This window comes from Macaca nemestrina, chromosome 13, assembly GCF_043159975.1.
Source record: "Macaca nemestrina isolate mMacNem1 chromosome 13, mMacNem.hap1, whole genome shotgun sequence".
NCBI lineage: Eukaryota > Metazoa > Chordata > Mammalia > Primates > Cercopithecidae > Macaca > Macaca nemestrina.
Window position 1 is genome coordinate 19,251,685 of NC_092137.1, and position 72,089 is coordinate 19,323,773.

At 43.6% G+C, this 72,089-nt stretch overlaps 1 protein-coding gene and 1 long non-coding RNA gene across 2 annotated transcripts; both read right to left on the reverse strand.

The window, feature by feature from the left end:
- Window positions 1-35,708: 35,708 nt before the first annotated feature.
- Window positions 35,709-49,888, reverse strand: LOC139357778 (uncharacterized). The gene is made up of 2 exons (XR_011611530.1): window positions 39,749-49,888; window positions 35,709-39,620 (listed from the first exon to the last, which is right to left on the reverse strand). It is a non-coding gene; the product is annotated as an uncharacterized lncRNA (long non-coding RNA).
- Window positions 49,889-52,452: 2,564 nt separating this feature from the next.
- LOC105479888 (odd-skipped related transcription factor 1) lies at window positions 52,453-65,022 on the reverse strand. The gene is given in 5 exon segments (XM_011738211.3): window positions 52,453-53,141; window positions 53,144-53,263; window positions 53,265-53,376; window positions 54,154-54,850; window positions 64,944-65,022. Coding segments are annotated over 4 exon segments (1,002 nt in total). The 5' UTR covers window positions 54,819-54,850; window positions 64,944-65,022; the 3' UTR covers window positions 52,453-53,036.
- Between the last annotated feature and the right edge of the window lie 7,067 nt (window positions 65,023-72,089).

A 72,089-nucleotide genomic window follows, 5' to 3' on the forward strand; every position in this document is an offset into this window, starting at 1 on the left:
AACACTTTTTGGCAAATAAAATCTTAGAGAAACAAGAAAAAGAGCACAGTAAACATTAAGCAAGTAGAAGGGAGAAAAATCAGTAGAGGAACAGAAATCAATTAACAGAAAACAGGCAAAGATTTTAAAAATCAACAAATCCAAAAATTAACAAATCTCTAGCAAGAATGATCAAGATTAAAACAGAGAGAATACAAACTTACCAATATCAGAAATGAAAGGGAAAACATGACAAGGATTCTACAAATTTCAGAAAGATAGTAAGGGGAGATTCCAAACAACTTTGTTCCCAAAAAAATTTTACAAAGTAGAGAAAATTGACATTCATTTAAAAGTACGACTTTTCAAAACAGTGCAGAAAGAAAAAACTGAAAGTCTTACCTGTGCTTGAAAACATTCTTAATTATAAGAATTTTCAAGCCCAGATGGCTTCTCTAATGAAATCTACCAAATATCTAAGGAAAAAATAACACTGATCTTAAACACAGTATTTTAGAGGATAAAAGAGAGGGAAGGATACCCAGCTCATTTTATGATGCCAGCAGTACTTTAAATAAAAATATCTGATAATATCTTCACAAAAGAAATACAGATCAATAGTTTTCATGAGCTTATACTGAAAATCTTAAATAAAACATTATTTAAAAGAATCTTGCAAAACACAATAAAGATAAAAATAATCAGGTATGGTTTATCCCAAAATGCAAGGTTAGATTAACATTTATAAATCTATCAAGGTTATTTACCACCTCACAGAGTAATGGTGGAAAAAAATATGTTATCTCAATAGATAAGAGAAAAATATTTAATGAAATTCAATATTGGTTCATGTTAGAAAAAAAAATTGGTAATCTTGGAATAGAAGAGATAATCTTCAAAAATTCCAGCAACTAACATAACACTTAATGATGAAACAGTCAATATTTTCCTTCAAAAGTCTGGAAGAAGGCAAGGATGTCCACTCTCACGACTTCTATTCAACATTATACTAGAGATTCAAGATAGTGCTAAAAGTCAAGAAAAGAAATAAAGAAACATCAAAAATAAATAATTGCCTGTAATCCCAGCACTTTGGGAGGCCGAGACGGGCAGATCACGAGGTCAGGAGATCGAGACCATCCTGGCTAACACGGTGAAACCCCGTCTCTACTAAAAAATACAAAAAAAATAGCCGGGCGAGGTGGCGGGCGCCTGTAGTACCAGCTACTCGGGAGGCTGAGGCAGGAGAATGGCGTAAACCCGGGAGGCGGAGCTTGCAGTGAGCTGAGATCCGGCCACTGCTCCCCAGCCTGGGTGACAGAGCGAGACTCTGTGTCAAAAAAAAAAAAAAAAGAAAGAATTAAAATGTTCTTATTTTCAAACAAATAGAGTGGCAGTATATAAAGGAAATCTAGAAAAATCTACTAAAACTAATTAGTAGATTTAGTTAAGTCACAAATGTAAGGTCAATGTACCAAAGTCAATTGCATATCTATATCCAGCAGCAAACAACTGGAAAATTTAAAACTTCAAAGATATATCATTTATAATGGCGTCAAAAAACAAAACAAAACAAAACATCTACCAACTAGCCCATAAACCTACTGCCTAGCCACTGCTGGTTGCATTTTATGGCATGGCCTCTAGGATGCATGAATCTGGGATTCTTGGGCTGGGTTAACCCACAAGTCCATTACGGAGAACAGAACCTGGGATGAAAGGAAGAGCCATCAGCAGAAAGTTGTCCCAACTTTGCTCTTCAGAGCCCTTCCTTTTATGGAAAAAGATACATTACGTACCATAGGACCCTCTTAAGCTAAGAGCCAGTCCTTCCTCAGAGGTTGGCCTTATCACAGTCACATTCCCTTCTTTCAAATGGGGAGGTAAAGCATAGATCTATCTGTAAGTAACTAACAACTCAATGTTCTGTGTGCTGAGAGTCCCCAAAGCCTCACAATGATGTGTGAGTTCAGATGATGGAGACAGGAGCCTTGAAAAATATGCTTCCCTACAAGGGTAGAGCTTGTCATCTATCTGCCAAGAAAGGTAAGTTGTCCTGAAAATTTATTCTCTTGACATCCTCACCTAATTCTCCTTGAATTTCAACAATGCCTGAAGTTGTTTTGGTTGAACTCAACTATTTACATGCCTTTTCTACAAAAGCCACTGTTGTATGAAAGTGGGGAGGGGAGTATCTTACGGGAGTCAAGTCCCCTTGTTCCAGTTTTAGCTTTGTCACTAGCACGCCATATTACTTGGTGGACAAGTTCCTTTCTCTCTTTTTCTCTCCTTCAGTTTCCTATATGTAAAATTAGAGCTCTGAATGAGATGACCTCCAAGACCATCATTGCTCTAATTCATTATGCCCTGTACACATCTTGGAAGGATTTAAATGTCAATAAATTACATAGAATGAATTAATCCTTTATATAGTATTTTATGATCTTTGCAAAATATTTTTGCATTCACTACATTGTGAGTTTATACCTCCACCTATAATTCTAAGGCATTGGTATTATTATCCTTATTAAACAAATGAGAAAACACACTCAAATAAGTTAATAAATTACCCCAGGACCTACAAATAGTAGAACAGATTGGACCAAGAGGTAGACATCTTCTTTCCCATCCTGGTCCTTTTTCATGTCCCCACAAATTCATCCTGGTATGTGCAGTTAACAATGGCACAGACAGCTCCTGGGAGCCACTCAGGGCCCCTTTCCCACTCATGTCAGGGACAACATTATACTGGTCTTTCTCAAAGTCCCAGTGGCTGGTCTGATTAAATGGGCTCGTCCCAGAAGGTCTTGTGAACCTCCAATAACCTTCTAAGTTTCTCTCAGTAACTGTGACCATTTGGAGAGAAAACAAATCTATACACAGAGGAATTTTAAAATAAGGTGTTATTTTAACTTTGTATAAGCTGCATAAAAAGTTCAGCTTTCACTTGAATTTTTTAATAAGTTAGGCAAAATCAACGTTATTGGCACATGCTCTCCAGGTGAATGTCCCAGCGCCCTTGGTTTAACTTCAGTGCAGCCCAGAAACATCAGACTAACCCCCTTTCCCACCCTTTCCTTATCTCCCACAGTCCTCAGGTTCTTCCTCCTTCACTGCTGTATCTCACTAGTAACCCATGAAGTTGCAGAAGTTGCAGGCGGCATAAACGTAGTAGCAAGAACTTTGCTCCAACACTTATAATATCTTATTGACTTATTCTTTGTCTTGTTCAATAAAAGAAGATAATTATTGCTGTTTTGTTAAAGGTGAAATCAGAATCAAGAGCATATTCAGTCATTACAAGAGCACAGAGTATCTTTATGACACAAAATCTCAACACACACACACACAAATGGCCATAAACCTAAATGACTGATAGTATTCAGAATGTCAGTAATCCCAACTTTCCAAGGCACAGCAATTAATTTACTAGAGGAAGATTCTTTTGAGAGAGAGAGAGGACTTGGCCGGGTATAGTGGCTCATGCCTGCAATCCTAGTACTTTGGGAGGCCAAGGCAGGCAGATCACCCGAGGCCAGGAGTTCGAGACCAGCCTGACCAACATCTGGAGAAACTCCATCTCTACTAGAAATACAAAATTAGCTGGGCGTGGTGGTACATGCCTGTAATCCCAGCTACTTGGGAGGCTGAGGAAGAAGAATCGCTTGAACCAGGAGGCGGAGGTTGCGGTGAGTCAAGATCATACCATTCCACTCCAGCCTGGGCAACAAGAGCAAAACTCCATCTCAAAAAAAAAAAAAAGAGAGAGAGAGAGAGAGGACTTAAAATATCAAACGCCCAGTGGCACCAGGCATCCTTCTGGGTGCCTACGCTACAAAATTTAGGCCTCACAAAAAAAAACTGTCAACATAAGCATTATTACTCCTATTTTATAGAATAGAGAAATTGAGTTCAAGAGCATTAAGTAACATTGTCCAGGAGCACACAATTTATAAGACATGGACGTAGGGCTGCAAGAGGACAATCTGGGTCCAAAGTCCATGATCTTTTCTCTTTTTCATACAAAGTCTGCAGTGACAGGTAGCTGTCTCAAATATCTGTATATTTGCTGTGATTGGTGTCCTCAAGTCCTCAAATTGCCTACCATAAAATAAGGGAACAGCTACAGACAGCAGTAAAAACGTCTTCACAGAAGCAACTGTAATATTAACACACGACACAGAAAAAGTATAGCTAGCATTTGTAACATTGTATTTGCGATTTTTTCACATATCTCATATTTATTAACATTGTCATTATCATGACACCATGAAGCAGTGATATCCCCACCTTGCAAATAAGAAATGAAGAGGCTGTCGTTGTGCTCAACATGGGTGTGTTCGGATCTTTGGTAGTTTCTGAAGGTTTCACTGTTTTACAGCATGGAGTCATCAAGGCTGATCAAGAATTGTTAATTTGTATTCAATATCTGCTGATGAATAAGAGGAAGGTTTAAAGATTTCTACCAAAACTATAAAAATGTTTGATTCTCAGAGAAAAAAAATCACCGATATGTAAAGAAACTCATCATGCTAAAAAGCTCACCCCTTAACAATGTGCATATCCTTATATTTCTTTTCTCATATACACAGATTCAACTCTGATTTTTGTAAATTAAACTGTTACATGGATAGCTCCTTCTATTCCATTTGATGTAAGATAACTGGTTATAACCGCACAAGAGAGGGGAGATTTATACAGAAGCAATATAAGATTATGTTTCCTAAACTGTTATAAAGAGAAACTCATTTAAGGACTCCAAAAATGCTATTGTCATAATCAGATCCACTGGCTCCCTGCTCAGAATTTAGTTCCACTTTGCTTAGTCTTGGAATCCTGACTTCTAGGGAGAAACAGATCAGCTAGCTACCTAGAAACAATTGACTTCCCAAATGCAGGTTTTGTGGGAGCTGTGATCACCACCCCCAAGAAACCCTTGGATGGCCTGTGAATGGTGCTGATAAAGTTTGATAGCTCTACCACTAATCAGTTCCTGAACATTGCCACTTCAGTAGGAGGGAGCGTCCCTGGCAAGGGAGTAGTCTCCTGCGGGGCTGGGGCCGTGCCCTGCTCAATGTCAGTCTTTTCAGCTGAGTGGACAATCTGGCTTAACAGTGGGATGCTGGGGGCAGGAACGCTGGGACCCTGGAGCACTCCTGGTCCTGTTGGTAACTTCATTTCCCAAACGTTCATAATTAAACAGCTTTTATTGAAGTAATCAGCATGAGCTCCTTAGCTTTGTTTTTGCAACCGGTATCGTGTTTATGGAGCCAAATATTGGAGACTTTGATACTGAATACCTCCTCGGATGTGTTAACGTTGGCATGGTCTCTAGATTCTGAAGATGCTGGGCTGCCTCAGCACAGCCTCCCCTCCAGCCCTTAGCATATCAGCCCCCCATTCCTACCCCCAAACCACAAAGCAGCAGTTCTCCTGTAAGACTCACTTACAATGTTTCTCCTGAAAGTCCCATGGAATGATGTGCAATTGAAACAGGGTGAAATATGAGCTCAAAGTGTCTGTCGGACCAGAAGTTTTCAAAGAAAACATTTCTTAAATCTTGTGTTCACTGCTGTTTCAGCAGGCCAATTAGATTGGATGGGACTTGGGGGAAGCTGTCGCCAGTCACTGCAGCAGGAATAGCAAACAAGACTTAAAGCAAATAAATGAGCCTAAAACTGGCATCCCAGAGGCCCCGGGCCAATGACCTCCTTCATTCCCCAGGCAGGATGGCCAGCCCACCCTCTGGGACTAAGGGCCAAACTACAGGTTAATCAGATGAGACATTAGTTAGCAGCCTCGATTACTAGAAAGTAATTAATCAGGGAAAGTCTCCAAACAGAAGGAGAATAAATAAACAGGCAGGCATATGTAAGCCCATTTTGGCTCTAGATAACACTGTTACCCAGGTGTCCCGCTGGGGCAGAGGCCATCTATCTTTCTCAGTTCCTCTTAGGAAATATGGCAACATTTCTCACATTTTTTCCAAAAAATGCAAATCCAAGAAGGCTCTGAATCAGAAAGAGATAGACTATGGAAAAACTATTTCAGGAAAAGTTCTGAAGGGGGGATTTGTGATGAGCCTTGCCTTATCCTTTATGTCTGTGTTGATTGTATGTAAATTCTGCCTCATTTTGACATTTCAAAAAAGTTTGGTGTAGGTTTCCAAACTCCTACCCATTTGCAGACAACCAAGGACTCAGGTGGTGTTCCTAGCGTTCAAGGAGTCCATTGGTTTCTTAGCCCTTCAAAACTCTAGCCAGCTTAAAAGACTGTTGGGAAAGATTTCTTTAAAAATCAGATCTTCTGAAATTACTGGTTTCTTCAACTTTGATTAGGAGCAAGAATGACTGAAAACAATGGGAACACAATGTAGTTAATCCAAGTAGAAAGTGTCAGTCATTGGTTCAGTTTGACCTGACCTATCACATCAAATAGAATCATTTGTCCGTGTTGCATCATTTTCCTTCTGGAGAAACAAAAAAAAAAATGTCAGCAACTTGAGAATGTGTGTAATGTAAACACGGCTGTGTTAGCTCAGCGTCAGGAAAAGCACACCCAAACGTAAGTCAGCACAGGACATCCTCTGCTCCCAAGACAAGCGCAATGGTTTTAACCTAATGACCTGCTCTTAAACAGCTCTACAGAAAATCACAATTAAATAAATACCACTTAATAGTAGAGATTTGTTTCACTGCCAGATTATTTGTGGGGAGAGAAAGAGGAGGTTGGATGAGTCACTTAATCTTTAATTATAAAATTAAGGTAGTTTCCAAATATTGTTATGAATTCAACCTCAAGCTAAATTTTAAAAATACCACAAAAATGGGTTAGAGGCATTCTGGAACAAAACAAAAAGGCAGAGAATAGAAGGTATGGAGAGACAGTATACCAAAAAAGTTACAGTTGCACTGTTCTATTGGCTTAAACTAAAGTTAAGCCTAGTGGCTTTCCTTCAGCCCAGTGATTAAGAATGTGAGACCAGAGCTATATAAAAATCATGACACATACACCAGTGAACCAATGAAAAATTTAGCCCCACGTGTTGCGGTGGAATAGTACAGGACAGGGGGTCAGGAGTGCTGAAGTCAAGGCCTGGCTCTGCTGCCTTCTGGAGCACCAGGAAGGAATTAACTGGAATGGAGGAGGGAGAGCTGTTATATCTTATAAGTGACAGAGAGTAATCAGAAGAGCACTTCCAGAGTTCAGTGACTTGGTCAGCCTTTTCCAAAAAGGGCATACAGGCAAAAGTGACACTCTTTTTCACTTAAGAGCTTATCCTTCCTCTCTTTCTCCCCTCTCTGGAAAGCCTCATTCTCCTTGTTTTTTCCCATCGCATTTTTTAATTAAGATGTTTTCAATCAATGTCTCTCATTGTTTCAAGTAGATGCCAACACTTGTATCTTTGAGCAGGTGACCTGGTGAAGGCTTTGGGATCTCCAAGAAAATCCAATCATATGTTTATGTCACCCCCATAGGCCTTTTCACCCTCAAGATACTGATGATTGTGTCCAGAGGAAAACTGGGGCTTAATGGACAACTGAGTCCTGCAAAACCTTTTCCTCTTAGTGCCACAAGAAATCCCTAAAAATCTAGCCTTTCCAGAAACAGCTACAAGTCCCTCTTCTCTGATTGCACACCATTGTTGAGATCCAGAAAGACCCTCACTCTGCTGGTTGGCCACACTCTTCCACAGAGGCAAAGGAAGGCCCATGAAATGGTAAGCGCCACTCTGGAGCACTGCCTCCCCCTAAATCAACTTCTCAAAACTTACCAGTTAGGCATTCATTGATTATATCATGAGAAATCAAAGTCTTTATAAGAGCAGGTGCCATGTTTTCTTCATGATGGCATCTCCACTCCAAGTACATAGAAGGCATGAACACAGTACATGTCATTCACTTCACATTTACCAATCAGCTCCCTGAGCCCAGCCTTTTGTTGTCTCTGAACATGCATAAAAAGAACATGTAGCCCCTCTGTTAAAGAAGCTTAGAATCTAATAAGGGACACAAACATATAAATGGATCATTTTAATTCTGAATGACATGTTAAGCTAGATATAGCAGAAGGATTAATAAGTCTATCCCTTAACCCATGTCAGATGTAGTTGAAAGGTGGGTATCTCTTTCCTTTAATCCATGCTAATGATCCCACATCATGTTGATCTCTAGAAAATCACTCACCAAAGCAAGACATAGCAAATAGTTATTTCTGAGGGCTTTAACAGCAGTTCAAACTCCAGATTGGGGATGATAGCTCTAAGTCACTCTGATGGTCAGACTGTGCCTGAAGATCCCACACTCACAGAAGGACCATGAGAAATGAGAACATACTCAGGGAAGGATGAACAAGACGGTGAGTTACACTCATAGCCATTTCTAAGAGGGAAGAGAGCCATGATGTTCTAGCTGGGCAAAACACTCAGATCTCTGAGTAATCTGTATGTGCCTCAAGGGGAAAAGCTATGTAGTGCTTATGTGGTGCAGCCTCATATGATTGCACAAGTGATGGTCTCTGCGAATGGGGCTCCCTAGAGTTGTGTAGTACACAACTGTAAAATCACACACAGTAGCCTCATGTTCATCTCCACATGAAGAGCAGCCTTTTGATGAATGTTTGATGAATGAAACTCTTTGCTCTCTTCAAATAAGTGAAAAGCTAATTGCGAAAGATAGAGCAGATCTTTCATTGCTTTAGTTGTTTCCCAAGATGGCAAAAGTAACGCCAGTGGGTACAAAAGCCAGAGAGAGGTAAAAGCTTTTCAAGTTCAGAAGACTTTTCTATGAAGCAACACAGCCGACTAATGAAAGATGACTAGAGGACAGCTGTGAGCTCCTCTCACCAACCCTCAATCTGAGTAGGGAGGAGATGAGTAGTTTTCAGGATTGGTGGAGAATATTCCATTTTTAGAAAAGGAAGTGGGGGTTGGGCTAAAGTCCAAGGCTGCCTTTAGTTCCTAATAAAGAGCAAACTGTTGTAAAATGGCACTACTTGGAGCTTCCAATGCCTGGCAGGAGGTAACCATGAGCCTAAGTGGCGCCTGAAAGAGTTAAATTTACAATCAGCTCCAAAACAATTTTAAGTTATTTCTTGTCAAATCAAATGCTTCTAAATGACTTATCAAGTCAGAAAATGCCAAGCATTACCACGTGGGCTTGCTCAGCAGGCACAGGGGTCCACAATGCTGCTTGACGGCATTCTGCGCACAGTGGAAGAAGGACTACATCCCATTCCTCCTAATCTGATGAATCCTTGCCATAAATTCAGCCCAGGCAGCCAGTGGGGTGGCTGCTGGCTCACAGAGAAGGGGAGGGGGCCACTTTACAAGAGCCAGAGGAGACAGCAGGCAGCCAAGCCCTCCACAAGAAGCCAGTAAATCAGCAGTCAGTGGAAGTTTTATGTGGAAAAGACAGGTCCACCTACACAGGGGGCCCAGAGCACAGGTGAACATAGGCAGGAGAGGAAGAAAGTGTGCTCTGGGTCAACTAGTAGCTGTGGGATCCTGGGACCCACATAGTGAGGGTGTAATAGAGCACAATTCGATGAACTCTTCCTGGATGATTTCTGCATATTGGGTGTTAGACCAGCAAGCACCATGCTGGATGTTGAAAATACAGACCCACTGACAGAGAAGATACCTGCCAATTAACAGCTCACATTCCAGAGGAGAGACCCATTTAAGGAAAAAGATTGCATTAGTCGGCTACAACAAAATACCATAGACTGGATAGCTTAAAAAAGAGCCATTTATTTCCTCACAGTTCTTGAGGCTAGGAAGTATCAGATCCAGGTCCTGCAGGGTCAGGTTCTAGTGAGGATTCAGCTCCTGATTTGGAGATAATGACCAATGCTTACAAGGTGAAGAGACCATGAGCTCTCTCGGATCTCATCTTATAAGGACACAAATTCTATTGAATCAGGGTCTCACCTTTCCAACCTTAATTACCTCCATAAAGGCCCTAACTCCAAATACAGATATGCCGAAGTCTGAGGCTTCAATATATGAATTTTTCGGGGAATAAAATCATCCAGTCCATAGCAGGGCTCTATAAAATAAACTCTAATAAGAGGTACTAGATGCTATCATATGATGCAGCAAAGCCCTGTGAAGTCACACATCTGACCAAGTGGCTTGGGAGTGCAGGAGAATAATCAGGAAAAATGTCATAGAAGAGGCACCTGACCTGAGCCATGTTGAATAAGCAAGAGTCACTCAGTGAAAAAAACAGAAGAAGGAACCCACATAGGACGGTGGTTGAGAGTACATGCCTGGAGTTGAGCTGCCTGGGTTGAAACCCTCCTCTTATCCTACTAGTTCTGTGATCCTAGATAAGCACTAGAACTTCTCTATGAGCCTCAGTTTTCTTGGCTATAAAATGGAAATAATAGAGCCTGTCTGACAGAGTTGTTGTTGGCTTAGCCAACAGTCCTACCTAATATTACATGGCATCCCAGGCAGACCATGGCTGACGGCTGTAAATTTCATGAGTCCTGTTTGGGAAAGGGCAAGTAGTTCAATGTGGCTTGGCTTAGGGAACATTAAGGAGAGGACAAGGACATGGGTGAGCTTAGATTGGAAATTTATTTAATGCTTTGCCAACAAGCTTGACCTTTATCCTCAGAGCTCTCAGGAGTCTTTGGGGGAAGAGTCCTCCAAAGTCACATAAGGAGGCATAGATTTTAGGAGATGGCTCTGGGGTCTGAGTGAGGTGGGAGCTGAAGAGGAAATGGGGTAGGAACAAGGTTTAGTGCCCTAGATGGCATCCAGGAAACCTGCCCCAACACCAACTCCGCCTGGCAGCCAAGTCCCTTTCCACTCCAATAAGCACTGGCTGAACCATGACACGCACAGCCCTGTGTCAAGGCTGTCACTGAGACCCTAATCTACTCAGGGGTTCAGAATCCTCCAGAGTCTTTGCAACACATCTTTCAGTCTTTCCCCAACACTGCTCAGCAGGCAGGCTGGGGCCAGCCAAGCAGACAGGAGGGTCTTGCTGGATGGAGTGGGCTTCACCCATCTCTTTCTCTCTGTTCCCTTGCTATCATTGTGGATCTTCTTGCCTGGCTCTGAATCATTCTTTCCGCACTTATTAGTACTGTGTGACCTATGGCAAGTCATTTAACCTTTCTGAGCATCCATTCCTTCATATGCCTAATATTAATACTTAATTCATAGGCTTACTGTAAGGAATATTATAAACATTTAGCAAAGAATCTGGTACATGCACTCACATTTGCCTGCAAGAAACTTAAAGCCCTCTGCCAGTATCTTTTAGTCCATGAGCCTATTCTCAATCCACTAACCTTCAAGGCCACCTCTGTCCCATCACTGTCCACTCACTCTGCCCTCAGAAGCTAACCTATGTTACAGTCCTCTGGGCACTTTGTTTCTTCATCCCCAAACCACTCCCTGATAGAGAGGTCTCACAAGGCACACACACACACACACACACAAACACACACACGTATATATATTTTAGACAAAGTCTCGTTCTGTTACCCAGGCTGCAGTGCAATGACACGACCTCAGCTCATTGTAACCTCCACCTCCTGGGTTCAAGAGATTCTCCTGCCTCAGCCTCCCGAGTAGCTGGGATTACAGGCACCGGCCACCACACCCAACTAATTTTTGTATTTATACTAGAGACAGGGTTTCACCATGTTGGCCAGGCTGGTCTCAAACTCCTGACCTCAGGTGGTCCACCTGCTTCATTCAGCCTCCCAAAGTGCTGGGATTACAGGTGTGAGTCACTGCACCGGGCCACATATCTCTTGTCTATGTCCTCTTAGCACCTAGAATATGAGATTATGTGTAGATCTGAACTGGGCAAAGGTCTGTGCTAAATCAGGCTATGAGAGGTAAACATCACAACACCAAGATCCACCCACCCAATGGACCATGTCCACATCCCCTCATAAGAATTTTTTTTTTCCTGACAATAGGCTCTAATGATTAGGCCAGAAGATAGTGCACATTCACTGAAAGCCTGCTAATAAAATGACTAGTCACATATGGCATGGTCCCACCCAAAAACATGAGCTAAGACACTGAGGGGATTCTGTTAAGAATGTTGTTCAGATACAAAATGAAAATCAGGCAGGGGGCAACAAGAAATGAAACTGAAAGAAGTTTGAAAACCCTGGAGTCAAGGGAGCCATTGAGTAAAATTATAGAGTTGAAGCTATGGGGGCCCACGGCAAGCAAAACTTACGAAAAGCCAAAAATTATTAGTCATAATAAAAACTGCATTATTAAAGACCTACTATGCACCACCCACTGAGCTAGGCATTGTACAAAGATTTTTTTTTTAACACAAAAACCGATGAGTGGGTACTATTATTAGTCCCATTTACAAAAGAAATTGAGTCACAGAATGGTTAAATACCATGAGCTCTCCATTGCCTTTATTCCCTCCTGGATTTCTTACAATAAACCCTCATGCTATCCCCTATGCCCACCCTCACATTAGAGTAGCATGGGTGAATCTGCTCCTTGGAACCAAAGCAGAAAGCAGTGTGGAACAAGGACTGCACACAAGACATGGAAAACGTGCAAAAGGGCGAGGACATGAAGATGCACCCCATTACCCATGGCCTAGGCCAGCCCTACTGTTCTGAATGGTTTCCTGGACCCCCAGCTTATAGAAACTACCAATTCTCCTGAGCCCTGAATGTTTGTGCCATGTACAGCCATATGCTGTCTAATATCCTTAATGATCTTTTACATATCATTTCTTTTCTTCCCAGCCAGCTTGCGAACTCTTGACTTCACAGAGATCATGCCTTCTCATGTTGTTTGTTCTTTCACAAATGAGAGTGCCCTAAACATTTACAGAAATCATCCCCCTGGTTCTGTTCAAAGTGCCAATGATCCCACCCATGTACACAGAATCCTGCAGGGCCTTGCAAAGGCATCAGACCCCTTGGGTGTAATCTGAGAACCACTAGCAGAGTAAATAAATCCCTGCCCTGGTGGCAAATACTTCCCTTTACCTCTTCCCTTATAAAAGCAAACTTCTCCTGTCCCATCTCACAAGTGCTCTCTAATGGATTCTTTGTTTTGTTTATTCCACTTAGTTCAAGCCAGAAGCAAAAAAAAAAAAAAGAGAGAGAGAGAGAAAGTGCATGAGAAACCACCTAGCACAGTGCATGGCATAGAGTCAGGAACTCTGTGTTTCCTCCAATGTTACCTTATTTGAAACGTGCAACATTTAGTGTTTTAAATGGCCCCCAAAAAATAATTGGGCAGTGGGTGACATTGCCAAGAAGCTTGCTTCTCAGCATGTGTGCAGACTTGCCGCATGTAAGCAAGAACAATATAAACTTCAGGCACTCATCTCTAGGGCCCCCAGATGGTCCCCTTAGAGAGTTATCAAGGGAGAGTTAGACTAGTGCACACCTCCCAATTAGAGGCCTAGCTCAGGATTCATTTGCAGGTTCAGCCTCAGCAGAAATTGCTTCCAATGGACTGGGCTGATGAAGTGAGCCTTGATTTCAGAAAATAGCAGATGCTAGTATTTGTCAAGCTGAAAGCCTCATGCAAAATCCAAAGTAGCAAGAAAGGAATCCAAAAAATTTCCAAAATTAAAAAATTAGCCAGGCATGGTGGTGTGTGCCTGTGGCCACAGCTACTGGGTTGGCTGAGGCAAGACGATCAATTGAGACCAGGAGGTCGAGGCTATGGTGAACCTTGATTGCTTCATTCACTGCACTCCAGCCTGGACAACAGAGAACCCTGTCTCAAAAAACAAACAAGCAAAGAAACAACAACAACAACAATTTCCAAATCCAAGAAATCAAAGTCAAGCCATGAAGACTGGATAGGGGTCAACAGCAGGTAGGGGTCAACAGAAGTGGGAATAGCAAAGGTGAAGGGGGAACAAGGACTTTCAGAGTGATTGTCTACGCAGTGTTTTGCAAACATTTTTCAGTTCAAAAGTAGATGAACTCTTTTTACAAATAAAACCATATATGAAACCCAAACACCTAGATTTTTAAAATCCATTTTTATTAATAAATTAGGTATATTTACCAATTAAGAAGACAATTGATAAGAATGATTAACTTTATTAACATAAAAATTTGAAATCAAAGATGACAGCCACAGCTTTATATCACCCTCAGCATCCCACTTATTTTAGTATTTTGCTCTGATTCTATAGTTTCAAAAGCTTTATAAAAATCCTGGTCACAAAAACAAGGTTTTGTAAATGATAATGGTTCTTTTCAACTAACTGCTTTGCAATGAGAATAATTTAGACAGCAATGATAGGAAAGGCTTTATTTTGAAATCTACAAAAAAATGAACAGCTATATTGAAGAACAAATCAAATTTACAAAATCACTAAAAGAGAGATCCCTTTGGTTTAAAAATCCCCAACTAAGAACATCTGATACTTGCCACTTGAGTCACAGACTGGCATAGGCTAGAAGCTTTGGCCAGTTGGCCTGTCATTAAGTTTCTTTCTGTACAGAGAAGACAACAGTCAAAGAGGCCCCTGGTGGGGAACTGGTGAACAACCCAACAGTTCAAGTTAAGAAGAAAGAAAATCCCCAAGCCATACCATCAAGTAGCTTAAGAGTACTAGAAGAAGCAAAAAAATTTGGAGTCGGATGAGCTCAAGACAAAACCTCAGATGTGTCATTTACTAGCTGTGTGACCTGGGTAAGTTGCTTAATATATCTGAGCCTTAGTGTTCTCATCTCTAAAACAAAGATGCTAATTTTCTTTCACTGGATTGTTTTGTATATTAAATGGGATGCAGTGTGTACAGGCCTGACCATTTAGGCATTCTGCAACTAGGACCAAGGATGGAACAGCACTGACCAGAGGGAGGGGGACACAGAAGCCCAGTGATTATCTCTGGGGAGCCTGATACAGATTTGGAAGTATCTCCAAGAGTAGGCCTTCATCACATGGGGAGGTGGAGGGAGGAAACAGCAGGATTTACTTGTTTTTTCCTGCCTCCATGGGGATTGATACAGAGGACAAAATAGAGTTCAAATAAAGAATCAGAGGAGGTGGAGGTAAAGGTCACAAAGACCAGGAAGAGCTATCAACACACCCTGGAAGCCCGAGGAGGACCTTTGTACCCTAGTGATCACTCCGGGGATTCCTCTGAGTGCAGATTGCTACAGAAATAACCTACAGTACCTTCCTCCCAAAAGTCTGCAGTGAGGTCTTCCAGACACAGGGAGATGGTAATACCCATGCCATACTCTACAGCAAACCCAGCAGAAAGGAGTGCACACCAAGGTGCTGTTGCTTGACGGTGTCAACCCCAACCCTGTGCCTTGACACACACATTACCTTCCAGGGCATTCCAAGATGGCCAAATAGGAACAGCTCCAGTCTGCAGCTCCCAGCGTGCTCAATGCAGAAGACAGGCGATTTCTGCATTTCCAACTGACACACACATTACATTTTAAGAGCATCACTTCACTAATAGAAGTTCTGGACACCTCTTCCCTGTTCTAGATCAAAGTCCTGTGTTCTCTGATCACTTCCAAAATCAAAATAGCTGACTGACCCCATTCACTTGTCTGAGTCCTAGAGAATTTACCTCCTAAATTCAACCCCACTGTGATCTCTTCTTTGACCAGGATCATAATCTTTCATCTGCTCTAGGCTACTTACCACCACCCTAGCTAGCTGACTCAGCGTCCACCCCAACACTGCTACCAGGTCTGTCTCATCCCTTATAAGAGATGAGCCAGGATGAGATGCAAGAGTAGATTCTTCTGGGAAAGAAAGCGAAGCCCCAAACACCTCAGCTTTTCCCACAGTGTGGAGGAAGAAAACACCTTTCCACTTTGTCTGATATCTTCTCCCAGGCAGTTGTCGAATCCTAGAGGTTCGCTTTGCTCCCCATTGCCAATCTGTGACTCCCAGCTTAAAGCACTGTGAGTTAATCCAAGTTGCTTCTTGCTGGGATAATATATCAAAGGAGGGAGAGTACACACTCTCTCCTAATGGATCTCTTAACAAACTTACATAAAGATCACCAATTCACAGAGATCATTGTCCTAGTGACACAGAGCTATAATTGATTACTGTGACTTTGATGCTTAGAGAGTGATTCATTAGAGCCTCATTATCTCTGTCATTTTTAATGAGAAGAGTTGGGTGATACATAAACACAGTTATGACAGGCAAAGAAAAAGCAAACAGACCAGAGAAAAAGAGAATTACAGAGGTTCCTGCAAGGTGAAGCCTTTCTTTACCAAAGGGATAAGAGAATTGTGTGAGATGCTCTTTCAGAAATTGCTATGATGTAGGGCTATAGCCAGACGTTAGCAGTGCAAGGCCATGCCACCTTTTCAGGCATATCTAGGTATAAAGCACAAAGCTCCACAATAATCACAATTAAATAAGTGACTGGGGAATTACGGCTGCACTATTTCCGAGGTGTACTTGATTTGCCTATAGGAATTGCACAGTGGAATCTATAGGCATGCTAACCTTTACTGAAAAGGCACTCCAGGTCAGTAACTAGGGCACTACAATCATTCTCACTTCACAAGTAGATCATCATTTTATACCTGTATCATGAACCCTAAGGAACTTGACAAAACCATTTAATTATGATCTCCAGGAGAAGGTCACTTCTCATTCATCTTGAATCCATCCTGTTATCTAGCAGAATGCCTGGTACAATGAGTACTCTAGATTGTGTGATGAAGTACCAGAGTTTCGTTGTACAATGGTACTACCCATCTCACCAAAACACTGTCACTTTTCTTCTGAACATTCAAATTGGCCATTTAAGTCTCTATCTTACGTAAATTATCAGTATATCCAGTTTTTCTTTCTAGGGACTTTCTTTGCCTAGAATTGTTCACGAGGTCAATGTTTAATCAAACTTAAAAAGCTACTCCTACTTTCAAACTGCAAGTAAAGTAAAACCTAGAGATGCTACTTTTCCAGTGATGGACATCAGGTTGCCTCCAATCTTTTTTACCAAAAAAAAAAAAAAAAAAAAAAAAAAGCCGCAATGCTCATCCTTGTGTATATGGCTATGGAACTGTGAGAGCATTTTTATGCTGGATCATAGAGTATGTATATACTTAATTTGACCGAGTACTGCCAGATGGCTCTTCAGAATGTCTGCATCAGTCTACTCTAACCCAGCAAAGCATGAGGGTTATGTTATATGCCTGCACCTCCCCTCAACACTTGGCATTATCAAATTTTATAATTTTAGCTAGAATAATATATGTCATTATTATTGTTTAGCTTGCAGCTAAATTGCATCTCTTCATTTACTTGCTGGCCTTTTTTATTTTTTAGCATAGCAGATAGTAAATTTTGAGTTTTTAATTATTGCCATTTTTATTATTTTTTCAACTTTGTATAATTTATAAAAATGTTTAATTTTTTTATTTCAATAGCTTTCAGGGTACAAGTAGTTTTTGGTTATGTGGGTGAATTGTATAGTGGTAAAGTTTGAAATTTTAGTGTACCCATCACCCAAGTAGTGTACATTGTATCCAGCATGTAGTTTTTTACCCCCCATGCCCCTCTCACCCTCCTCCCTCTGACTCTCCAATGTCCATTATATCACCTGCATGCCTTTCATGTACTCATAGTTTATCTCCCACTTGTAAATGAGAACATACAGTAGTTGGTTTTCTATTCCTGATTACTTCACTTGGAATAATGGCCTCCAGTTCTGTCAAGTAACTGCAAAACACATTATTTTGTTCTTTTGTATGGCCAAGTAGCATCCCACTATATACATATATGTGTGTGTGTGTGTGTGTGTGTGTGTGTGTGTGTATGTGTGTATATATATAACATTTTCTTCATTGGCTCACCGGTTGATGAGCACTTAGGTTGTTTCCCTATCTTTGCAATTGTGAATTATGCTGTGATAAACATATGCATGCTCATGTCTTTTTGATATCGTGACTTCTCTTCCTTTGAATAGATGTTCAGTAGTGGGATTGCTGAATTGAATGGTAGATCTACTTTTGGTTCTTTGAGATTTTACTAATTTACATTCCCATTAGCAGTGTATAAGCATTCCCTTTTCACCACATCCACACCAAAATCTATTGTTTTTTGACTTTTTAATAATGGCCATCCTGGTTGGGGTAAACTGGTATGTCCCTATGATTTTAATTTACATTTCCCTGATAATTAGTGATGTTGAACATTTTTATATGTTTATTAGCCATTTATTAGCCATATGTATGTCTTCTTTTGAGAAATACCTATTTGCATTATTTGCCTACCTCTTTTTTTTTTTTTTTTTTTTTTTTTTTGGAGACAGGGTCTCGCTCCGTTGCCCAGGCTGGAGTACAGTGGTGCAATCTCAGCTCACTGCAAAGTTCACTTCCGGGGTTCAAGTGATTCTCCTACCTCAACCCCCTGAGTAGCTGGGATTACAGGTGCCCACAACCACACCTGGCTAATTTTTGTATTTTTAGTAAAGATGGGGGTTCACCATGTTCCCCAGGCTGGTCTCGAATCCCTGGCTTCAAGTGATTTACCCGCTTCAGCCTCCGAAAATGCTGGGATTACAGGCATAAGCCGGCCGTGCTGTGCAGAAGCTTTTTAGTTTAACCAGGTCCAATTTATCTTCATTTTTGTTGCATTTGCTTTTGGGGTCTCAGTCATAAATTTTTTGCCTAAACCAATGTTCAGAATAGTTTCTTCTAGGTTTTCTTCTAGAATTTTTATGGCTTCAGGTCTTAGATTTAAGTCTTTAATCAATTCTGAGTTGATTTCTGTATATATTGAGAGACAGGGATCTAGTTTTATTCTTCCATATGTGGCTATCTGGTTTTCTGAGGACGATTTATTGACTGAGGTGTCCTATTCCCAATTTATGTTTTTGTATGCTTTGTCAAATATCAATCAGTTGTTAAGTATTTGGCTTTACTTCCGGGCCCTCTATTCTGTTCCATTAGTCTATTTATCTACTTGTATTATCAGTACCATGCTGTTTTGGTGACTATTTGCTGACCTTTTGGATCTTTTCTTGAGTAAACTGGTTGTACGTTTCCTTGGCTCATTATTCTACTGGGGTTCCTCTCTTTCACATATTAATTTACAAGAGTTTTTATGTCATAGATATTAATATCTGTGTTAGAAATTACAAGAGTATTATCGCAATTTTTATACTGTTATTAGCTTTACTTATGATTTTTTTAGATTTGACATAATCAAATTTATCAATTTTTTTATTTTATGCATTATATTTTAAAGGTTTTATTGAAGAAGTGATTTTTCTTTCCAGACATCAAAAATATTCTCCTATATTTTCTTCCATTAACATTATAGCATTTCCTTCAATATCTAAGACTTTCATCCATCTAAAGTTTACCCTTCTATGTTGTCAAAAAAATTTTTTATATTATGAGGCAGTTTTTTCCAAATCTAACTACTAAGCTACTTATCTCTCCTAACCCATTGACTTGTTGTGCCAGTTTTCTTTAATATTAGTTTCCCAGATGTGGGTATAAATATACATAGATATGAATATAGATATTTAGATATAGAAATACAGATGTAGATATATGTGTCCGAATTCTCTATTCTGTTCTACTGAATTATTAGTCTCTTTATATAAATATCGCATGTTGTAACATATCTTAGTATCAGGCCAAAAATAATCTCTCTACTCTATTTTTTAAGACTGACCTAGCTATTCAAGGACCTTAATTCTTCCATGTAAGTTTTAGAATGTTTTTATCAAGTTCTTCAAAATACCCCACTAGAATTTTAAATGGAATTATGTTGATTTATAAGTTAATTTAGGGAGAAAGTTTGATAATATTAAGTCATTCCATATAAAAACTAGGAATGTATATCCATTTAAATAAATCATCTTGTATGTACTCAAATAGAATTTAACATTTTTATATAAATCTGTGTATGTCTTATTAAGGTAACTTCTAGATACTTTATAATTTTTATTGATATGAAGGTCTTTGTTGTTTAAGTTTTTTAGTTGATAGTTTATTATTGCTGGTGAAAATAATGTTAAATATATTTAAGTTGATTCGGGATCTGGCAAACTTATTGAATTTTCTCATTACTTCTAATAGTTTACCTGGGTTTTTTTCCTTCTATAGAAGCTTCTTTTAGTTTTATTTTATCAGTTCCCTCACTGAGCCAACTGATAAAATAAAAATATTCCAAAGAAAATATTTTAAAAGAAAAATTATAAAAGAAAAATATTTCTTTTTGGAATTTTTTCTATTTGGAGATTATAGATTCAACAAGCTGAATAACTTTAAAAAAAAATAACTACATGGCAAGCAATGGGAACCAAGAAGAAAGATCTAACTATGTATGTTTTAATGTAGAACATGTTCTATGCGGAAGCTACAATTGGAAGTAGATATTCCTCTTGGATCGCTTAGATTTGTGAATATTGTTTAAAGTAAATTTGCTTTGTTTCACAGTTGTATAGATAATGTTGTGCATAGATAAAACTGAGACATAAAAGTTAAACTAAGGTTTATAAAAACAGGTTTTCAACAGCTTGCGTTCAGCAAATATCTTGTGAAAAGAAATAGAAGAGTATTTGTTATGCGGCGACACTAACAGTTGTAGCGCAAGGACGGTCACTCGGTCTGAGTCACCATGACTGGAACACTGACCATGGCATGCGTCCTCCCAAGAAATGTCTGCCGCTACAGTTTCCTCTTGCCAGCTCTACCGTTCTGCATCCTTCACCCTCTGCCCTCTTTACACTTTTGGCTACAGTAGGCACAGGTTAAAGTCCTCCAACTGGAAACATTTGTGAAAACTGTTCCAAGTTCCTTGAACTTTTGTCAGTTTTGTGGTACGCACTTCAAACAGTGGCAGATGTTTCCCCTGTGCTATTCATAGCCTCCCTCCAGTTTCAAAGCAGGAAGAGCCCTGAAGCAAATAAGGGCTATCTCTTGCTAAAAGCCTGAATATTATACCCAAAAAGAAAATTCAGCTTGAAAGGAATATGTCACAAGCTTCAAGATCCTTTGGTGGATTTTTAAATGACGGAAGTAACCCTGATCACACAAAGGTCACTTAGAATACCCATATTCTTTCATACCACCCAAGCCTTTCCTGAGTTCTTGTCTTACAGCCCATCAAAGAGCAACTGGAAGGCTTCTGTGGCTCCCCCCACCAGCAAACATGAGATTCCATTCCCATCTTGGACAAGGAGCTAAGAATCACCCCACTCTTGAGTAAGTAGTGGGGTCTGCCATCATGAAAACTGGCTCCCCAAGGAATGAGCTGGGGCAGGAAGGAAGGAGGGACTGACACTGGGACATGAATCTCATTCAGCTCTTTTAAGACAGGCACATGCTGCCACCTGGTTCCCATTACAGCCTCACCATAGTGAGATTTGGCCACTGAGGCACCCAGGTGGAAGAATGAGGCTCAGGCCCTCAGTGCTTAGAGCCAGAGAATGTTCCCAGCATATCACAATTACAGAAACATCTGTGCCCAACAGCTTTCCGTTGAACTGCTGTGAAAATTTACAGTGTTCGATTGCTTTCAGAATTTCTCACTTCTCAGCCTAAGGCAGGGTGGTCCCAAGGCTGCCAGTGAATTGCAGCAGGAAGGGAGAAAGATCACAGTTTCCAAGGTTTGGATGAAATGTGGCACAAGGGTGTGAGGGGTGAGCCTGGAGCCCCAATTGCTATGGGCTTCCATCAGCTGGTCATCTTTTCTTCCTTTTTTGTTTGATCAACATATACTTCCTAAGCATGACGTGAACTGACTTCACCATGGATAAAAATCTCAGTAAGGGTTGGTCTTCAAAAAGCCAAGAATTGAGAGAGAAGTAACCATTGGTTAAAATTGATATGAATAATATACAATATTTTTTATTTTGAAACTACAAGACAATAAAAGTTTTCATGCATTATACAAAATATGTAAATAAACTCTGTTTAGAAGTACCATCTACAACAGCACAAATCAAATTAAGGCCTCCAACTAGCTACATGAGCATCACCTGGTATCTTGTTAGAAATGTAAATTCTCTGACACCCCCCACCCACCTCACCTACTAGTTGGGATTAATCCTAGGAATCTGTAGATTAAAAAGCTCTACAGGTGATGCTCACTAAAGCTTCAGCAGCATTGACCTAGAATATAAACAACAACAGCAGCAAAATCCTAAGCAAATAGGATACCCAAAATAACCCAACTTGATTTTTCCAGGGGGACCAGGAGAAAAAAGCAAGAAGGATGGACTGGCCATTGTAGCACAAGAGAGCGTCACAAGCATTTGGAGGTGGGAGTAGATTAATAATTCTAGGAGCAGTAGTAAGAGCCAGTACAGGGAGGAATTAATAAAGTCCTGAAAAATCATGGAGTATACATGAGGATATTTTGTTATTTAGACCTTGTTAATATACGACGTAATGCAAAGATCACCCAACAATTTAAGAATAAACTATGCTTATACTTTTAGATAGTGACTGTGTATAGTTGTAAACAATGGCCAATCAAGGCCTCTGTCATTGTTTACATAACATCCCCACAACTATCACTACCACCTTACTATCCTATGAATCAAGGGTTTTCACTTTTTCCATCTTTTAAACGTTTTCACTCTTTGTTAGAATGATATTATATTTTACCTAGAGGCAAAATGCATAGCAGAGAGACAAGCCAGCTGCTCTGCTTGAGGAGGGCACCGGGCTGCCAAACCCTTCTATTTCCAGCGTTGAGAGAATTCAACAGAACTTCCAGAAACTTTGTATCGTGAAGTTAAAGAAACCTGTGTGGGCCGGGCGCGGTGGCTCACGTCTGTAATCCCAGCACTTTGGGAGGCTGATATGGGTGGATCATGAGGTCAGGAGATCGAGACCATCCCGGCTAACGCGGTGAAACCCCGTCTCTACTAAGAATATAAAAAATTAGCCGGGCCTGGTGGCAGGCGCCTGTAGTTCTAGCTACTCGGGAGGCTGAGGCAGGAGAATAGTGTGAACCCGGGAGGCAGAGCGTGCAGTGAGCCAAGATCGCATCCCTGCACTCCAGCCTGGGTGACAGAGCAAGATTCTGCCAGAAAGAAAGAAAAGAAACCTGTGTGTGCTCCTCAAACATTCTGGTTCACTGTCTTCAAAGAATCCATACATACTCTCTGCCTAACCCAGCTCCATCCTGGTCAGCCCTGTGGGAATAAAATAGAGGCTACCAGTGCCAAAGTCATTTTGACCATCTCTCATAACCTCCCTTTGGAAGCCAAGTGCCCTCAGAGTTACTGTCACTTTCAGTATATTCTCATGCCTTCTTTGGGAGAGACAGCTTGGTAACCCAGTCTTCTGAAGATTGGGTCCCACCTTCTGACCTGATCCCCAGCTTTGTTCTGAGGTCCATGGAGGGCAAGACCCTCCATACCATGGGTCTCTCTGATGTAGGATGGAAACTCCATAAAGATAAAGTGCTTTCAAGAGATTTTGGCAACCACCATCACCCACCAATCAGGCATTATTCATTGCCAGTGACGTAAAAGTTCTCATCACAGCCACTTGGCAATGTTATAGTAAGTTGAGCCTTGGAGGTCATCAGAGCATTACTGAATATTTAATAAGTGGCCAGACCTTGAACCTTCGATTTCCCATTGTACCACATTTTTACTCTTTGGTTCAGAGATTTCTGATCTAGTAAAAGATAAGGTACTAAAGTAGGAGCAAACACTGGCAGTTGTGCAAGTAATTTTAGTTACTCCTACGTTAGGTCCTAATCTAAGTCAAAAGGTAATATTGGATTTGATAATGCTTGCCAGGGTTCTTTTGTGGAGGTTAAATTTGTTTTTTGTTGGTTGATTGGAGCCTTGGTTTGGAGAATTTTTGTTTGATTTTAATTTGTTATTGCTTTCGAAACCATTGACCTAAAGGGAATTATGAGTTAGAAATGGATAAGTGAAAAGATACCTAATAAATTATCCTAAAAATAAGTTGTGATCATATATTTGACTTGTAGAAACAGGAAGGATTTATCTCCTAGACTTTGCGTTTCTTTCTTAATTCTACTATCAGGGAGGAATAGCAGATAAAGGGAGAAGAGAGATACCTCCACATATCTTTAACTAAAATATCTGGATTCTGTCCAATCATAAATATGGCCCAGTTTATATATATTGGAGGGAATATAGAAGAGGAAACAAGAGATCTTACTTTTAATTGTCAATGTGAATTTTTAAACAACCAACTAGGGTCACAACACTCTCCTTGAAAAACAAAAAACAAAAAACAAAAAACCGAAATGAGCCCCCAGTGCCTACGAGCAAATTAAAGTGTAATTTTTAAAAAAAGAAAAGAAAACTCTCTTGGGCTATTCTAAGACCTTCTCTACACTGTCCTTGTATATTGACCTAAGAACCAGAGCCTTGAGCTGGCTTCAATCCCTACGATAGACAAGCATGTTTCAAAAGAAGAATACAATTTATAAAAGCATAGAGTTGGCTGCATGGAAGTATCTGGTTTTGAATCACAGAGCCTGGAACTCTAAAGTTACTAGAGAGCTTTCAGAGTAGTTCCCCAGTTTAAAAAAATGGGGAAAATGAGACTCTAAAAGAAGTGGGCAAAAAAAAAAAAATTATAACAAAATAAAAGGGACTTTACCTAAGAGAAAACATAAACATCATAAATATATGTAAAGTTATTCAATTTCACTGTAAATTTAAAGTTGTTAGTTAAAACAATAAGATATATTTACACCCACCACATTGGCAAAAACATTTGAAGTCTGACAACACAAGGTGTTGATGAAGAAATAAAGAAATGAAAACTCTCTAGTCTTCAATCAGAAAATAAATGGGTTACAACAAATTTAGCAAGTAGTGGGCATAAGTTGAACATACATAGCTCTGACCATCCCATTCCTAGGTCTAAACCCTAGGGAAACTTCCGCAGATGTGTCCTGTCTTAGTCTATTCAGGCTGCTATGACAAAATCGCATAGACTAAGCAGCTTATGAATAGTAGAAATGTATTTCTCACAGTTCTGGAGGCTAGGAAGACCAAGATCCGGGTGACAGCATGGTCGGGTTCTGATGAGGGCCTTCTTCCCAGTTGCAGTCTGCTGACTTCTCACTGTGTCCTCACATTGTGGAAGGAACTAGCTAACTCTCCAGGCTCTCTTTTATAAGGGCACTAATCCCATCTATGAGGGTTCCACCCTCATGAACTAATCACCTCCCAAAAGCCCCACCTTCTAATACCAACACCATAGAAGTTAGGATTTCAATATATAAATTTTGTGGGGACATAAATATCCACCACAGCAGATGCCCAGGTATTTGTTTTATTACTCTATAAACTATACCTATGCCCTATTGTATATAAAATTGTCATCATTTAAAATAAAACTAAACCTGCAACTTTAAGACAACCAACAAAGACCAGTAATCAAAAGGTAAGTGATTTTCCCAGGTTACTCCACAAGTAAATGGCCAAACCTGGACTTGAACCCAGATGACTTGGTGTCAGAGTCCAAGACTGTAATTACTATGAATTACTACACAATATATGCTAAATGTCTTTTTAAAAACCTCCCTGAATCTCAGTGTCTACATCTGTAAAATGGCAATTAAATATATGTTTGTAAAGTTCTAAGCACATTGCTTAGCCTGTGATGAGTGCTCAATCAGATAATACTTAGAAGGAGGAGAAAAAGCAGAAGGGAGAAAGGAAAGAAGGAAGAAGGGAAGGAAGGGGGAGACAGAGAGAGAGACCCCAAATGAGAAATCATATTCTTAAAGGAACTACACATGCCCAATTTAGAAAATACACAAAGTAGAAGTGTAAACTAGAAAATCTGTTTTCTCTTCATTGCTGCAGGCCCCAGAGCATCTGGTCTCATTAAAGGTGCAAAAGTCGAATATCCTATTGAAAATTCTCTTTGGTGTAGGAAATTAAGTTAAATTAAAAACATGACCTTTCTCTCAAACTGGCAAAAGTGATCTCGTTCTCTGAACGTGATCGTATCCTTCAGCAATACATCAAAACCAGACGTCGCTGCGGGACTTCTATGACTGAGCCATCAACCTCCTCTGAGACTCCCGTTTATTTGGCTCCATTCAGGCAAAGAGGATCAGGTTCTTTATAAAATCCAAAGGAAGAAGGTGATATCCGCCCAGGGAGGAGGGTTTTGGGTCTTCTCTAACATTTCACAGGCCACTCACTCAAAGACAGAGCTGCTAACAGCCTAGAGGGTTGCTGCCCCCTCTCCTCACTTTGGAGACAACACTGGGGGTTGAGAGACAGTGCAGACAGGATTGCTCTCTCTGGAAGAAATTGAGTTGAAAGTTCAATTGTAATCCTATGAGGCCCAGCTGGGGAGACCCCTGGATCCCCGATGGATCTGGGCGGGAACATGCATCCGAAGCCTGGAAGCAGCACCTCTCTCTTGCTCTCTGCTTTGCCCATCCCCTCCCACACTCATGCTTTCTCTGGCAACCCTACTCACACCCAGGCCTTTCTGGAGGCCCTTCTGCAGTCCAGGGAGGGCTCAAGGGGAAAAGGAGCTCTCCAAAGGGCAGAGCTGCACTGACAAGATAGGAGCCCAGAGCAATGGCAGCCATGGGAGAAAGTGACTGGCCTTCTGAAGCCAAGCTCCAGAGACACTCAAAAATCGAGATTAAAAATTTATGCATAAACGGCCGGGCGCGGTGGCTCAAGCCTGTAATCCCAGCACTTTGGGAGGCCGAGACGGGCGGATCACGAGGTCAGGAGATCGAGACCATCCTGGCGAACACGGTGAAACCCTGTCTCTACTAAAAAAATACAAAAAAAAAAAAAAAAACTAGCCGGGCGAGGTGGCGGGCGCCTGTAGTCCCAGCTACACAGGAGGCTGAGGCAGGAGAATGGCGTAAACCCGGGAGGCGGAGCTTGCAGTGAGCTGAGATCCGGCCACTGCGCTCCAGCCCCGGCGACAGAGCGAGACTCCGTCTCAAAAAAAATAAATAAATAAATAAATAAATAAATAAATAAATAAATAAATAAAATAAATAATTTATGCATAAACATGCCTATTGGCATGCTATTTATAGACCTGGATAGTCTAAAACAATTTAATTGCCCCAATTTAGAAAATGGTTAAGTAAATCGTGGTCTGACTCTACCCTATCACTTAAAATAGCCTGTGTCACATGAAAAACTCTAGTCTTCAACAAGAGGATTTTTTCCAATTAAATTGTTATTGCTATTATTATTGCAACCTATATATTAACATTAACTAGAACTTTACAATTTGTAATGAGTTTTCCTTCTATTGAAACTGTCCCATTTAATCAACACAAATATATGAGCTAGATATTAATCTCATTAAGTAGATAAACAGATGCTTAGAAAGATTAAACAGCTTGCCCAAGGTCGGGCAACAAATAAGTGGCAGAGAAGAAATTCAAACCCAGGTTCTCCAACACTATCCCCAGATCTCCTTCTACAATGTTATGTACATCCCATCAAGAGGAATTGGGCAGAGTAGACACACACACACACACACACATACACACACACACAAAATGGTAAACTCCATATAAAGGGGCTTCAGATAATTGTTAAATGCACTAGAAAGTGTGTTTAATCAATATCAAAAGCCAAAAGAGACTTTTGATATGGTTGTGCTGAACGAGCAAACACGTTTGCAACTCTAGGGAGGTTTTTACCCCAGATCCTTGAAAGTCAAAAGTCTGCTAAATAAATCTGAAAGGACAGGGTGAATGTCTCTACAATTTAAAAATTAATATAATAATATTAATATGGAGAAGGAGACAAGGAAGAGGGGAAAAGAAGAGGGGGTAAAGAAGGAAGAGGAAAAAAGGAGGAGAAATTAATGGTGATAAAAGCATATTTATTATGTAATTTTCATAATAAGCATCAACTGCTGAAAAATCCCTTAAGGATTATACAACGGGAAACTAGAATCACACAGAGAGTTTCTTTATTTCCTTGACACTTTCGATTGTTTTGGTCTCCAGAAACTTTTCAGAGTGAAAATAAGTACAGAAACCCTCCCTAAACATCTCATTTTCTGGGCTCATTTCTACTGGATGAATAGGGGATCTAAAGTCTAAGTCATTTGGAGGAATGTTTAAAAACATGTAATACCTATAGATGTGGTTTCATTCAGAATAATAATTAATTAATTAAAGGCAGGAAAAAACAAACAACCCAAAGCATGCACTGAAATGCTCATAAAGAAAAAATTATACTGGAAGAATAAAATATGAAATAATGTATGAGTTTATGTGTGTGCAAATAAACTGGGGACAAAATGCTAATCAGGAAGAAGAAATAAGTACTTCATTCTACCCAAGTATTAAAGCTATTGTACAAAACACTGTCACATTGACAGGTTTCTAACAGACTCCTAACTTCTAAAGGTCATCATCAATTCATATTTCTTCATCCAACCCTTTCAATGGACCCATCTGCTACTAATGAAAACCTACAATTGTCACTAAGGAATCCCATATTCTCTTAAGTTTTCCATAAAGGTCTCTTTGAAAAAAAAAAATAGAACTTGAGTAGCTAAACTGATTTAAAAGAATAGACCATAGATTGTGCAGTGCTACTTTCCCCACACTCTAGCATGCACTGAAGTCTTAATTAAAGCTGTAGCTATCTGAACTATTTTGGCCTTTGACTTTATAGCCCAATATGTAATTCCTATTGGTATAGTAAATCAGTTACTTCAGTATTTGTTAAAACTGAATAAAGTTTATAAGCCTATCAAAATACCTCTTGTTTCTTGTAAATGTTTAGGAAACATTTCTGAAATGTTTCTGAAAGTTAAGGTCTTAAGAGTTAGCAGAAACCAAAGAGTGACCTCACTTTGCACTTTGCTTCCTTCCGAAAGAAGCAAGACCTTCCCTCTACAAGGGGCAGGAGAGCCACAGACATCACAGTAGGGAGTCAAAGAGGAGATAGACTACAAAGACAACCAGACTTTTCTCACAACCACACGAGGCCCTTGCAGATGCTATGCTTTATTTATTAATGACGTAGCAGCCTCCATTAAAAATGGCACCTGCATTCCCAAGACATATGAATGAGAAATGAAGTAGGAAGGAAGAGTGAGGTCTCAATCCACATGCAGCACTTGGGGAAAACTTAGTATTCCCTACATCACTTCTTAAAAATCATTTTACACTCTTGCTCTTCAGCAGGGTCTTGAAACAATGTTTGTATGAAAAACATAATAAAAATCAAGGTCTCACCAAATATTCTGAAGGACTACAGCTCCGTCTATAAGGTACTAAGTCTATAAGATGCAAATAACACAACATTGACTTCACTGGGTTTTGGACTTTAAATGAGAAAATCCATGAAATATATACTTAGTGTAATGTTTAGCACAGAATGAGAGCTGTAACTTACCGTGTTTGGTTGTTGCTATTATGGCTGTTGCTGTTGCTAGTGCTGTTTTAAGAAACCCTGTATGGCAAGCCCTGAGCTCTTTCTACAGAAGCTTGGAAGTGGTGCAGCCTTTTGATGACTTAACACCTTCCTAGCTAGTTTTGAGAGATACTCACATTTTGATGCCTAGCTCTTTTGAGGCTAATGCAGTATTTGAAAAACATTTCCATGTTAGAACAACACAGCCATAACAAAAATGTTCATGGTTTACTCATGTCTAGCCCATTGGAAATTATGAGGTTCCTTCACAGATTTCAAGCTACCTCAAAAGAGCTGTCATAGTTGCTGTCTCATTTCCACCCTTCTTAATCCCTTTTGAACACAATTTAGTCAGGCTTTTGACTCCACTATTGTACTAAAAGAGCTTTTATCAAGACCTTTTATGATTCCTAGCAGTGAATTTTCACCTCGAATTCCTCCTTCCTTATCTAGTTATCCATCTATATCATCTATCTATCTATCTATCTATCTATCTATCTATCTATCTATCATCTAGTTTATCTATCTGGGCAGTCTCATACAGACTCATGGCTTTAAATGCATTTTATCTACTCATGGCTCCAAAATGTGTATCTTCAACCGAAACTTGACTTACATATCCAACTGCTTTCTCAGTACCTCTAAATACTAAATAGGTACCTCAACTTTATCATATCCAAAATCAGATTTGAAATTTTTATCTCCAAATATGCTTGTTTTAGTCTCCTAAACTCAGTAATGGGCAAATCTCTTTTCAGTTGCTAAGAACAAGATCCTTGGAGACAGCACTTACTCTTTTCTCTTATAACCTATGTCTAATCTATCACAATTTCTATGGTTTCTGTCACTAAAATATACATAGAAAATATAACTTATCATCATCTCCTCCACTACTCCTGACTAAGTGAGATGGAAAGCTATTGGGAGAACTATGAGCAAAGGAATAACATGCCATGCCTTGAGTTTAAAAAGACCTCTGACTTTACTGATAATAAACTGTAGGGGGCCAACGGTAGAAACAAGGAGCTGATCAGACATGTATTTCGACAATCCAGACACTAGATAACAGTATTGCTGTATTTATTGCTTAGAACAATACCTGATCTATAACAAGTGCTCAGTAAATGTTGTTGAATGAGGGAATGAATGTAGAACCAGCAGATTCTGGAGGGACTGGGACAAAGGAGAGAGCTTGTCATGATAGAAGGTAGATTGGACAAGCTGCTCTCTTGATGCAAAACACATAACAGAGCACCAGTGTATACAACACTCAATAGATGCTCCATAATTGTGTGCTTAGTAATTGTTTAATTGGTGGATGGATGGATTGACTAATGGAAGGACATTAGGAGACATGTTATAAGAAGAGGGGAATGGGAAAATAAGGCCCGGAGGAAACCATATACCCAGAGTCATCACCAGAGTACCCAAGGAAAGGAATGTGGAAAAGATACCTGTTCATCAAAGCTATCAGACTCTCCAAAAAAAAGTTATTACACTCAGAAATATGTTTGAATTTTCAATGTTACATGAAATTGGCCATATACATGGTAATGGTTCTATTTGATCTGTGACAGTGTGACAATTACAAATATTTTATTGAGCCAAAATTTCAAAATATATATTAAAGTACTGTTTTAACCCAACTGATTATGACACTTCATTTCAACAATCTCTACTCCTTTAGGGATCTGCTTACTATTTGAACTCGTCCTTCACACTAACACTTCAACCCTCCATCACATAAAACATGTCTTACCTTCACTGCCATTTAAGCCGTGTGAGTTTGGATTTATTCTTGGGTAATATAAATATGTAAAAGATACAAAAAAGCATCTTTTACTCTCCTCTAGAAATTTCTCAGTGACTTATGCAAAAGCCACTGTTAGTTTACCTCTCTACCATTCTGGTTGCTTCATTCAATATCCCTGGCTCAGAATTCCTGGGAGAGACTACACAGCCATCAGCAGTGGCCTAGGATTAGGAGTGACAGCCAACACCTATGCAATGATAGTTCAGCACTATGGACAGCAATGTGTGTGCTTTTGTGCCCCCCCAAAATATTTAACGTATGTTCTAATTATACCCAGAATGTACCCATATTACTTTAGCTTGTGTCAACAAACAGCAATAACAATAGCAAGTGAAATTTATTGAATATTTAATATGTGCCAAACATTGTACTAAGGTATTTGTTCCTATGTTTCATCCTCTAAGGAATTCTGCAAAATAGGTATTATTTCTTTACATATTTATGAATATAAATTATGTATTTATTATAATTTATAAATTATATATTATGAATGAAGGATCTAAGGTTTAGAGAGATTAAGTAATTTGCCAAATATCAACAACTAATAAGCCTGTAGAGTAAGTCCTTTATCCTTTTGCTATATATATCTGTACCTGTATACGGTGGCAAAGAAGAAGTTCAAACTCAGGTTCTCCAACACTAACCCCAGATCTCCTTCTACAATGTTCTGTACGTCACATCAATAGGAGATGAGCAGAGTAGACACACACACACACACAGACATGCACACACACACACACACACATACACACACAAATGGCAAACTCCATATGAAAGGGCTTCAGATAATTATTAAATGCATTAGAAAATATGTTTAATCAATATCAAGAGCCAAAAGAGACTTTTGGTATGATTGTGCAAAGACATGTATGTATGTCTTACAAAAAATGTAAGATTTCCTCTTGAGTGTCTGATGGAGCCCTCAGTTTAGGCCACCTCTAGCCCACTAGTGGATAAAAACCAGTAGAAAAAGGTTCTATCTCAGAGAAGAAAATATGATAAGCATCAGGTGCATCCAAGGAAAGCCTATGACTGTGCAAGTGAGAGGGAAGGTGCCTCTGGAGACAAGTTCTTCCCAGGCATATGGATGGGTTGTTCACAAGGTCTCCAGGGCACGTAAACCACAACGATAGGCACACTCCATTCATAAACATTTGAATGTTTCCATTTTCATGTCTCTGATGGCTACATTTTTTCCCAAGTATTGCAGTTTTCTAATCAGTCCCGCATGTCTGTTCTCAGCTATGAATCTAAGAGCCAGCCAGACAAGCTGCAGAGTCCTTGGCCACAGAAGCACCTGGCTCCCCAAGGATGTGTGTCTCATTGTCTTAAATCTAGCAAAGGCTCTTTGATCTCCCTGCTTGGACAAGATTGCAGCCAGGCCTACTCTTCACAACTCACTATGTTTCCAGACCCAGCCTTTTCCATCTCCAGATCCCTTCCCTGCCCAATGACACTAAGCCCTCTCCCACCCCTTCCTTAGCTCCCACAACTCTGAGCAGACATCTCTCTCGGTCCTCCTCCCACCTACAGAAGGCAGCCTTGATTCTTGGACAGCCCCAGACTTAAGCATCATTCCTTTGACTTTCCATGAACCTGTGTTCCTGTGAGACCAGAAGGCAACCTTGATTCTTGGACACCCCCAGACTTAAGCATCATTTCTTTGACTTTTTATAAATCTGTGTTCCTGAAGGACCATGGATCCCAATTGTGCCATGGTCCCCACACTCTTACACTCACAACTTTGAGTCTCCCACATTGTTTCCCCTTACCTTAGGATACCACCTCCATACACACACACACACACACACACACACACACACACACATATGTTGATGTATGCATGAGTGTGTGTATCTGTACACATAAGTTTCTCTGGTACCTAATTGTTGACTACCTAAAGGTGTCTAATTCTTCCCTGAATTCCTAAACTCTGGTAAAGTTTCAGGCACACAGAATGAAGCCAAGTATCTCAAAAGTGAATTTAAAGGCAGAGCATGTGCATAGAATTTTTGCCCAAACTGAAACAAGAATAACTCTCCCATGAGCCTTAGCCAGGAAGAGTCTAGCCTGTGTGCACAGCTCCAGAGTTGGGAGACAGCACAGAACCACCAAACATACCCCCCACTGCTGCCAACAAGGGAGTTGGCCAGGAAACAGTTTTCCATCAAGCACCACAAATAATTCATCCCACAGACTCCCATGATCACACCTTCCATGTGCCAGGCCCTCCAGCTATGAATAAGAACCAACATGGTTTAATTTATAACTGCTTTTTAAAAATTCTGAAGAAAGCTGAATTCATAAAACAGGAGATAACAAAGGAAATTATTTTTGCTGAATAACTACTGTGTGCCAGGTTAACTGCACACACTGCCCGATGTAAGCATCACACCAACTGAGAGAAAGAAATCATTTTCTCCATCTCAGGAAACTCTAGGAAGATGTGACCCTCAGTCTGTGGGCCCCAAGGTGCATGCTGTGAGATTGGGGATTGATTGCACCAGGATCCCTGTTCCACTCACTATCTGTTTCCATTTCTTCTACAGTTCATCAGAGACGGTAACCCAATTTGAGCACATATTACAGTACAGTCTACTAATGTTTCTTTATAACAGAAAAACGGTAAAGATTTCCTGTCATAATACTAAATGCCAGTTAAAGGAGTTGCAGATGCTGAATCTGAGCAGATTAGCCAAGTTATGGTATAAACTCCAAGTTTCAGAACTGTATCCCTGAGGCAAAGTAAAATGTCCAGTGGTGGTTACCCCATTCCTCCACAAAAAAAAAAAAAAAAAAAAAAAAAAAAAATTCTAAAATGTGTTGCATATAAAATATTACATTTCTTAAACTATGTTGGCTTTTGGCTGGTTGCATGTTTTCTGTTGGAGTTAATACCACATGTTAAGGTGTGGGAATTTTTAAGATAGGCATCTAATACAGTGAGTCATTTAAGAAAACCAAAATTTAAAAACAGCAATGCTCTCCACACACTCCAACTTGTGTTACATTGCCTTTAGTCCTCACCGTTTGTTTTTTGTGTGTTTGTTTTTTGCCTTGCAATGTGGAATCTTTGGCCACATCTCTGGGCAATCAGAGCACAGAAGCACATACTGAACAAGTAATTGGTGTTGATGTGTGTCCTCTAGGCTCTGCTTTTTGGGAGGCCTTGCCAACGTCCTCACTGAGATCATCATCTTCCAGCTTTGTGCTTTGATCCCAGATCTGGAAAAAGTGTGCTACCTAGGCTGCAGGCCTCCCCCGTCCTATATCTCCCTCCCTATCTCAGAGCACTGTCACTGAGTCAAGAGTTGGACTGGCTTCTCACTGTTCATGATCTTTACATAATAGCTGACACTTAAATTAAATTATGATGTACCTGCATTGGGCTAAGCTCATTACATGAATGATTTTATTTATTCTTCACAACTCAATTATGCATATATTTTAATTACCCCATTTTACAAATAGTGAAACTAGGGCAATCCTAGAAGACAGATTCCACAAGGACTTTGTCTTATGTTGCCCTAACTCCAGGGCCTAGAACACTGCCTGTAGATAAGTTCTCAAGAAGTAATCATTAAGTGGATGAATGAATGAATGAAGCCAAGGAAAATTAACTTAGTTGTCCAAGCCATACAACTAATAAGTGTTGAGTCTGGAGAATATTTATGAAAGTGGGATTTCCTGTGTTCTTGTGTGATGCCCATGCTGACATTCCCGAGGCAGGTCCAAGGTAGGAGTCAACTTGGCAGCATGGTGCAGGTGACAAGGCACAGGCTGGGAGGGACATAGGCCTGAGATCTGGACTCAGTTCTGCAGCTTACTAAGTGACATTAGACAAATCACTTAACTTCTCTTAGCTTCAGATTCTTCATCTATAAAATGAGACTACTACTACTCACTTTTTAGTGTGCTTGTATGGCTTATAAGAGTTAAAATATGTAAAGTGCCTAGTGAAGTGTATTTTATACAGTATGTGTTCAACAATTTGTAGTTATTACATAACGATCTTAACCTTACCATACCCCAAAAAAGCACAACATCACTTCTCCAAATCTAATCATGAGGACTTATTACACAGTCCCAAAGGAGGGACATTTTACCATATAATCAGCCTATCATCTTCAAAATTGTTGTGATTATGAAAGTCATGGAAAGACTAAGAAACAAGTTGAGACTGAAGGAGACTAAAGAAACATGACAACTAAATGCAATATAGGATCATGACTTGGATCCTTTTTCTATAAAAGCCATTGTTAGGAAAATTCGTGAAACTTGAATGAAATCTGCAGATTAGATGGCAATAATATATCAATGTTAATTTTCTGATTTTGATTTTGATACTTGAAGTTTCTTTTTTTGTTGTTTCTTTTTTTCTTTTTTTTTTTTTTTGAGACAGAGTCTCACTCTATCCCCCAGGCTGGAGAGTAGTGGAGTGATCTCGGCTCATTGCAGCCTCCACCTCCACTAGCAATTTAAATTCATTCTAAACTTCCTGAAAGCAGAAGGGTAAAAGAGCCAGTGAAATACTGAAAACCAAAGATCACAAGGAGGAATTGGTATTGCAAAACATTTAAATTTATTTCAAAGTTATAATCATTGTAAGAGCATGGATCTTATACCAGTTTGCAAAACAGAAAAATTGAACAGAATAAAAAGCAACTCAAATGGGTCAACTACAAAAAATGGCATTTGAAATCAGAGAGCAAAGGATGAGTTACTTCATTAGAATCACTGGTTGACAATTTAGGGGAAGGGGGATTTAACTATGTACCTAATACTACATAGAAAATAAATTTCATATACATAAAAGTTTAAATACAAATAATAAGTCCCTAAAAGTAACAGAGAAATGTAACTCAATACTTCTAAAATCTTGGGGTACAAAAGGACTTTCTAAATGACTCCAAAGGCAGAAAGAAAAAGGAAGATACAGGTAGAATTGTGCATATATATGTTTAAAATATTTGTGCATCAAAAAGTAAGCAAAGAAAGGTAAAATATTTGTGATGAAATTCGCAGTTGGGGCAAGGCACAATGGTTACACCTGTAATTCCAGTGCTCTGGAAGGCCAAAGTGGGAGGATTGCTTATTGACTAGTCTGGGCAACATAGTGAGACTCCTTTCTATAAACCATTTTTTTAAATCAGCAAAGGCTTAGTAACCTTACTATTGAAAAAGCATTATATATCAATTAGAAAAAATACTGTAAAAAAGAACAGCAAGGAATAATTCATATAAGGAGAAATATACATGGTCAAAAAACATATGAAAATTAACACAGAACTTCATTAGAAAATGCAAATTACAAAGTATCATTTCACCCAAAACAGTATTTATAATAATAAGAAAGTGGAAATAAACAAATTTTGAAAATACAAAAACTACTAAATATAATATTGTGGTGGGCAGAAATGTAAGATGGCTCCCAAGATTCCCTGTCCCTAGTGTACATGCCCTGCATAATCCTGGAAACTATCGATGTGATGGATTTCACTCGCCTAATTAGATTATGTGATCTGACATAGTTGACCTTAAGCCGGGGGAGATTATTCTGTGTGCCTGCCCTAACCATATAAGCCCTTTAAAGTGAGCAGTTCTCTCCAGCAGTCACAGAAGAGGACGTCAAAGATTCAAAACACAATAAAAATTCAATGCACCAATGCTGGCTTGAAGATAGAGGGGCCACATGGCAGAGAAGGCAGGTGGCTTCAGCTGCTAAGAATAGGCAGCCAGCAAGGAAACAAGGACCTCAGTTCTACACACTTAAGGAACTGAATTCGGCTACCAAGAATGAGCTTGAAAGCAATTCTCAGAGTCTCCAGAGAACTCAGCCCAGCTGACACTTTGATTTTGCCCTTGTGAGACCCCGAGCAGGGAACCCAGTCATATCATGCAAGACTGCTGACCTACAGAACTGCGGGTTAATAAGTGGGTATTGTTTTAAGGTGCTAAATTTTTAGTAATTTGTTACACATCAATAGAACACTAATGCAAACATATTCACATAAACTATTTTATAGTAACTAAATTTTATATTTTCACTAAAAGTGCAAAAAATGGCAAATGTTGATGATATAATATTCAGTATGGTTTTATTTATTTATTTATTTATTTTGAGATGGAGTCTCGCTGTGTCGCCTAGGCTGGAGTACAATAGCACGATCTTGGCTCACCGCAACCTCTGCCTCCTGGGTTCAAACAATTCTCCTGCCTCAGCCTCCTGAGTATCTGGGACTAGAGGCGCGTGCCACCACGCCCGGCTAATTTTTTGTATTTTACTAGAGACAGGGTTTCATTGTGTTGCCCAGGCTGGTCTCGAACTCCTGAGCTCAGGCAATCCGCCCGCCTCGGCCTCCCAAAGTGCTAGGATTACAGGCATGAGCCACCGTGCCCAGCCATATTCAGTGTTTTAAAAGGGAAACAAACCCAAATACATTGTATGATCACAGTTTTCTTTAATATATATGCACAGTAGGAAAATTACATGGAAATACATATGGCACCAGAGGTAATATCTATACAGTAAAAGGACTGAGCATTTTAAATGGCTCCCTTGTACTTTTCTGATCAATTTTTTCCAAAATGAAGGTATATTACTTTCGCTAGCAGAAATAAAATCAACAATACTACCAGAACTACCAAAAACAAGGTATCTGGTTTTGAAGGGTGGCAGAAGTATTTCAGCTAGTTCATCAATAAGATGGAATAACTAGCATGTTAACAAAAGAGGTATAATTCATGGAATACTTTTTCTTCTCTCTGAAATAGAATTTTTAATCATATTGAATAAATATTTTTCTAGTCTTACATTAATAAATTTTATTAATTAAAAAAGTTAAAAAAAAAGAACACTTAGACGTATCTTTCTACTAATGTTACAAATTGAACTCTGTTATAGAATAAAAATACATAAACACAATGGGACTGTTGTGCCTCTGACCACATCAGGGCCGTCCCAGATGTGACATTAATTCTGAAGCCTGCGCCTGCCCAATTTGGCAGCCAAGCAGCTGCCGTGAATGAACTTTGGAAATGCTACAATATTAGCCTTCACTGCTAATCCTGCTAATGCACTCACAATCTATTTGACAGCCTGCCCATCACATCCCCACTGTCAGGGCAAGCAGCCTTTGGAGGTGACTGTGATGAGGGGATTATCGAAAGGACGCCCCAGGGTACAGAGTGGCCCTCTATCCGTTGCATTCTGACTAGTGTTGTAGATAGGCCACATACCACAGAAGGCACTGGACAAAAGCCTGTCTTCCATACCTACCTCCTGGCACACAGGTACCAGAGGGAGAAGGTCACCAACCCAAAGTGATGGGGGTTTTCAAAGAGCCATGCCATGCCTCCAGCCTCATCATGGACAAAGAAAGCAAGGCCACTTGAAGGAAAAATTCATAGGGCGGAGGGCCCTGGATCATTCTTTACTAGCAGAGCTCTCCTCTCTAGAAGCCCTACTTGCTACAGAAAAGTGAAAAAAGGTTCTGGCCCCTTGGGATGAGTCAGAGGATGCCCCTCCTCCTCCTTTCCCTCTGGCTACCAGGTTCCTCAGGGAGTGGTTGACACTCCATAAAAGCTGCATTTACAGCTTTGCCTTCATTAAATTAGCAGGATTGCTTTATTTGCCTTTTAATTTTCAGGACTTTTATTTAAAATGTTTCATCCTAAACACAGAGTAAAATGGAAATAAAAGGTGCAGTCTTTATCACATATTATAATTATTTGGAAAAGCAATCTAGGATGTCCCAGAGCAAAGCTTTTGTTCCCACTTTCGAAACATCCCTTCTGGGTAGCCCCATCATGCTGGCTGGGGTCAGGGCTACCAGTAGATTGTTCTTTTTACTCCAGTTTAAACACACGGTTCTCATTCTCAACCTAATGATCAGAAGCATGCTTTTCCCAGGAGCACAATTAACCAGTCACCCCTCTTTCCCATGAAGTTTCCCCATTTCTGTAATTGGACCAAGGCTGTTCTCCTCCAAAGTCCGGCTTAGCTAGGAACACCTTCTCAAGCTCAGGTGCCACAAAAGGCATGGGGAATGCTGAGATAAGCAGAACTGGCTCATGTCCTCAATAAGCCTGCAGTCTATAAGCAGACATTTGTAATACAGCATCAGAAATGTTAAGTCACAGCTTTTATAGAAGTACATTGGATAAGTCCCTGGACCAGATTGAGAAGGTGAAAAAGTTTCAGGCCATATTCTGAAAAAGTCTGGTCTGGGTGACTTACTATACGCTGACTGCGTTCTTCAGCTATATTTCAGCCATATTGATCATAATGATAATTAGCATAGGGAACATGGCTAAAGAAGAAACTCTGAAGGGCAGTGGAAAGTCTAAGCCATGTCACATCAAGACGGCAACCAGAGACCCATCTGAGGCCTCACTGCCACCTCTGTCAGCCCTTGACATTCCCAGCTGAGGTGCTCCAACACTTTTCAGGTTCACAGCTCATACTCCAGCTAGTGAAAGGAAATAGAAATGCAGTATAACATCATAAACACTATGCCACCCTCTCAAACAAGCATCATCCTCTTCTGAAGAAAGACAAGCATGAGAGCCCTAGTGCAGGCAGGGGTTGGCCACATACCTGCTCTCTTCATTCTCCCAGGATGGGCTCCCTCCTGAATGAGACACCCTGGAAGGTTACCCCGTGAAGCAGGAGGAAGACTTCCACTTTGTGCTTGGACTTAAGCTTTCATCCTTTCTGTGCCAGCACTCAGAGCACCTGGTGAGGCAAAGCTTTCTCAGCCCAGGACCTCTTAGCTGCTCTCTTCCTCACCACCAGGAGGTCAGAGCCCAGCACTCCTCACCCGTCAGGCCACGGCCTCCCCTCAGTGAATCTCAGTTACAGGGAGGCAGTACAGGGTCCTGGGAGCCCATGGATTTTGGAGTCTGAAGAATCTGGATTTGAAGCCTGGTTCTATGATTTACTAACTTTGTCATCTTGTACAAAAATGTACTTCTGAGCCTCAGTTTCCTCATTTTAAAAAATGAGAATATTTGTGGTTGCAAATCTCTTGTCACAAATGTTTCAGATATGGTAAGGATTCAACAAATGGTAGCTATATTGAATATCCCCCCCGCATAGGTCTGCATTCTATAATAAACATCATCTCTTACTAAGGAAGGAAGGAAGGATTCTCACGAGAAAGTGAGGGATTCTAGGCTCCTTGGAAAGCAGGTAAGGAAAGCTCAAGCGAGAGGTGGGTGGTTTGTTCTCAAAGGGTGAAACTCTCAGAGGCATCTCTGAAATCACTCTGCCAGCAGCAGTATTTTCAAGGCGAGACCATTTTGTTCACGATCCAGATGCAGATGCATGCCTCCTATGCCAGGAGTGAGTGGACCCCTAGGGCCAAAGGAGGCACCAAGCCAAAGCCAGCTGTGCACCCATCTCTCGTCACTATTTGTTTGCAGGAGGGTGTGGGGGAGGCGGTGTTCCAAGCACCTCAATGGACCTGGTGCCAGTCAGGTAGGCCTAGGACAGTCATTCTTAGTGCAAAATAATACAACCAATGAACTGAAAAGGGCAGAATGGATTTTTTCCCCTGGCTTCCTCAGAGGTTACATTAGCAGCTCTGAAGATTCTTTTTTGGTCACTGATATTCAGGCTCCAAGCCTTTCTGGCCTGTACACATTGTGCTGCTCAGAATGATTTAGATAGCAGGGAAACAAGTAAATATTACAGACATAAAGAAAACTCTAGACATTACTTTACATTTTTTTCCACTAGTCAAAAATGTGTTTAGCAATTAATTGTGAGAGGACCTAAAAACCACAGCTAAAATACCTGTAATACTTAGTTTTGGCTCACTCCCTAATTTCAAACTCTGATGATTATGAATAGAAGACAAAATCTGCAGGGATTGTGTGTGCGTGGGTCAGTTCTGAGCCACATCTAAGAATCAGTCTACAGATGGAAGAAGAGTTCCCGCCCACCATGGGGTGGTACAGGGCTCCTTGTCTCATACAGATGACTTTATGTGAAAATTCCCATTTTAACACACCAACAAGGTCGGTGTGGCCTAACTACCACTGAGCTCTCTTCCCCTGAAATTAGAAATGAGTGCAATTTCTTTTGTTTCTCTACAAACAAGTATTTACAATTCAAATCTTTATGTTCATTATTTCAAAATTTTTGTTTTTGCAATTGTTCTTACTTGAAAGCAGTTGATTTGGTTTTATTCTGTTTCTGGATCAAGTCAGAACATCCACACATTTCAGTATATTTCTAAACATGAGATTGATTTACTAATTACAGCTATTTTAATCCAGGGATGTCTGCCACACAGTTCTCTAAACCACGTGCGAGGCTTTTTTCTGCCTAAATCTTCATAGGTGACACAACTGGATCCAGGACAACTAAAAGTTCAGAGTATTCAGGAAAGAAAAATAAATTCAGTTCTCACTAATAGCAAAAATGGAGATAGAAAATCTTGGAAATGAAGTCTAAAACTTTTTTAAACCTATCCCATGCAAGTTTTTTTTTTTTTAATTCTCTTTGCTCTGAGACATTTTTGAAACCAAAAGCAGCTGAAAACCTAGTAGTGTTTGCAGATTATTTTAAAGAATGAATAAAAAGAAGTAAACAGTCTTTAGCAATGTTATCTACGTTTAGGACACATATTTAAATTTCCTCAGGCAGAAACTGTAGAAGTTAAAAAAGACAGGTGTTTTTATTCTCCTTGACAGGTAAGAATTGAGGTCCAGAGATGCTACAGGATTTCACTAAGATGACCGAAGAAAATTCAGCAATAAAATCTGTACTGAGACCAAAGTTCCCTGCCTCCTAGTTCCATTTATCCAGGCTATCTACTTAAGTCTGTCCAGACTTACCGAAATAAACTTTATGTCATAACAATATATATCTAGAAAAAATAGGGACCACTCCTCTCAGTTTGTATAATGCCCACACTTAGTCCATAATCTGGCACAATACATAAATCTTAATCAATAAAAATTTAACCAAAAAAAGTTTTTGCTTTGATAATTATTTCTCCTCCTGACCAAAACAACACTAAGAAATCTAGAGGCACAATTTTAGAAGAGAAAAAAAGTCTATCCCCTTAGGAAGTATTTTTACACTGAAGAAAACTAACCTAATATTTTAGGAAAATATAAATAGATTCCTGAAATTCCACTCCCAAAACTTTAATGAGACTTAGAGTTTTATGGACAAACTTATGTTAAAAACTGTCATCTGAAAATCAGACAAAGGAGTTGGGGTGTAAAAGAAAACTATGGCACTAGAATCATTAGATTTTCTCTTTTCGTAAACAAAATAATGCAAGACTCAACTTTACTATGTCAAAATTCAACAGATTGCAGCTAATCTACAAATATCAATTGTTATTTTTTATCCACAGGGAACTTAAATATCAACATGTGAGACAGATGAAGGTTTTATAATTTTATAATAAGACCATTCCAGGGCATTTTATGTCAACATATAAAAGGATGATTGTGCATTGTGAAATTTAAAATATCACAGTACATTACACAGCACAGTACCTTAGAGAGGAAACCCAGGATCATCTTAGAATTAACAGGAACATCTTAGATCATTCTATCCCCAGGAAGTAAGAATTTGTGGAGAAATCTACCAATCACTTAGTGTATATTTCTGTAAGGCCAATAATTCTTCACTTATGCAATTAGACAGAGACTCATAAAGCCACAGGTTACCACTAAGCGAAGACTGAGTAGGGAGCCTAGACTTCCATCTTTTTCCAGCTGTAACAGCGTACCTCTCCCTGCCCCCGCCAAGTGGTGCCTGAGAAGACTGAGTGGACAGTCAAACTTTCACCATCACCCAAGGATAGCAAGACCTTTCACCTACCTCATAGTAGAAGCCACATGAGGGTCAGTAAAAAAGCACCTCTACCCCTCTGGGCATGGGAGGTGTCCCCAAAGGCCTGGAGGGGAGCCTAGACCATCACCCTCTCATGTAGCAAAGCAGTACTTCCTTCTTCCCAAATGAGCAGTGTCAGAGGGGACTTGCTAAGAAAGATTTAAGTAAAACCCAATCTCATAACATAGTACTCAAAATTCCAAAAATATGATGGAAAATCAGGTAACACCAAGAACCAGGAAAATCTTAACGTGAAAGAGAAAAGATAATCAACAGACACCAACATTAAGATAACACAGATGCTGATATTATTGACACAAATTTTAAAGCAGCCAATATAAAAATGCTTCAATTAGCAATTACAAACACTAGAAACAACTAAAGAAGAACCACACGGAAATTTAGAATTTAAAAAATTCAGTAATGAAAATTCAATAATAAAAATCCCAATGGATGGGCTCAACCAACAGAATGGAGGGGACAGAGGGTAAAACCAGTGAACCAGATGATTAGAACAATGGAAATTACTCAAACTGGAAAAACAGAGAGAAAACAGACTGAAAAAAAATGAACACAGTCTCACGTACCTGTGGGAAAACAGCATTCTAATATTTGCATCATTGGAGTCTAAGAAGCAGAGAAGAAAGTGGAGCTGAAAAAGCATTTGAAGAAACAATGGCTGGAAATTTTTCAAATATGGAAAAAGGCATAAACCCAGAGATATAAAAATCTGAGAACACCCTGAGGAGGATAAACTGAGAGAAATTTATACCAAGAACCATCATACTCAAACTTCTGAAAATTGAAGAATTAAAGACAAAGAAAGTAATCTGAAAGCAGTACTGGAAGACAGGCGCGGTGGCTCACGCCTGTAATCCTAGCACTTTGGGAGGCTGAGGTGGGTGTTACCTGAAGTTAGGAGTTCAAGACCAGCCTGGCCAACGTGGTGAAAACACGTTTCTACTAAAAATACAAAAATTAGCCAGGCGTGGTGGTGGGTGCCCGTAATCTCAGCTGCTTGGGAGGCTGAGGCAGGAGAATCACTTGAACCTGGGAGGCAGAGGTTGCAGTGAGCTGAGATCACACCATTGCACTCCAGCCTGGGTGAAAGAAGCCAAACTCCTCTCAAAAAGGAGGAGAAGGGAGGGGAGGGGAGGGGAGGGGAGGGGAGGGGAGGGGAGGGGAGGGGAGGGCAGCATTGGAAAATGACGCCTTACGCATAGGAGAAAAGCAATTCATATGACAGTGGATTTCTGACCAGCAACCATGGAAGCCAGAAGGAAGTAATAACATTTTTCAAGTGCTGAAAGAAAATAACTGTCAACCCAGAATTCTTGGTGAAATTAACCTTCAAGAATGAAGGGGCAATAAAGACATACTCAGATGAAGGAAAAACTCAAAGGACTTGTCACCGGCATATCTACCCTAAAAGAATGGCTAAAGAAGGTAAGTTCTCAAAACAGGAAATAATAAAAGAAGGAAACTTGGAACATCAGGAAGAAAAAAATAACAATGGAAAAAGCAAAAACATGGTGAAATACAATAAACTTTATCTTTCCTCTTGAGTTCTCTAAATTACATTTGATGGTCAAAGCAAAAACTTAGCATTGTGTAATGTGGATCTCAATGTATGTAGAAGAAATATTTAAAGCCAATATGTCATAAACACGGAGGATAAAGGAGCTTAAAGGGAGGTCAGGTTTTCACACTTTCCTCAAACTGTTAAAATGTTTTAACTAGTGAAATAGTTCTATATCTTGATTATAGTGGTGGTTACAGGAATCTACACATGTGATAAAATAGCATAACACTACACACACTCATTGTATCAATATCAATTTTCTGGTATGATATTGTACTATCATCATGCAAGATGTAACTAACCACTGGGAGAAACTGAGTGAAGTGTATATGGAATCATCACCCTGTAATTTTCTGTAAATCTATAATTATTTCAAAACAAAAAACATTTTTAAAACAGGTGACTGTTCTAGATTAAAAAACACTAAAGACTAATGCAATGTAAGAAGTTTTATTGGTTTCTGGTTTTTAAAAATACAAGAGGTTGGAAAATTTGAAGAAACAAATATAGATGGAACATTTGATCATGAAATGATATAAAATTGTTAATTTTCTTTAGTGTTATAATAATGTGGTTATGTAGGATAACGTCTTTATTTCTAAGAGATATGTGCTCAAATATTTAGGGATGAAATATAATGAAGTCTGGAACTGACTTTCAAATGATTCAGAGAGAAAGACGGAGAGGGAAACAAATAGAATAAAACATTATCAATTATCGACTCTATGAGGATAATCTGAGGGTGTCTTTTGCACTATTCTTTCCATTATTCTATATGTTTGTAAATTTTTGTTTTTAAAAATGTTGGAAGGATAGATTGATGGATGAATGTGTGATAAAGCAAGTATAGTAAAAGATCAATTATGAAATCTAGGTGGTGGGTAATTGACTGAAACATTTTCAAATATGAAAAAAGGCATAAACCTACAGATTAGGAATCTGAGAAAACCCCAAGGAGGACAAACTCAAAGAAATCAATTCTGTGGATGCTCACCATAAAATTCTTTGAATTTTTCTATATGCTTGGAAATTTCCAAATTAAAACATTTGGGGGTAAACCTGAAGGAATATATTACAACTGAATGCTTTCCCCAGCACTTCCAATCCTCCTTGGCCCAGTTAAATACACACTTACGACAATTAAAATAAAACTTATGCTTTGCTAGGGGCAAAAGCTTGCCCAGCTTTCCGGCTGAGAAGCCCTAGCAATGTTTCATACCTTTCCCACAGAGGTAAAGCCCCAGCCCCTGCCATTGTTTCAACTGCCACACTGAGTCCCCAAGAGTATTGCTGACTGTCATGGAGAGACAAACATAAGCATGGTCAGGCTGAACTCAAGGATAAGCTGGTCTTCCACGCAGCCACTGAAAATTCAAAGGAAGCAATGCCCCTTAGGTGAGCAGCCAAGGCACAGGAATGGTGAGAAGGGTGGTGAGGGTAAAGAGCCTAATGAATTTTGGGGGACATGTAAACTGGGATCTTCGTCAGGTGTGACTGAAGTTGCCATATGTATTATATTATTAAGAAGGTAAGTGATGTTACTGATTGAGACTTTAAGCTAAGTAAACATATTAAACATTCAAGAGTAATCACAAAAGAAATTAAGCAAAAGCTTATGATTTTAATCAAAGGACATCAGAAAAGGGCCATTAAAACAGATGGACAACTAGAAACATAAAGTGAGATGGTAGAATATAACAGCAATATATACATCACAATAAATGTAAATAGCTTAAACAGTCATACGTGTGTACATATATATAATTTATGTATATATGTATATATGTATATATAGCTTATATATCTTTGATGGAACTACAATAAGAAAATGACAGTTCCACCATCATGGCGGGGGTTTTTAATACACACTGAAGTGTCAGTTAGCAATTAACAGGCAAAGAAATCAAGACATTGAAAAGAATATAGAAGATATGAACATTATAATTAAAAATATGGATCTTATGGATACATAGATCCCTCTGATAATAATAACTCTTCTAGTATTTCCACCCATCTTACAGTGTCCCTGCTCAAATATTTCAGTGTCCAATGATCTCTCCAATGATAAGGCCATAGAGACTACTCCTGATGGCTCTAGCACCACACATGCTCTGGTTCTTGGTCTACCATATACCAACAGGGAAATGCTATGTGTACTGTAAGATACCAAAGCAATTTTGAGCTCTGACTGCACAGACATTCAGTTCTGGACCCAGGTTAATAAGAAGTGGCCCAAACTCCCAAGCAAATTTCAATATTTAAGACAAACCCAAATTCTCTGGAAGTTCATTTTTCCCCTCTGGTTGTCTGGAAGGTAAAGAGTCTAGCCATTCCTTCCCCATCTCCACTGGCTTTCTTCCACGCCCCCTATAAAGTTTCTCATCTCATGCAACTGTCTACCTAAAGGCTCCAAGTGGCACCCACTCCTGCAAACGATAGAAAGAAATCCATCCCTTCCCTTGTCATGACAAAAACTCCTTATCTTATCTCACTAGCAAAAAAAGTTCAAACCAAACATTTAAAATGTATTAATTATGCTTTATACATCCCCAGAGACAGCTGCACTGATGAGGGCCAGCTTAGCGTTTGGAAAAGGGAAACAAAAACTTTCAACTCATTCATCCTTCCATCTCATTTGGGGGAGGGGGGGTTAATCCTTTCATATTCTAATCTCTGGGGCTGGAACTAGCCTTAGCCAGGAAAAACGACCAAAAAAATGGCAGCAAATTGCCAGCACTGGAGTGACTGGGTGAGAGGAACATTCCTGCAGAAGTCCACATAAAGAACATTGTGTGGCCACTTTTTCTTGAGGCTAGGATGCTCTAACACAAGTCAAAGAAAACAAATGGGTGCCTCACACCTGTAATCCCAGCACTTTGGGAGGCCAAGGTGGGAGGATCACTTGAGCCCAGGAGTTCAAGACCAGTCTAAGCAACATAGCAAGAGCTCATCTCTACACAAAAAAGTAGAAAAAATTACCAGACGTGGTGGCACACGCCTGTAGCCTTGCTACTCAGGAGGCTGGGGTGGGAGGACTGCTTGAGCCGGGGAGGTTGAGGATGCAATGAGTCCTGATCGCACCACTGCAATCCAGCCTAGGCAACTGAGGGAGACCTTGTTTCAATCAATCAATCATAAGAAAGCACAAATCCACAAGGGGTCTTCCACTCTGCAAGCCTGTGTTTAAGCACGTCCTTATCTATGCCATCACATTTGCCACATACATACATAGGCTCCTTCCCCAGCTCCACACCTCAGTCGCCACAGGTTGTTTTTTAACTCCCTGGGTTCCACAAACACGTGGTGAGTTTGACATAGGGCCATGACACATCTTCCCAACCAAACATAACAATTTGTGAACTGAATAATCCATTGGTCCCTATGTCATTGAAAAAGGCTTTTTCCCGGAGTTTTCAAGAAGGCCACCAGTTCAGTGATATTCTCCCTCTCTCATTTCATTTCAGGATCCCTCTGTTATAGTAAAGATGGGGGTGGTCTCTCCTGGGAATAAAGCAGGTTGGGAGGCAGGCTACGTAAAATGCTGAGTATTTCTAAGCATCATCATCATCATCATTTACAAGGCCTTCATACATGCCAAAGTTGTTCTACAACACATTAGGGCACAGTTCTTGGTTCAAGCAGTGAATACATTATTGGCAAAATGTGTATGACTTTTACCTCTACATAAAGTCAATGAGGTAGGTAGGAAAAGCCCTACCCCTATTATAGGAAGAAAACTGAGGCTCAGTGAAGCACAGGGACTTCCCCAAAACTTGTGCTTGTCAGAAAAAGCTAGAGCTGGGTCTTCTGGCCCTTTCCCTCAATGAAAGCACAGCTTCGAATTCTTCCTCTGCCACTGACATGAGATTTGACCCCAATCTAGCATCGCAAGTCCGTAGTGAATTTTTCATCTGAAACATATGCCAACTGGGCCCAACTACCAACTGGGCTCTAGAGACGGCCCAGAAAATCGGGATGAACGGGTGCAGTGGGAGCCCTCGACCTCAGAGAGCCTGCCCAAAAGGGCTGGGACCGCAGCGGACTTTCTGGCCTAGGATAGGGCCCGCCGCGCCACCCCCTCCCGCTCAGATCCCAGGAGCCTCCGTAGGACTTCGGCGCTGGACTGGGCACTCCAAGTCAAGGGCTCCAGCCCGCATCAGCCCAGCGCCACCCACTTCCTCGTCTGCATTTTCTGCCCACACATACGCCAACGGTTGGATGCGCCCGCCGGGCCAGTGTGCCCCTGAGTTTGTGATCCCCAAAAGCAAAACACAGAACTCCGCAACGATTTCCACGCACCGCCGCCAGCTTCCGGACTCCAGCACCAGCAACACTGGCCTGCGAGTTCCTTTTGCGCCTGCGCCTGCGCGTGGCGCTTGCGCAGTGGGCGAGGAGGGCGAGGCCACAGTGGGCGCAGAAGTGGGTGGGACGAGTACGCCTTGGCAAATGCTGACATGAAACCCTGCGGGCAGGGAGACCACTCTAAACCACAGATTCAGGAAGAGGACGCTGCAGGGCACCGCCCTTCACTCAGGACAGCTGCCAACGCTTCGGGTCTGCGGATCCTGTCGGTGGGGACGAACCGATTCCTGGCGCCTCTAAGGGCTGATTCACGGTGCGGGGCGGGGCGGGGCCGAGAAGTGTGGCTATATTAGCCCGAGGCGTGGCCCATCTGTGACGTCATGAAGTTGCGTAATAGAATGCCTCTGTGGACCTCATTCAAGCTTTATGCTGCAGCCCGAGGCCTCTGTGACGTCACAGTGTCTGCAGGAGGAGACCATGACGTCACAGAGGCTTAGCGCTCTGAGAGGTGGGACGGGACTCTTTTGAGCCGGCTGTGGGGACACCAAGATTCTAGGGGATTTAGGACATCAGGTCCTCAGGTTCTTGGAGCTGAGGTGACGTCAGGGAGCCCCAGAGCATCCCATTGCTTCCCTCCCCACAATGTGAGCAGTGAGTTCCGCGGCAAGGAAGTACGTGGGAAAACGTTTTTTAGTGGGTCCCTAACCCCTAACTACATTCTGAAAAGAGAAGGTAGAACCTGAAACACTATCTCCTAGGAAGAAGCTCCTGCAAGCTTTTCTTTTCCCAGGACGCACCTAATATCTTCCCAGAGACAGCATCTGGCAGTTCCGGGCTGTGCCCAGGATCTCTGCATCTGGCAGTTCCGGGCTGTGCCCAGGATCTCTGGCACCTTCCGCCCTCCCTGCCCAAGAGGCTGTCCTAGGCCAGATAGCTTCCCCATCCGTACACAAAAACTGCAGGCCTGGCAGCTTTGATAAGGGCCCCAGCTGAACTCCACCTGGCCAGCACCATCGGCCTCTTTTTCTCCTGAAAAACAGCCCCAGCAACGCTGAGCGCCAGAGACAGTCACTGGGACCAACGAATCTTATTGTGATGGGGGTCCAGAGACTAGACGAGAGCTGGGACTTTTTAGAGATGTACTGGGGGAAAATTTGGGGCAAGCAAGAAAACTCACCCAGCATTTTTGACCCTCTCAATTGCATTTTTTGTGCAAGCCACACTGAATATGAGCAGGAAACTGGGGCACTAGTTTCCAACCACATCAATCAACCACATCACTTGGGAATTGTAGCCTGGATGGGGTCAGATGGCCCACAGGCCCAGCTGGTCTTTCCACGTGTAGTTGCTGTTTCTGCACAGTCTCTGAATCACTAGAGCAAGCTGCAGTGAGACGTGATATCTGAGTCCACCAGGATAACAGCAAACATCAGTAGAGCAAATAGAGGCATTCTGAGAGGGCCAGGGACTTGCTGCGCATCACCCTGTCCCACCCTCCATTTCCCACCTCCAATTTAAAATTCTGCACTGGAAATCTGTTATTTTGGGGATGCACACTTGATACTGACATTCAGTTGCAGGACTTGTACTGGGAGGGGTTTCACAGTGCTGGAGGTGGGGTGACCCAAAAAGGATTAACATGGCTGGCAAACCTCCCCATTTCACCGTATTTATAACGTCCTGAGGCCCCGGAAACTGCAGAGGCTTAGTGTTCAGGGAGGTGGAATAATGTGTTCTGGGAGGTGGAGGGATGTCAGGGGCTAGGGAAGAGCAGCCATAGATAACCCCAAGGATAGCATCCCAGAAAGAGCCAAGGGACTAGGAAGGACGCCGTGTGTGTGTGTGTGTGTGTGTGTGTGTGTGTGTGTGTGTGTGTCCGCACCCATGCACTCTGGTTGTTTTGGAGCAACCACGGCCCACAGCCTCGTGGGGCTTCATAGAGGAACCAACGAGGCTTCTGCAGTTGGCCCTAGTACAAGCTATGGTCAGACACGAACCACACCACAACCTGCGTGCGCCTCTTGGGCCCAGACCGTCTACCTACCACCCCAAACCTACTGGCTAACCTCACTTCCACGCACTCAGAGGCCCCAGTTCTCAGGAATGGGGGCATAATTCTGGGCCGCGCACGACCTTGTGAACTGCACGGAAGAAGGACTGGGATAGTGCCCAACTAATGAAGATCCCTCAGACCAGACCAGACTCAGCAGCGCTCTGCCCCTCATCCGCAGTGGGTCCTGGGGCCAGTCAAGGTTTTGGAACCAAACACATAGATGCTTGGCGGTTTCGCGAGGTTGCGGGCAAGACCCCTTGAGGTGCCGAGTCCTGGGCCGCCCCTCCAGGGCTGGCCAGCAGGGGGCAGCGCGGCTCTGAGCGTGGAGGCCAGAACTGGTCCGCGCCGGCAGGGTCAGACTCACTCAGTGCCCAGTTGGGTTCCCGGGCCTCGAAGTTCTAGGCCGCACAGGACCCAGGAGCGTTCCCGGAGGAGGTGGGGATGGGGCGGTGAAAGCCGAGAGCGTTTTAACTCCTTCATCCCCTGCCGCTTTCTCAGCCAGCAGGGCCCGGCTTGAGGCTGGGATTTTTGGTCCCTGCAGCAGGGAAGCTTATAGTCCAGTTGTCATCCGCGGCCGCCGCGCTCCGGGAGCTGAAGCTGGAGAGGCCATCCTGCGCTTGGGAAAGGCCGCGGGCGCCACCGCCTGCGCAGTCCGGCGGTCAGGGCGCCGGAGCTGGGGGAGCTCCGCCTCGCCCCAAGGAGGAGAGCCCCGGAGGCCTGGCTTCTAATTGTGGGAAAATTAGACACCCCAGGGAAGGTTCAGCTTATGGAGGGCGGACTCGAATTTCTCCTCCTAAGCGTCCCGGGCCTCCCAGGGCACCCGCCCCCACCATTCCTGACAAGGCTTTAAAATTGTAGGGAATCTTCGCGGTTGTAGAGCCACGATCCTAGGAGAGGACAAGTCCCAAGCAGAGAATGGTGTCTGAGGGATCCTAAGGGAGGGAGTGATGTTGGTTTGGGGTTCCTGGGAGGCAGCGGTCATTGTGTATTTGCACCCGAGTGTTGAGACCCGGGGAACAGGAAACAGTACAGCTCTGAGGCTCTGTGAGGGCGGGTCTTTCCCACCCCAAAGCCAGAGGCCAGGAGGGAGGCCCTCGGTTAGGGTGGGGAACGACATTCTCTTCTCTTCTTGCACCCTAAGCGATCTCAGCACTCAGAGACGCTGTCTCAGCACCCAGAGAATCTGGGATTTCTCACGGGCGGTTTTCTGCCCTCAGGATTAGGTTCTTCGTAAACTCACAGCCCTTTAGAGGTGAGGAGTGGGAAGGCTGAGACCCTACCCCCGAGGCGGAGCAGAAAAGTAAGAAAATCAATACATGGTGGGGCAGAGGCAGACCTACCCGGGAGAGAGAACGTTTCTCCACCCATCTCAGCCCTGTCATCCTAATACGACGGCGTGGTAGGAGGGGGACACGCTGGCCTCCAGCAGAGAAACGTGGTCCTCTCAAAGAGAGGATCCACCCGGTTTCCTGCGTTTAGGAGGGAAATTACCTATCCTGCAATGCCTGTAAAATAACGGTTTATTTATTAGTTAAAAAAAAAAAACTCCAGTGATAAATGTCCGTTACCGATGGTCAGCATAAAGTGCCAATCGCAATATAACGCCCGGCTCCTGGCTGGCTGCTCCCTCGCAGTGTCGCGGCAGCGGAGGCCGGGCCCCCTGCAGACCCAGGCCTGAGGTCCCCGCCCTGCTGTCGGAGTCCCGGAGCCCACGGAAGCGGGCTGAGCCGCAAGAGCTGGGAGGGGGCGCTCCTGCCCCGCGGTCCCTGGGGCGGGAGGCTGAAGCAGATACAGGGATTACACTTTTGCAGGCTCCGGGGGAGGGGGCAGGGGCGGGAGGAGGAGGTGGGAGCTGCCAGTGCTAAGGACTTCCTTGCCTCTCCCCTCACCCCTCACTCTCTGCAGTCAGAGTTACAAGCTTATATGGTCAAAGACAAAAATAAAAAAGAAAACGTATAAAATAACAATAGAAAAAGTAATACTTCTGGGAGAGGCGCCGCTGCGGCTCCGCTGAGCTTTCGTTCTTTTCTTAATGCAGTTTCCCTTCCGCCACGTGAGTACCGCCTTTTGGCCAAGAGTTTAGCCGCGTCCTAGGGGAGCAGCCGGGACGGTCGGGGTCGCGGCCCCGGGCGGGGCTCTGAAGTGCCGCGTGCGCCAGCGACCCAGGGGACAATGTTGGAGAGGTGGAAGGTCCCAAGCGAGCGCCTCTCCCGCTGCCCGCCAGAGTCAGGCTTCTGGTCCCTCTGGAGGAGAGGGCCACTGGGCCCAGGGTCCTTGTGACCCAGAGGCTCTATTTAGCATTTGATCTTGGAGGTTTTGAGCTCCTTCACCTGTGAGTGTAGCGTCTTGTGGACAGCGAGAGTCCTGGACTGGCAGAATCCTTTCCCACACTCTTGACACTTGAAGGGCTTCTCTTTGGAGTGAATATATCTGAGGGCAGAAACAGAGAGTTCATACTTGCAAAATGATGCAATGTTATAAACAGTTGCCCAAGATCCCCTCCCACTGCTATGGGGCACTTGCCCTCAAAGGAAAAGTGTATAGTCAGTACCAAGTGTGGATGGGACAAAATGTTGATTGGGGATGGAGTGGGGAGGTGAAGGAGATGCTTTAGCAAAATCTGATCCTTAAACAGGTTCAGCCACCTGTTTAAGGTGCCTTCCTGGTGGGCAGGAGGGGCAAACTTGGCCTCCTTATAAGGTCAACACTGACGATGAGTAAAGGGAGCTGGGGTCGGACAATTTGCTCGACCTGCACTGTCGAAGATGGTAGCCGCTAGCATGTGTGCTTATTAAAATTAATATTACTTAAAATTAAATAAAACTAAATTAGTTTCTCAGGTGCACTATTACATTTCAAATACTTAACTGTCACATGTGTCACATGTCACATTTCCTTCATGGCAGAAACTTCTATTGGACACCCCTGAAAATGGAGGAAGTGGGGCGGAGGAAGCTGTGTGCTTGTCTGGAGCTCACGGAGACCTCACTTAATCTTGGGTCCTGTTTATTCCTACATTTCCTGAACCCATGCTCCAAAACCTAACCCTGGGTCTCCTAGGCTTTCTTTCTTGATTTTAAAGAATTCTTTCTTGATTTTAAAGAATTCCCTGAAGCTCTAGTAGGGGGTCTCAAGAACCTCGTTAGGGAGGAAGATGGTGAGGCCAGAGGCAGAGAGCTCTCTCTTGGGCCACACGCAGTGCCGCACCTGTGGTCCCGTAGGTGGTCTTGCCTCCGGAAGGCTTTGTGGCAGATGTCACAGGTGTAGGGCCGCTCGTCGGTGTGTGTCCGCTCATGGATAAGTAGGTTGTAGGACTTGGTGAAGTGGCGGCCACAGAACTTGCAGACGAACTCCTTCTTGGTCTTGGAAGGCAGACGTCCCCTTGTAGGTTTCTTTTCTGGAGACAGCTTGGTCACATCTAGGAGGGCACCCAGCCCACCCGCAGGGGAGCCTGGGCCGTCCGCGCGGCCAAGCTTGGCCGGATCTTCTTGCGTTGCGGCCAAGGCCAGGTTGGCGAAATCAAAGCGCGGCTTGGTCTTGAGCGCTGGAACGCTGCCTCCAGCGGTGATCTCGGGCTTGGGTTGAATGACATGAGGGAACCAGGGAAAGGCGGGCAGCTGGAAGCGCGCGTCCACCAAGCTGGACACGGTGCCCGGCACTTTGGAGAAAGAAGAGCGTGGCAAGTGCATGGCCGGGTAGCCCAGCGTCCACTGATGCAGGTGCACAGCGTGCAACGCGCTGAAACCATACAGGTTGGGCAGATGGTCCGAAGGCACTGTGGGCAGGCCGTTCACTGCCTGAAGGAAGGAGTAGTTGGTGAGCTGCAGGGAAGGGTGGATGGGCACCGGCGCCGGTAAGGTTTTGCTGCCCATTTCGGCAGTGGCAGTGGCTTCTCAAACCGGATCTGCAAAGAAAAGAAGGCAGGGGCGTGGAGAGGAATAAAGAAGTTCAGCGTGGGTCGCCTTACTCCTGAATTGCAGCCCAGCCACACCCTCTCCTCACACCCAGCGCAGGATCTAAGAGTCTAAGACCCCATTCCCAAAACCCACTGCCCTCACAAAGAAGGTGGAAATGTAAGTGCAGGAGAGCCCTCTTTTCAGAACCCTCTTTGGTCTGAGGGCTCCCTCCAAATGGCCTCTGGCAGAGTCACACAACTTGATAGAGGGAAGGGTCTACTGTATACAAGACACTGAGAAAAAAAACAAGCACAGGGAAACTGCCTGTCCTGTAGAAACTGACAGCCAGGTAAGCTTGGGTCAACACAGAATCACAATCTCCTGCAAAGATAACAGGAGCTGGGGAACACACTTACACATTCATTTGCAGATAAACACAGAAATGCACACGCAGATTCACACATTCTGAGGCAGAACTGACAAGGTGCAAAGACTGGGACAACCAGTGTTTTATAGCACAACACTGACTTTAAAAAAAAATGCAGTAACTCCTGCATCTCACACACACACACGATCACATAGCATCCATGAAGAGCCTCACAGACAACACACATACACAGACACACAAATGCATGCACCTCCTGGCTCCCGTTCGTTAAGGTCTTCTGGCTGACCTTCGATTTGGCTTCCAGAAGCCCTGTCATCTTTCTCCTCAAAACCCTCAACTTTGACCTTAAATCTGCTTCCCTGCCTTATTAATATAAGTGAAATCTGTTGGCTTCACTCTCTGAAGCTGCTTGTGGACTGATTCTCTGCCTTGCCTTAGCCCTTGGGGACCACTTTGCTTTCAAGGAGCGTGCTAATATCCACATTCATTTACTCTGTCAAACAATTGCAGTAACAAACAAGGGGGCATTAGTGCCCTCACTCCCCCAAAGAAAAAGGGAGTTGGGTCTTTGGGTTGTCAGCATGTTCTTGTGTGTGGTGAGCCCTGGGCAGGTGGGTATGCCTATAGGCAAGAACACTGAGGCCAGGCCTCCATTCCTGTGGTCTATGTACCTCCAACTGCAAGGTCGGAGAGCTTGAGTAAGGCCAGAGGAAAGCCACACTGAAGTGACCAGGGGCTGGCATCTCCAGACCTTCTTGGCCATGGTCTCCAGCCTCCATGGAGACATCTGAGCTCTGCAAAAATGCTTTTCATCTCTACCTCCCAGACACTCCTAACTCAGATGTGTCCAGTGGAGGAAAGAACAGGGTGAGCAAAGTCTAAACTGTCAGGGAGCCTTGGGAAGCCCAAGCACTGAACTTCTGGCTCTTAGCTTGGGGCCACTTAAGAAGTCATTGTCACGGCAGGGTCCTTGGGACTCCCTTCTCTCTTGCCCAGCCTCAATCCCCTGCTGTTGACTTCTTCCTTTACCCTTCATTACTCTCCTCTTCCTAGTTCATTTCCTCTAACATGGAGTAATTTCCCTTCCCTGGGATGCATTGGCCTCTGCTCTGCTCCCTAGTTTGGTGTGCCCCCTCCCCAGGTTGAGCTGACCCTCAGCCCAGGGCAAGGCCCAGGCATAGACTCCTCTACCTTTCGCTGCAGCGAGGCTTTCAAAGCCTGGCTCTGTCCAGGGATGTGCAGTGCCTTTTCCCAGGAGGTATGAGGACAATATTGACCCAGGAAAACCTTTTCTCCTGGAAGCTGGCAAGGGGGCCACTGGCTGTGTGGTGGGACCTAAGGAAAGAGGCCTTCCTGGGAAAGGGGCGTAAAAACACCATGAGCTGGCAGCGGTTTGCCTGCGCAGTTTAAATTAGCACTCGGATACAAACTGCTGCAATGAGTTTAGCCTCAGGGCGAGAGGAGGCACAGTATCTGCATGATCTGGCCTCTGAAGCAGAGCGCTGGTCCCGCCGGCAGCGCCGTGGCTTCAGCAACGGTCATCTCTACTGCGCCAAGCCAAGTTCGGGTCGTGCCCGGGACAAACTGAGACTATCCCAGAGCTCGGACACAAGGAGAAATAAAATTCAAATTGGGCCAGAGAGGAAGCTGGGACCCGTTTGGGTTGGGGAAGGGGAAGGGGAAGGAGGAGAAGCCTCGCTAACTTCAAAGGTCGGTCTGGACTTAGGGGAGATGAGGGCTCTTTGAATTGCTGTCACCTATTCTTCCCTTCCAGGCGCTGGAAATCAGATCCTCATCTCTGGGTCCCAGAGCCCAATGGGCGCCGCGAAGGCCTCCTCCTGCTCCTCTTGGTGCTTGGCTTATCCAAGGCCAAGCCAGCGGCCGTGGCTGTGGGACTCTGGGCTGCACACTAGTCCGAACCCGCTGCGTGCCTGGGTGGGAGAAACCACCAACCTCGCTAGGCCTTTCCTCGCCTTCTTCCTGGGAGCCAAGACCGGAGCCGTCTTGGGCTCCGTAGGGGGTGCCGGGAAGGGGGAATGCTTGCAGCTATAATGGTTCCTGGGAGCCAACCTTTCCGGGCTATCTGCCCGATCTTGTTTTCCCCAACGCTACATTTATTTTCTTCCGCGGCCCAGCCCGTTCCTTGTTTTCTGAATCATTCGGAAGCCAGGCTCCCCAGGCTCCCGCCAAGTACTTTCCCCTGGACGAAATTCGTTCGAAACGTGGCTCTTTACACTAGTATCAAGAATGGGCCGAAAGCACGATCCGGTTTCAGGAGGTCAGCTAACAGAAAAACAGTCTCACCCTAGCCCCTCCAGTCAGAGAGGATGAGCGAGCCCCCGACCCCTCGGGCTCCGGAACCCCGGGGCAAATACTTTCGATCTTTAAACACAGTATGGAAAACCCTTCCCCGGGCTAAGCATCCATTCCTCAAACAGCTTGGGCCTCGGGACCTGGGGGAAAGAATAAGGGGACCCGACCACGCACAGCAGAGGCAATTCGCGCACGGGATCCCGGGTCCCTGCGCAGTGCGGGCACTCGCGCTCCTCGCGCGGTGGAGCGCCAATCCCAGGTCTGCCGCCAGTCCTATGCCGGGCATTAATGAAGTGTGCAGAGTCTATTAAAGTGGTTTATTTGGGGCTAATTGAGCGTGAGCAAGTTAACTGCTTGCATTAATGAGGATGAGAGCGAACTCCACGAGCTTGCGCCTGGGGGAGCCCAGAAGAAACCCAAGAAAATCAGCCTTGACATCGAATCTCCAATGAGTGGTGACAGGCGTCCGGACCCCTGTGAAGAGGACTGACCGCACCGGATACTTCTGTAGCATTCTCCCAACAAACGAGATCTAACGAACCCATCGGTAAGGCGGCCATCCGGCTGCACTTAAATGTCCTCTGCGTCCTCGGCGATCCATTCCCCAATCTTAATAAAACAGCAGTTACCTCGAGGAGCCTGGGATGGAACATCTACCCGCCGCCGGTCGCTGCTAGTCCCCTCCAGCCCTTCTCTTCCCTAGGGGGCTGTGAAGCTGGGACACCTAGCCTTGCACGTGGTTTTGTTCCCCAGAGCCAATGCGCAGCTCTTAGCCTGGGTGAAATTTACCAAATTGTGGCAACAAAGAAACCCTCGCGGCTACTTTACACACTGAGAGCCCAACCCGCTACTGCCTGAGCTGCTGCAAAAGGACTAAACGTGGTTTTTCATTCTTATCCGAGACATTTAGTAGGAGAAATTAGTTCAGGAGGCAGGCCCTCACCCCTTTCCCGTTCTTTCTATCCTGACGGCTGGATTAGCTGACAGTCAGGGGAGTAACAGAACTTTTCCAGTTCCCAGCCCGGAGACACTGCGGCTCCACAGAGTTTCCACTAGTGCTGTGTTTGAGTCTCGAAGTGGAAAGCAGTCCTTGCGCCCCACAGCATTGCCTCCCTGCACCAGGACAATCAAGGGTTCCGCTCCAGGCCTTGACGACACAGAGCAATCATCCTATGGAGAATATCCCTAAGTCAGAGCGCAAGTGCCAGGCGGGGTTCAGACTCGCGGCCCTGCGCTCTCGGGTCTAGTCGGCCTCATACCAGAGCGCAACTCCTCAAAAGACAAACTTGAACGAAAGCGCTACCGGGCTGGGGCATGCACCTGTCCCTGGCGCGGTCGGCTGCGGCTGTGGCCATTCACTCCCTCTCCCTTCCTTCTTCGTCAGCCGAGGCGTCAGCCAGAGATAGGAGCGCGTCTCGGGAAAGTTTGTGCCCGCTGAAGTTGCTCTGGTTTCTTAAAGGGGGCCCGCATATTGACTTTAAAAGTCCGTGGGCACCTCGCCCGGGATTCCGCACAGCCGGGCGGGCTGGCGGCAGTAGCTGAGGCCCGCCCCCTCAATCCCCGGCGGTCAGAGACCGAGGACCCCGCGCGGGAAGTCCTGAGCCAGCACCCCCAACCACCCTGCTCTCACTTTCACAAAAGTCCTGCAGCATTCATCTGTCAAGAGCTTCCTTGGGGGCATTGAGAGAGAGGAGACACCCGCCGGGGAGTGACAAGGAACCTGGGAGTCCTGCCCGCATTCGCCTTGCTGAGCCCGGGCGCCCAGGACTGCAATTACCTTGTTCCGCAGAGGTCCCGGGGCTGAGCACGTCTCTGGGGCTTTAGCAGAAGGGAACTGGGGAAGCCGGAGGCGCTGGAGCCCACAGGCGCCCCTGGAGCTCTAGAGTCCCTACTCCTCTCCTGCCGCGGGGACTCTAAGCGTCGGACACGCGGGAGCGAGCGCTCAGCAGCCCCGGGTCCTGCCCGCCCGGGATGGTGAGCCTCACTCGCAGCTCCCTCGCTGGGTCTGAACCAGGAGCAGCTGAGAACGTGCCGGGGAGAGGCCGAGCTCCGACTCACTCATCCCTTAGCACCGAGCCGCCTACTTATTTTAATCCACCACCCTCCCTCCTCCACCACCCTCACCCCCGCCCCTTGCCTCAGGATTCCTCTCCTCCCTCCCCTGCCCCCCAACCCTGCCATGCGCCTGCGCAATGAAAGACAAAGTTTTTGCTGACCCGGGCAGCAGACTTTGGCAGCTGCACTCGCTTGGACCCGGCCTCTCCCAACCTGCGTCCCCTCCTCTTCAGTCCCACGCGACCCCTTCTGCCTTTTTAGGTCCAGAGGGGCACGCCTGGCGCGCTGGAGGAAACGGTCCCTAGCAGATGAGAGCGGGATGGCACCGCACGTTTCGAGGTCCTATACTTGGACTCCTAGGACACAGCCCGTGCTCTCTGGGAGAAGAGAGGGAGGGAGGGGCTGTAGCTCTGTGCACCGGGATCCTCACACCGCGGCTTGGGTTTCAATGCACTTTGGCGCCTGACAGAGTCGCCTTCCTCCCAGAATCTCTTTCCAGAGGCAGCAGACCCCGAGTGTGGAGCAGCTCCTGCACATCCAAGCGTGCTGGGGGCCAGGGTGTTAACCCAGGCAGCGCTGGTTAATTCCTGGTGCGGGAGGGCCAGGGTCACCGAAGCAAGCGAGCTGTAACGTCCGAGTGCTTATGGCTGACCCCAGACCCTAAGTTCTGGAGTCCAGTAGAAAGAATAAAGAGTAGTGAAAGGTCAGGAAAGTTATTTTCCTGGGGCCCAGAATTCTCTGAGATTTCACCCTAATACACAGTGGCACTCTCTACTCACATATTTGTTTTAGGATGGATCGGAGTTTAGAGAGCTGCACTGGCAAGCCAGCCGAGTTGCAAAGTTGTCAGTTCCAGGGCTTCTGAGTCAAGGAGCTGGTTCAGGTGGAGTCCTTAATCGGAAAGGAATCAGAGTCTAGACATTAAAAATTCTGTCTTCATTGCCTAGGCTTTATGGAGGGTACCAACACCCCCTTGACTACTCATCTCTGAAAGCTGACCTCCGGCTGACCCCAGCCCAATCCCTGCCTAATGCCTTTCTGGAATACCCTTCCAGGCCTTGGGTTTGGCACAGGAGGCGTCTCTGGTTTCCCAAGACTTGAGTGGGTCCAGATCACACAACTGCACTCTCTGCCTTCGCCCCAGCGTTGCTGCTGAGTGACCCTTGGAGCTGGATTCTAGCTTCCGTAGGTCCCTAAGTATTGGTACTGCCTCTCTCCCAAGGAGTTTCTGCTATCTCCAGCTTTGGTTTGCAAATCTGATTTTCTTGGGAGGTGAAGAAGGTTGTAATACCTGACCTAGGGAGATGGTCATGAAGACTCCCCTCCCCCAAAGGCATAGTTGGATGAGGGTTTCCTTATATCCCTAGGCCTTTAGAACAGAATCTAGCTTCCAACTCCTGGGTAACTTTGTCTTGTTTGAGGAGGAGTAAGAGAGGGTGCAATATTTGCTGCAGCGAACCCTCTTACCCAGTGCCTTAGGTCAGTGCAGAAGTAAGAGATTCACATAAGTTTGTCCGTGTTCCTGGAATCTTAGCAGTTGCTAGGATGCAGTGACATTCTTGCTAGAGTGAGAACCCTTGGAAGAGAAGGGAACTGAGATCACACCTCCTTCCTAGAGATTCCAGAACAGCAAGCTTCAAGAGCAAGGAAAGGCCTGGAGGGCAAGTCTACAAAGGCCAATGTTGAACTTTGCTGGCTTCCACCTGGGGCACAGGGAGTGTGCTTGTTCCAGCCTCAGGCTCTCCAAATAAGCAAAGCTTGGGTAACCTCCACTACCAGCAGCAAAAGTTAAGAAGGAAAAAAAAATGCCCATACAATAGGGCCTCTGGCTGTGCAGATCACTTAGGAACAGTGGCTGGTCATTCAGATGGGATGGAACCTCCTGGGGTGTAAATACCCAATCTTCTGCTATGCACCCCTCACAGCTCAACCGGGCTTTTTTTATGTTTCTCTTTGTCTTTCTCTTCTAAAACAGGGCTCTTGGCCAGGACTTCCAGAAAGCTCTAAGTAGTAGGATCCCTAAAGAGCTCTTGGAGAGAAAGTGTCCCTGATCTTAAAGAAGAAACACGCAACCGAATTGTTTCACCACTGCTTTGACACATTATCTTGAAAACTGATCCTGACTCAGGTCTCTAGACTTCAGTGGATGTAGAGGTCTCTAGACCTCAGTGGATGTAGAGCAGGGTGTTGGAAGCAAGGTTGGTGTTGGTCCCCCAGGCTATGCCTCCCAGAGGAATCATGACCACCTCTGCCTGGAGCTGTTTCAGAAGCCTGGCTTCAGAGAAGTGTCTCCTAGGTCGCTGACAATGCACAGCCTCAGAGAGCCAGGATAACGAAATTCAAGAATTGCTAGGAGCTGAAAAGTCCTCCATCCCACTCTGCGCTCCCAAGGGGGTGACCCCCAAACCCTAGCCTCGATCTCCACAGGAGGCCAACCAGAGTCGGGGTTCCCTCTGGGCGGGGGCAGGCAGGAAGAAGCCCAGGAAGCTAAGAATCCCTCATCTGGCCGCTCAGTGCTGGGGTATCCCATCCCCCGCCTATTTAAGAGAAACTGATCACATTAAGCGGGCCCTGGGTCGCAGCGTGGTGCCGGACTACGGCTTGGATGGATTGACAAGGGCAGGACTCAGGACACCTAAGAACAACAAGGGTACTTTTTAAGCAAGGTTAGATGTGTTTAGGACTAGCGAGGACGTCACGTTTCGAATTTGGTAACCGTCCTCGGTAACCCAACAGTTCTGTCCTCCTGGAAACCCAATGAAGGTGACAAAACTCCCATCTCATTACTGGGAGTCCAGCGCACTCTGCCACCGCGGCTGTAACTTCTGCTAGCTCTGAGGCTGAGGACTCCAGCCGGCGCGAACTCCGCCGCGGCTCTTTCTAGCTCTCTCGCTCACTGCCTTCGGGGCGCAACCGCGGGCGCCCGAGTAGTCCCAGACTCGGCTGGGACCGGGCAGCCTAGAAGAAGGGTCCCCGCAGTAGAGACCAGGCCTCCACCTCTCTGTCCGGCGCTCCGCTCCACAACCCGCCAGTCGGTGTGAGGTCCGTCAGGGGAGCGATCCCTCCGTCTGCCCGGGCCTCCGGACTATGGACCGCACTGAACCCAGTACCGCAGCAAGCCCTGCTGCCGCCTTTTCCTGGGCACGCCTGGGGTGGTGACTGCCGCTGCTCCTGTCTCCACGCCAAACCCCAGCCCCTCTCCAGATTCCTGCTCTTTGGGAAAGCGCCCCAGTCTGTCTTCGGAGTGAAAAGCGAGCAGCTTCCAGAAAATTAACTAGAATGTGGTCTATATTGCTTTGAGTTGTTTTGGGTTAAAAAAAAATGAACCCCACCTCTCCACACCCCATAGCCTAAAAAAAAAAAAAAAAAAAAAAAGACCTCATTCTTTCAAATGGAATTTGCTCAGCACTTGAGAATTTTTGCTTCCAACGCAACTACTTCCTGTAACTATTTTGCAGACATTTGGGGGTCTGCTTGTTAGAAACCCCCTTACGCATGTACAGAGCTTTCAAATAACCTGGAGATTTAGGCGTCCCTCTGTATTCATTTAGATGATGGATAGTAATGGCTCAATAGTTCCTCTGGAACCATTACGGTCAATCAGGTCAAAATCCAGCTTGGGGGTGGGAAGCATTTTTAAGCACGGGAGGTAGTTAACAGGACTCCTGCGCACATTTGTTCAGATAACTCCTCTGATAACGTAATGCAATCCAGGGTTCTTAAAAGAACAGATGCCAGGTGAACGCAAGAGCCGGTGTTTTTTGTTGTGACAGCGACATACAAGTTACAGTATCAAAACTGAAAGGGAAAGTGAACTGTTTTTCCAGGCAGTTCCCGTTTGGTAAGTTCTTTACGGGCACACAAATGTAACTCTTTCACCTTTATAAATGTAACAACACACACACACACACCACACACATACCTTTGGTTTGTAAAAATATGTGTGACATGAAGCATAAATATGAGCATGGAATTGCACGGACATGCTACCATCGGGAAAATGGAATGATGTTGTCTTCTGTTGCGAAGATCAAATGTAAAATGTATGTAAAAGACGGCATGGGTTTTTACGTTTTACACAGATTTGAGTTGTCAGATTATTTTAGACACATCCAGATCTATGTACTAAGGTTAATGAACTTTTCCTTTTTCCGAGGTGTAAATAAGTGCATTAGAAACAAGGCAGTGTCTAATCAGCCGGGGATGTTGGAGAACAGTAGTTTGAACGGAATTGTGGATAGTTAGGGTGGAATCCTGCGGATAGAGCCACCTACTGCACCCGCGGCGCTGGGTCCTGCCGGGCTGCACCGGCGGCGGGAGGCGCTGGAGGAAGGAGTGTTCGCGGTAATTAAACATTTCCAGACACCGGAGGGTTACTATCTGCAGAGCGATTTCCGGCGATGGGACTCGGAGAGAGTCCGGTTGCGAGGTTTCGAGATTCTGGGACGCAATCCTAAAGAAAACGTGCCCCCTGCTGGCGAGCAAGCCACATCTCGGGACCCCTTCCTGGAAAACTCTCTAACCCACAGTATCCTTATTTCACTTTGCCCAAGAGTTTTTCAGTCCTTCAATTTTTCTTTTCTCAATTACGAAGTTTGCTGCTACTCGTTTAAAAGTACGCACACGCTTACCCTTCCAAAGAGCAAACGGAGGAGGAATTTCTTCTCGCCATGGGGTTTCTGTTTCCCTGTCCCAAACCAGACGTCGTTGCTCTCAGATGGATGAGGGCTTTTGTTTATGTGTTTGTTTGTTTTTAAAGAATCCGAAATTCCTAGCAACTATCTGCCGCCGTTCGCTTCTGGTCCTGGGAAGATGATGAGCAAAGAACTACTGGGACCCCATCCTGCATTTGCGAGCTGGGTCCACGTGCCCCTCCCGGCACACCCAGAGGTGAGAAGTGCCCTCCGGTGCCTCCCTCCGCAGCCCCTCGTAGGTCTGCACGCCCCGCTTCGGATCCCAAATCCTGACTTTCTGAAACAGCGCGGGAAGGGAGATAGTCTGTTTCGGTGAATCGATTTCCCTGAAACACGTGAGGTTTCCTATCCTCTCCTTCCTCCCAGATCATTAGATTCCAATTCCTCTGCTGCTTTCTTTTTTTCAAATTTCCGTACATAATATTGTAGCAGGACCCTCTCGTCATCATAGCTCCAGGTATTCAGATAGAGACCTGAAGAGAGAAATCCTAAGAATATACCTGTTAACAGGCTCTTTGGTCAATTTCTGTCTACAGAGGACTATGCCACATTGCATAGAACGAGTTCCTAAAGTGTCAGGTCCACTCATTGGAGCAAAACACCAAGAGAAAACAAGCAAGGAAAGGGCAGAGAGAAAGACAGATTCCCTACCTGCTCCAAGTTCTTAGAGGAAGGCTGTGTCCTCCTGCTGTCCATCACTCACTTTGCTCCTCTGAGGCAGGGCCTCCCACTTCCCTGTCCGGAGCTTGCAGTGAGGGGTGGAAAGGGAGTGGACCCAACTTGGACATTCCAAAGAATTACTACATACACCAACCCTCCCTAAGTGATGCAAAGCGGCACTGTGCCTCACCTTAATGCATGAGTAGAATTACCCACTGAATAGAAGGCCAGGTGCTTCTGCCTCTTTAGTGTTTATGCCAGGGGGGCTTCCTGGCTTCAGACTGTCACCCTGAAGAGGTGCTGAGCCCCCAAGGTGGTGGCCCAACTAGAAGGGGTGCTATTGCTCCTGGGAACTTGAAAAGCATCCTGCTGGATGTGGCTTTAATACCTTGTGTTCCTCTACCAAGTGCAACTTAAACTTAAGCATCAGTTTTGGGGAGATGAGAGGGATGGAAGGATGACAGATTGGAATTGAGAATGTTCCACAAAGGGAATAAATACAGTGAACTGGAAGGGGACCACCCCATCTGCAAAAATAAAAAACAAATAAATAAATAAAAATAAATCTTTCCTCTGATTTCTAGGAAGTTAGACTCAGGAGGAGGAGTCATAGAGTCATATTTGTGCATTTGAGTTACATCACAATGTAGTAGGGATTCTGCACACAGCAGAAAACTACAATTCCTTATTTATCCACCCTCAAAAGACAGATATTCTTCCTCCATGGTCTAGGCTGGAAGTGGGGGAACACTTGAAATGCCAGTTCCTACCATAACTCTCTTCCTAGGTGACTCCAGGCAAATAAATTTGCTGGTCATATCTCCAATTCCCTACATGAGAACCTTTCTGTGGAAAAGAAAAGCATTTGCTGAAACACTTGAAGTAGATACAAAACAAACAAGAAAGAAAATATATATTAGCATATGTTTTTTCACTTCAAAATGACCAATGGTTGGGTTCTTTTAGTACATTTAGGTATTGGTTTTCATATCACATGTCAACAATAAAGAAATGGAGAGAAAACTTAAAACTAAAGTAGTATAATCTATCCCACATAGAGAGTTTCTGGAATCATGACTTGGTTTGCCAAAATTTCATTCTGTAACAAACATTTCAGGAGATTATCTAAGGAGGAATAAGCCATGTAATGTAGTCAGGATAGTTCATTCTTAATTTTCGGAGAAGACAGCTGATGGGAGCTGCGCCAGGCTATCAGATCCACACAGATAGAAAAGGAGATTAGTTCTCAGTGCCCAGGGTCCTGCACAGGCAGCAAAGTAACTGGGAGCAGGAGTGCCACTGCAGGATGCCTGGACAGAGAATTTCATTCTTAGCCAACCTGGTACAAGGGCCACCCACTGAGGAAAGGGAGGGCCGGGCACACACCCCAATTCAGTTCAAGGGTGGGTCAGTCAACTAGTTCCTGCCTGTGTGGTATCGGAGAGTTAAGGTGTCAGTGGTTTAGACAGGTGCTTTTCAAAAGTCCTGTGCCATGAAATCACCTGGAGAGTTTGTCAATATGCAGATTCCCAGGCCTCATCCCCAGCACTCTGATTTAGGAGGCCCACAGTGGGCTGGGGAGTTGGCAATTTTAAAAAGCTCCACTGATGACTCTGGCACCAGTGGTCTTTAGAGCACATACATATTGAGAACCATTAGTAAAGAATGATTCTACCCAGTAGGGTCTGGGTCTTGCTAAGGAGAATCCTGAGGATTGAAGTTATCCAGATGTCAAGAAATGGCTCTTTATTAAAGCGTTATATGTACTTCAGTATGTTTCTTCTTGTAAACCCCCTTTTCTTTATCTATAAGAGATAAGGACCAGAACTGATATTCATCAAAGGCTTTCTTAGCTCCTAATCTTGAAGACAGCACTGGCTACTAGGGGCCTGAAGGGTGATGTGGGGGCAAGGTGCTTGGGTTTGCTTCCAGTCACATCGTGGAGAGGTTCCCATGCTACCCTCATGTGGATTTATACTAGTGAGTGAACGCCCTAGGTCTTGGAAAAATATCCATCTCAGTTCAAAGAGAAGTCATTTTTGCAGAAGAGCTCCCTTGGAAACACAGAGGAACAGAAGAGAACCCAGGAGCAAAGCTGCCCTCCAAAAACAGGTCAAACAGAGGCCAAAGGGGTTCTGTAGTTTCAGGTCAGCGGAAGTTAACTTCAGTGCTGGAGAGTTGATTGCACATATGGTAAGAGGAGGGAAAAGAGGCCTCTAAAGTCACTCAGTGGGCTTCTTTTTTTAACCTATAGTTTGTTCCATGAGTATCACCAGAAGCTGCAAAGAGAAGGAAGGTGCCACCAGCTCAATGAGGAGTCCTTGATTGCCCCTTCACCCAGCACATTCTGTATTTTCTCATAGAATTTCCAGTTAATCTCACACAGAAGCAGTCTAGACAGCGGAATGGACACACTAGGATAGCTGATTATTCTTGTGTCACTTGGGGTCAGGACATTAGGCACTAGTCAACATGTTTGTTGTTGCTGTTGTTTTTAATGCTTTTATTTTAACAGTACTTCTCAACTTTGTTTTGGTAAAAACTCACTTTACATGTCTATTGGTTTTAACAGTAGCATAAAGTGTTGTATATGAGTGCTATCAATTTTTGTCACCTATCATATGTATAGACGAGGTGATGTTTGCATATCTTCCAAAGTGTTTATAAATATTTCCTTAGGATCAGTGTATATAGGGCTCTGGTTTAACAGAAGGTTTCCATGAACTATGATTTCTGTCACAGAGGAGTCGGGGCTCCTGAGCAAATGTGGTTCTGTTGTGGTTCACCTCCCACAGGAGATGCCATTCTGTTACTCCTGTTTTGTTGAGGAAGAACTGAGGCCCAGCAGTCTTTCTGAGGCTGTGCCTAGGCTCATGAGTGTGGTGCTAGAAGTGGAAGGAAGTCTCAGAGGTCAGTAGTGGGACACAGTTCTTCCAAGGACCCACTCCTCTTCAGAGCCTAGCAGGCCCTGGACCCAGCATGAGCTTCACAAATCCTCTTAGCAAACTGAAGCATCAAGATAATGATTATTCCTGCTTCATGTCTGAGGAGATTGTGGCTTGGAAATGTTACATACTTATCCCAAAGTCACATAGCTAGGTAGTCTGGGGCCAGGACTTAAACCTAGATATTTGATTCTAAAACCCAAGCTCATAATGGCAGCACCCTGGTTACTTAGTGTGGTCTTCCAGTGACATCAGCATCACCTGGGAACCTGCTGGAAATGCAGAAGCCCAGGCCATGTTCCAGTCCTATTCCCTCCTGCTCCCTTAGGTAGGCACATGAATGTTTGCAGTGTACACCATTCGGATCTCCAGGCCCAGGCATTAGCTCTGTTCAGTGTCTTTGCTTTAATCTCAGCTTCTAGAACTGAGAGATAGAGCTACAAAATCATACCAAAAGCCTGTAGACTAAAGCTTAGAAAGATTGCAACACCAAACCGCGGTTGCTCTACAGAACCACAAGCCCTAAATCTGCTGCCACCTCTCCTTTTGTCTGACAGTAAGCAGTCTGGGCTGGCCAGCAACCTCACTCTGGCCCTTCCACGTGGTCACTCCCCTCTCCTGGCACCAGAGCAGGAGCCTGGCACCTCCTAGAGGAAGAGAAAATAACAAAGGGCTCATAGGATCTTCTTTGATAAGCCATGCATTTACCCAGTAATATACATATTATTGATGATAATTGCACATTAGTAATGCATTGTTCACAGGTAATTTTGGCAGAGGTAACACATTTTAATTCAAAAGACATAGAACTATGCAAAGGATTGATCACTCACAAATCAAAAAGTTATTAAATATACACTCTTATTTGATTACCCAAATTTCTGCCAGCCTCACTGTGGTCATTATAGTATCACCAGTTGACATTCTACCAACCAAACAGAAGCTAGTTACTGGAAGAATGCTTCATCTTCTCTTCAGCCTCCGCTCTTTAAAATCAAATGCAGAAGATGCCTAAGTTGAGGCAATGTGCTGAGCACATAGCTGTGAAGAGTATTACAGGGCAGCATGAAATCAGGACAGGGTCTTGGGAGTATCATCCCCCTTTTGGTGTTGTCTTCCTCTCCAAGAGCCCATAACTTCCAGGCTGGCTCTGTCTGACACTCTCTCTTATCCTGAGTGAGGGGTGGCAAGTATCACCACATCAAGGGGGATGTACATTTTACTAGCAGGATCTGGAAAGAATCATGTTTAACCTACAGGCTTGGCATAGGAATGGTGCAATTGTCTCTATTTTAAAAAGCACAGAATATAAAATGTGGAGGAACCTTAAACATATCATCTGTGACACTCCCATTTTACAGATGAGAAATTTGACCCCAGCAATGTGGTTTACCCAGTAACACCACTGCAACTCAGAGCTGGCTTTCCTGTCATCTGGTGGGTGCTCCTTACATTTTGCTCCCTGCTCCTCAATTTTGTGATTTAGATCTTGAAGGAAGAGGTCTTACCAAGGGCCTCTTTTGTTCTATGTCTTCAGAGGGAGGACAAAGCTTGTATCAGGCAGTGATGTTCCAGATACAAGGCCTTTCACAGACCTGCAGGCACATAGCAATAGACAGATACACCCATGCCTGGGCCTGGGGTTTGGATGATTGCTGTTCAGTGTAGCAGCTTTATGAAAACATTAAATGTCATTACTTATTTCTTCATGTCCAAAATGTATACTTCAACATTTTTTCTCTGTAGACAAGTGTCACTTTTACTGCAATCTTCAGGCCAGATGTTCTTGGTATAAGTGGTAACAGCTGCCACGCTGGCAGGAGTGTGGCTCCAGCCAAGTCACTTTGCAAAAGGGCCCAAAAGCCCTCTCTGCAAGAACACTGACATGACAGGAGAAACCCATACCTGGCCCGCCCTGAGCTGCTCAGGAAACCACTGTGAAGGCTGAAACAGGGGTATTTGGGGAGGGCAGTTTGCCAAACCGCTGGCTGCATTTCCCTCTTCCTCAGTGATGAGCTGGAGTCCTGGGTAGGGAGTGCCGAATCTGCCTCCTTTCCTTCGAGCTTCTTTCAAAGCAGTGTTTGTAGTGCCAGCACCCATTATCCACATCCTCATTGGTCTCAGGACCCAGCCATTGCCCTTGCTTTCTGTCATATTTGCCAGAGTCTTCTATGATCTTCAGTTGACATTCTATTGTTTTGGAATTTTGCTCAAGTTGCAGCCGCCTGGTAGCATTTATCTTCTCAGTTCCCCTGGGCCTTGGTGAATTCCTCAGTAAGGTCCCATCTCAGCATCAGCATTTCCAGAAAACACAGGCACAATTTGCCTTCATCTTCAGCTAAGGCTGAAGAACTTGATTCAGCCAAAAAATAACTGTTGCCTTTGCAATTTTGGCCGTCTGGCTGAAGGGTCTGTTATCCAAGAATGCCATCCTACTGAGTAAGGTTGAATTTATAAGACACATGAATACATGGACAGACACACAAACAAACTCTCTCCAAAACATAGCTATGGATGGCTGCAGCGTGATGCTTTCTCCAAGAGATGGCGAGCTCATTCAAACAAAGTCTTGGCTCCTTCCCACGAATGGTGAGGCCAGCATTTAGCTGGCGTAAATCACTTTAGGTTTTGAGACTGGCAAGGTGTGAACTCAAAGGATGGAAAACCTTTTGGGCATGGGCTTTCCAGAAGCCAGTGGCTAGCAGAGGTCACTTAGCCCAGGGCCTCCATGAGTGGTCCAGCCATTGCCCCTCCATCCAGGATCATGCGCCTCAGCCCTGTAAAGAAGCGGCTTCCTCCCTAGAAAGATCAAGAGGTGGTGGAAAGAGCTGGGCTTTGGAATCACATGGAACTTGCTTCTAGCCCATGTTTCTAGAACATGCCTCTCCCTAGCTACTTGTTTTTGTGCAAGCAGCTTAACCACCTGAAACTTCAGTTTCCTCATCTGTAAAAACAGGATGAACACAAGTTCTATGGGATTATTGTGATTAATGAATCAACGTTTGTAAAGTTCCTGACACACTTTACAAAAGGGAATAACTGATAAATGCTATTTTCTTCTTCTGCAGACAAGATAGTGATTTTTATCACTTATTGAGCTGAAGGATCTTTTAGGAGAATTTCCTCCTCAAAATCAGAACCATTTTCAAGCCTGGTTCTGCAAGTACAGTAAGAACAACTGTGCCTATTATTACACCAGTGTTGCTCAGTTCTAAGTCCACCTTTCTATGTTCTGCTGTGTGACACTGAGGCTGGGATCTGCAGGCTAAAGTTTTCCTCAGTCAGGTGCCTTTCTCTTAAATTTTGCAAATAGGGCATGGGAGCAGCAAGCAGGGGTTGGCCTGTGGCAATGGCCTTTCACTTAGCATCGCCAGTTGGTTCCAATCTTGAACTTCTTTCAGCACTCCCAGAACCAATCTCATAAAGCCCTAGGAAGGTGCCCTTCCCAGCAGGGCAATACCTGTTCTCAAAGAGCTGAGCCTCTACTCCATGGACTTCTTATTAAGACTTCCTGAGTCACCCAGAGGCAGCAAGGATGTGCTGCCTCCTCAGAGGGCTGAGCCCAGTCCTACAGGGTTCGTCCTCTGAGCTTCTAGATGCTGACACCCCCAATCTTTGCCTTTGTTTCCCCACCCTTTTCCTAGTACTCCAAGCTTGCTTTCTTGGACCAGTTTAACCCATCTTCTGTATTAAATTCTCTCTGTTGAAATGACTGGTGTGATTTCTGTTGTCCTGACTGGACCCCAACTGATGCACGGATCAAGAGTCCCAGTTTGCCTAGACGATCCTCATTCACACTGGCTTTCCTAGGATCTTGTGTTGTTTAGCATTCATCCCAGACACAATTGTCCTGGTTTCTGTGATAAAATGTAAGGTCGTTTAGTTACGGTTCTTCCCTTTAACAGGCCACGGATGAAGAACTTTAAACACCTGACATATTAGATTCCTTACTGCAGATTTCTATAAATTCTCTTTGATTTAGAGCCATACTTGTATTCGCCTAGGACCAGACTATTCCTATTGATTGTTTAAAAAGAGGAAACTTCTTGAACACAGCTTAGTACTGAAGCTACAAAAGCATTGCCCATCCTGTCTTTCTTGTAAATCTACACATTAGCCCATGAGTGGTTCTCTTTCTAGTTGATTCCCAGCCTGACCTTCTAGGGAAGAAATTTCTTCCACTTAGAATGTT